The 72089-nt window shown below is 43.4% G+C and overlaps 3 protein-coding genes across 3 annotated transcripts in view; all 3 read right to left on the reverse strand.

The window, feature by feature from the left end:
• Positions 1-7664: 7664 nt before the first annotated feature.
• Positions 7665-20450, reverse strand: LOC141110009 (uncharacterized). The gene is made up of 5 exons (XM_073601258.1): positions 20292-20450; positions 15211-15330; positions 12286-12438; positions 11650-11802; positions 7665-7960 (listed from the first exon to the last, which is right to left on the reverse strand). The coding sequence occupies exons 1-5, from the start codon at positions 20338-20340 to the stop codon at positions 7824-7826; spliced, it is 612 nt and encodes a 203-aa protein (XP_073457359.1). The 5' UTR covers positions 20341-20450; the 3' UTR covers positions 7665-7823.
• Positions 20451-27509: 7059 nt separating this feature from the next.
• On the reverse strand, positions 27510-46074 carry LOC141110010 (uncharacterized). Its single transcript, XM_073601259.1, has 5 exons — positions 45912-46074; positions 43238-43357; positions 40331-40483; positions 34967-35119; positions 27510-27809 (listed from the first exon to the last, which is right to left on the reverse strand). Exons 1-5 carry the CDS (start codon positions 45958-45960, stop codon positions 27664-27666), a joined length of 621 nt encoding a protein of 206 aa, XP_073457360.1. The 5' UTR covers positions 45961-46074; the 3' UTR covers positions 27510-27663.
• Positions 46075-69455: 23381 nt separating this feature from the next.
• Positions 69456-72089, reverse strand: part of LOC141110549 (protein RoBo-1-like) — a 16645-nt gene continuing 14011 nt past the window's right edge. Inside the window, exon 5 of the mRNA XM_073601947.1 lies at positions 69456-71074. Coding sequence (XP_073458048.1) covers positions 70935-71074 — 140 coding nt within the window. The 3' untranslated portion in view covers positions 69456-70934. The remainder of the gene's footprint in view (positions 71075-72089) is intronic.

The following is a 72089-nucleotide window of genomic DNA, read 5'->3' on the forward strand; positions in this document are numbered from 1 at the left end:
CTCTAACTATTCATTCCCTCTCTCTGATCACCACCTTATTAGTTTCACTCTCTCCCTCTCCTTCACTTCCTCTTGCTCCAACCTCCTTAAAGTTACCCGCAGAAACCTACGTCATCTCAACCCTTCTCTTCTCTACTCTGCTATCAACAACCTCTATGACAAAATCTCACCCCTATCCTGCACCAACCTAGCCACTTCTGTCTACAACGCTTCACTTCTAGCCTCACTGGACTCACTGGCCCCCCCTCACTACACACAGAATCAAGGCCCGACCCCTTCAACCTTGGCAAACAGATGACACTAGAAGTCTGAAAAAACGTAGTCGTGCTCTTGAGCGCCTGTGGCGTAAGACCAAGTCTCAGAGAGATTTCAACCAATATAAATCTGCCCTCCAAAAATACAATTCCAGCCTCCTCTCTGCCAAGCAGACCTATTTTACTACTCTCATTAGCAACTTATCATCCCGTCCCCATCAACTCTTCTCCACCTTCAATTCTCTACTTCGTCCTCCACTGCCTCCACCCGCCAACTCACTCACTACCCAGGAGATCGCCAATCACTTCAAACAGAAGATTGATACAATTCACGCGGAGATCTCTATTGTTCCAATACCCTCCATGCTTTACACCTCATGCCCACAGGCACAATCATTACTTCCCTCTTTCAACCCCACCACTACAGACAAAGTTGCTAAACTACCTGCTAATGTCCACCTTACCATCTGCCCTCTGGATCCTGTTCCCTCACAAATGCTACATTCACCCTCTGGCCCTATGCTACACTCTCTAACCCACATCTTCAATCTCTCCCTCTCTTCTGGCATCTTCCCCAACTCTCTAAAACATGCACTTGTCAGACCCATACTTAAAAAGCCCTCACTGGACCCATCCAATCGTAACAAACTACGTCCCATCTCTTTGCTCCCCTTCTTATCCAAACTCCTCGAACGTCTGGTCTACAAACAACTGAGCATCCACCTCGTTGATAATAACCTTCTTGATCCCCTTCAGTCTGGATTTCGTCCTCAACACTCCACGGAAACTGCTCTCCTAAAACTAACAAACGATCTACTAACGGCCAAAACCAATCGACACTATTCTGTACTCCTACTCCTGGACCCCTCTACTGCCTTTGATATGGTTGACCACCCCCTCCTTCTCAAAAAACTCCACGCCTTTGGTCTCCATGACTGTACTCTTGCTGGTTCTCTTCCTACTTATCCAACCGCACCTAGCGTTTCTTACAACTCTACTTCCTCCTCTCCTCTTCCTTTCTCTGTTGGGGTCCCCCAGGGTTCTGTTCTCCTATTTTCAATCTACACCGCATCCCTGGGTCAAGTGATAGCCCCCCATGGCTTCCAATACCACCTCTATGCTGACGACACCCAAATCTATTTCTCTACCCCTCAGCTCATGCCCTCTGTCTCCTCACGTATCACTAATTTACTATCAGATATATCAGTCTGGATGTCACACCACTTCCTCAAACTCAATCTATCCAAAACTGAACTTATAATTTGTTCTCCCCTGTATGCCCCTTCCCCTGATCTCTCTGTCAAAATCGATGGCACAACTATAAGCCCATCCCCACATGCCAAGGTTCTAGGTCTAGTCCTGGACTCTGAACTCTCCTTCAAGCAACAAATCCAATCACTGTCCAAATCCTGCCGCCTCAACCTCCGCAAAACGGCCCTTTCTAACCAATAACACAACAAAGCTCCTAATTCACTCGCTGGTCATCTCTTGCCTCGACTACTGCAACTCCCTTCTCATTGGCTTACCTCTACATAGTCTATCACCTCTTCAATCCATCATGAATGCTGCTGCCAGACTCATCCACCTTACCAATCGCTCTGTGTCTGCCACTCCTCTCTGTCAATCCCTCCACTGGCTTCCGCTCGGCCAAAGAATTAAATTCAAAATTCTAACAACTATGTACACAGCCATCCACATTTTCGCCCCCAGCTACATCAATAGCTTAGTCTCTAAATACCAACCTACTCGTTCTCTTCGTTCCTCTCAAGACCTCCTGCTCTCTAGCTCCCTCGTCACCTCCTCCCATACTCGCCTCCGGGACTTTTCCAAAGCCTCTCCAATCCTATGGAATGCCCTACCCCAATCTGTCCGCTTATCTCCTACTTTATTAGCTTTTAGACAATCCCTGAAAACACCTAACAACTGTATTTTCATTTTTTCCATCAGCTCATCCCCCACAGTTATTACCTTTTTGTTTCCACTTGACCCTCCCTTCTAGATTGTAAGCTCTAATGAGCAGGGCCCTCTGATCCCTCCTGTATTGATTTGTATTGTAAGTGTACTGTCTGTCCTCATGTTGTAAAGCGATGCGCAAACTATTGGTGCTATATAAATCCTGTATAATAAATAATAATATTATAATAAATATCCAAAGCAACCCAGTTAAAATAAACTTCATCAGCCCTACATCAGGGATCACTCAGTCCAAGGGGTGCTCCCGTGACCTGGAAAATCTCCTTCACTTTAATGTTATGGCCATGACCCCTGTAAAATGTGCTCTGTTTGGGGTGTATGGCTTTCAATAAAGGATTACTAATTCTTAATATAAGAGTTGGATTTTCTTACAATAGGAATACAAATACATTACAGTTATAAATAAGGAGAGGGGAAAAGGGGATGAGGTAATAGGGGAAGGGGATCTCCACTAACACACGCATACACGCATTCATACCCTCCAGTTTGGAGGTTGGTGCTTGCTGTTAGTGAAGATGGTAAACCAAGCAAAACTGCACTTGTGTGCAATTCAAAGCTGTGAACACAAAAGTGAGATAATATTTCACCCAACATTATAATCGATACAACGTGTCGCCCAGCATCACAGATAGGTGTATATAGGTCAGCACAGATAGGGTATACTGCCCAACATCACAGGTAGGGTATATAGGTCAGCACAGATAGGATATACAGCCCAGCATCACAGATAAGTGTATAAAGAGCACCACCCGGCGCAGGGCTTGCGGCACTGACAGCACCCCCCCACCCCCAGTGCTGGCATCGTGGCACTTATACCCCCCACCCCTGGCATGGGGATCGCGGCACTTATCCCCCCCACCCCCGGCGCAGGGATTGCGGCACTTACCCCACCCCCCTCCCGCAGGAGGTCCGGCACTTAGTGGCAGTGGCGGTGTGCTCTCCTCTACTCCTCCCTGGTTCTGTGTGGACTGCTGTGGTGTGGTGTCAGCAGTGGCTCTGGCTCCAGCGTGTCTCCTCTTCCAGAGCGCTAGGCATCCAATAGAATCACCTGACGCTTTGGCTAATCGGAAATAGGGCTCACTAACCGGCCTCCTGTTTGGCGGGGAGGCATTGTGGTGTGAAAATAGCGAAAATTAATTTGCTATGGTCACACAATTGGGTTATCTCCACGCCCGAGATTTATCTACAGATGGGCTCCAACTCTCATAGAGGTTCTAGCTCCAAGTGTTGTAGACCCCCCCCCCGTGACCAAGTATAATAGATTATTCTCTTTTTTGTCTGGCTTTTACGCTTGTGGAAAATGTCCTGCATGCAGGCAATGTAAGCATAATTTGCAAAGACGTAAGGATTTTGTTTCCTTTGCTTCCAACAGAACATACCCTATAAAAAACCTTATTATATGTAACACAATGGGGGTTGTGTACATGCTGGAGTGCGATTGTGGACTCCAGTATGTGGGAAGGACTTCTAGACCCCTGGGTGCTCGCATTGCTGAACATGTTAAAAACATCAAAAAAGGCTTAAGAACACATAATGTTTCTAAACATTTTAGAAATTTTCACAATAGGGATCCCAAATGTCTTAGATTTTGGGGATTGGAGAGGGTAAATAAACACTGGCGGGAAGGAAATTTAATACGCCAATTAAGTCAACAGGAATCCTGCTGACTTAAGATCATCTTGTGGATGATCTTAATAAAAGAACTTTACAGAGAGCACTTAGAATGTATTTATTTTATCCGCATACTCTTCCTTGATGATCTGGTTCCACTGCTGTGCCGGCGAATCATCTCTATCCCACTGTGGATACAAGCGTGTTTGACTTTCTGTTAGCTCGGGGTCCACCATATCTTGTAAGAGTATTGACTTGCTGGTGGAACTCAGAACATTCCGTGGATTGGAATTTTTCTTCACACAAGGTGTCTTCATCTTCCACTCTGGGACTTGTAGTTCCTTTATATTTGTTCATGGACTTACCTTGTTTTATTGCGCTGCACTAATTTTATTCTTTATAGTACACAATTAACAATCAAATAAACAAAAAAGCAAGAAATATAAAGATATACAGTACATGGAACCTGGACCGTTGCTCATAATTGCTGCAGAACATCTTCCTTTGCTGCTGTTGTATTATCCTTCTGCAGTGTGGACAGGGTTAAACTGAATATTCAGTAATAAAGAAATTACAGCAGTCATCTTTAAGGAGAACACCCATATTTAGGTTGTGTAAAATGGTCAAGCAGTCCTCTCCCTGCACCTGTTGTCATTTTGAAAAATGGCGTGTCATTCATTCACAGCAATTTATGAATGAGAAAACTACAAGTCACATCTTCCACTGCAGCAGGCAGCTTGTAGCTCTCAATTAACTGTGAGGGCACTGAGGAGTGTGCTGATAGTTTATTCAAAAGCCCTGCAGTTTTCAAACTGACAGCCTGTACAGAGGTACGGGATAAAACCTGTAGGACAGGGATGTCCAACCTGCAGTCCAACACAAAATCATAAACTGGTTAAAAAATGTTGATTTGTTGAGGGGGGGGGGTTGTAAAAAATAATTTACACTTAGGAAACACATGCTGCCAAAGAAATATTTTGCAGTGTCTCTTTATTGGACATTTGTAAGTTTTTTCTTTCCAAAGATATATATTGCGCTCTTCACAATCATGCCTTATTCATATCGTTAGTGTTCAGCAGCACCTATATTTGTATACTATTTTAAAGGATAAAGAATATGAAGGGCAACATTAGAACCACCAACATTGGACTGAACTTTCTCTACAGCGTTTTGGACTGTGCTCAAAACCAAAGAACAGGCAAATTTTGCTAAATACTTTTCACTTTCAATTATATATATATATATATATATATATATATATATATATATATATATATATATATATATATATATATATATATATAATTCCACAAAGGTGAGTACAACCCTCACATTTTTGTAAATATTTTATTCTATCTTTTCATGTGACAACACTGAAGAAATGACACTTTGCTACAATGTAAAGTAGTGAGCGTACAGCTTGCATAACAGTGTAAATTTTCTGTCCCCTCAAAATAACTCAACACACAGCCATTAATGTCTAAACCGCTGGCAACAAAAGTGAGTACACCCCTAAGTGAAAATGTCCAAATTGGGCCCAATTAGCCATTTTCCTGCCCCAGTGTCATGTGACTCGTTAGTGTTACAAGGTCTCAGGTGTGAATATGGAGCAGGTGTGTTAAATTTGGTGTTATCGCTCTCACTCTATCATACTGGTCACTGGATGTTCAACATGGCACCTCATGGCAAAGAACTCTCTGAGATATAGAGAATATTGCAAAAAAATTGTCTTTTTTTTCCCAATCCTAAGACAATTAAACACAATAAAACTAAACAAAAGGCACTTTTTCTTTTTTTGAGCAGTGTTAGTTTAAAAATAAATAATGTTACTGCTCATAAAAAGTAAGCAAGTAATTTGTCCTGTTTAAAACAACATTAAAATTATGATTTTGTTACAAAGCATTGCAAAGTTATTTACAAATGAAGTAAAGTAGATTTTTTTTACAAGTATTGTGTAAAAAAAGGTATACCTACATATATATACAAAAATATTTAACCATTATACTGAGGATATAATTTAATGTACATTAAATTATATCCTCAGTATAGTGATTAAATATTTTTGTATAATTGTACAAATTGTATATGAAAAAAAAACAAAAAAACAAAAAAACACGTAAAGCTTTACATATATCTGCACATATATTTTTGTAAGGAAAAAACTTTTCAAATAAAAAATTAAAACTGGATTAAAATGTATTTAAAATAAAAAACATCATATATATGAGATAGGAATTGGAATAAAATAAAACTGAAAAAGTGCATGCTGCAATATCGCTATAAGATTGATATAGATACTTTTAGATGCATGATATATATTTGTGTTGGTTATAACATTCTTTGCAAGCAGATCTCAGCACTAACCTGCTAGCAAAAATACTTGTGGGATGATCCTGCTGGAGGGTACCTTTGGCACATGGATCATATCATGCATCTAAAAGTTTTTTAAATACATTTTAAACCTTTTTTAATTTTTAATTTGAAGAGTTTTTTCCTAACAAAAATATATGTGCAGATATATGTAAAGCTTTACGTGTTTTTTTTTTTTCACATACAATTATGACAGTACAATTGACAACTACTTCTATAATGTACATGAAATTATATCCTCAGTATAATGGTTAAATATTTTTGTATGTATATGTAGGTATAGCTTTTTTACACAATACTTGTGCATAGCACTCAGTAAGCAATTGTTTCTGATTGTAACCCTTTAATTTCAAGTATTTATATATATATATATATATATATATATATATATATATATATTTGCTTTTATCCTTGTTTTTTATTGCACTTTTCCAAACAGCCCTGATGAAGGGGGAGCCTTTAGTCCCCCGAAACACGTTGGCCTCTTTTTATTGCTGAAACTTTTGTTTTCTCATTTTGTTTTCTCATTTTGTTCTCTCGTTTTTTCAACCAGACTAACTATGTAACTATGCTAATAGCTCCCACTGCTACCAATCTGCCCAGTTAGGAGGGTGACAACAGAGAGAACTGCTCCCATGCACACCACGATCATGATTGAGCTTAGGTAAGTATAGGGGGATCCTGCAGCACAGAAGGTTTTTTTAACTTAATGCATAGGTTGGAAAAAAAAACAGGCATTCAGTAAGGAGGCAACAGTGGCCTTCCAGACACCTGCAAAAACAATCCACCATAGATTGTTTTTTGGAGAAACATCAGGGACCCCCCCTCATATGACAGAGGTCTAGAGTTATTTTTGACTCCTTTATGGTGTTCCTTCTGTTAAGTTATGCTTTGGGTAATTAAAACCTCACAGGAGTTCTAATTATTCTCCACTCAATCCAAAGCTAAAACAACATGTTTTGGCTTTATAAAAATTGAAAAACGTGCACTCCCAACCCAACTGGATTATTAATATGGATGCTAGATGGCCTCAGCCAGAGCTGCTCCACAAACGACACCCATTGATGCATTTCTTCCCACCCACTGGGGCTTAGTGATAGAAGAATCTATCACTAAGCCCCAGCGGGTGGCACAAAATGTGTCAGGGGTCGTGGTTTGCACGGTTGCTGGTTGAGGCCGTCTAGCATCCACATTTACACTTCGGTCGGGTTGGGAGTATAGTGTTCTCCATGTTTATAGATTCTATTACCGCTGGATCAGTGAGCCTGCACCCCTATTCCTGAGGACCAGAGGGATTGAAATCTTCCTCTTGCTTATCATTTCAAGTTTCATTTCAGGTCACATGTTTTGGCTTTACATACTTTTTAATCTCCAAGGTTTGAGTTTTTTTACCTTCACTGAGGTGCACCATGTGCAATATTGAGCATAAACGTGAAAAATGAAGTAACACTTAAAAAGAGTTCAAGATTTTATTAAGATTTATTAAGCACATTGACCTTTTACTTTTTAGTGATGGCTAGATTTATTGACAAATATTTTATGGAAAAGCTTTTTTTTAATGATTTAATGATGCAGGTTCTAATGTGCATTTCTTGTATAGCGATATACCACATTCTAGTCTTTTTTTATTGCAGGTGTACAACTCATATGATCTCTCTGCAGTTCCTTGCTTCCAGGTACACCTGCATATCCAATGTCACAACCACCGGTGGTCAAGCATCCTTTAATTGACATATTGATTGGTTTTCCATCTGCAAATCAAATTTCAAATATTGAAATAAAGTTTTATTTTCCATAATATCTAAAGTATGTATAAACTTGAGTAGTAATACTACTCAGATGGCAACCTTTATAATTTACAAAAAAATGATTACTATAATGTTTATCATTTATAATTTGTAATAACACATTTCCTATTTTCTTCGCCTCTTTTGTCTGTCTTTGGAAATTTGCAACTAAATTCAGAAGGAAAACTAGAAAAAGGTGCAGAAGATCTTAAAGCGGAGCTCCACCCAAAAGGGGAAGCTCCGCTCATCTGCCTCCTACCCCCTCCGGTGCCATATTTGGCACCTTTTGGGGAGGGAACGTATACCTGGGTTTGATGCAGCAAGATCTACCGTAAGTTCGGCACCCCTCCTCCTTCCCCCGCCGCCGGGCCAATTACAAAGCGCAGAGTTCTTCCTGCATGCGCAGTAGGGAACCGGCTGTGAAGCCAAAAAGGCTTCACTGCCTGTTTCCCTTACAGGCAATGGAGGCGGCAGCACCCAAGAGCCTATGGAAACATCGGCTGGGGTGCCGACATTGCTAGATTCCAGGACAGGTAAGTGTCCTCAAGAACCACAACAGACACCATGCCCCCAACATGAGGTACCCCCCTGGCAATGTACCTTGTCTCCATGTTCATTTATGTTCATGAGGACAAGGGACTCTTTCCTACTACACTGGAATCTGGAACACCTTTAACAGTCAGGGAGCACCCAGATACTGCATCCCCGTGTGAATGAGTACAAGGTACATATTACCCCTAATCATTCACAAAAAAGTGAACAATAAATAGGAACACAGAGTTTTTGACAAGATTTTGTATTTCCCATCACTTTCTGTTTCGAGGACAGTGGTCGTCAAGAAGAATAGATAGGATGCATACCCCAATGGACATAGAGAGCAATGACAGTTCAATGCTGCTGGCTACTGTTCTCTCGGTGCTACTGTTATCTCAGTGCTGCTGGCTACTGTTCTCTCAGGTTCTTCTGGCTGCTGTTCTCTCAGTGATACTGACTACTGTTCTTTCTGTGCTTCTGGCTGCTGTTCTCTCTGTACTGCTGGTTACTATTTTCTCTGTGCTGCTGGCTGCGGTTCTCTCAGTGCTGCTGGCTATTGTTCTCTAGGTGCTGCTAGCTACTATTCTCTCGGTGCTGCTGGCTACTGTTCTCTCGGTGCTGCTGGCTACTGTTCTCTCAGTGATACTGGCTACTGTTCTCTCTGTGCTTCCGGCTGCTGTTCTCTCTGTACAGCTGGTTACTATTCTCTCTGTGCTGCTGGCTGTGGTTCTCTCGGTGCTGCTGGCTACTGTTATCTCAGTGCTGCTGGCTACTGTTCTCTCAGGTGCTTCTGGCTGCTGTTCTCTCAGTGATACTGACTACTGTTCTTTCTGTGCTTCTGGCTGCTGTTATCTCTGTACTGCTGGTTACTATTTTCTCTGTGCTGCTGGCTGCGGTTCTCTCAGTGCTGCTGGCTATTGTTCTCTCTGTGCTGCTGGCTACTATTCTCTCAGTGCTGCTGGCTACTGTTCTCTCGGTGCTGCTGGCTTCTGTTCTCTCTGTGCTGCTGGCTACTGTTCTCTCTGTGCTGCTGGCTACTGTTCCCTCAGTGCTACTGGCTATTGTTCTCTCAGTGATACTGGCTACTGTTCTCTCTGTGCTTCTGGCTGCTGTTTTTTCTGTGCTGCTGGTTACTGTTCTCTCGGTGCTGCTGGCTACTGTTCTCTCTGTGCTGCTGGCTACTGTTCTCTCTGTGATGCTGGCTACTGTTCTCTCTGTGCTGCTGGCTACTGTTCTCTCAGTGCTCCTGGCTACTGTTCTCTCAGTGCTACTGGCTATTGTTCTCTCAGTGATACTGGTTACTGCTCTCCCGGTGCTGCTGGCTACTGTTCTCTCTGTGCTGCTGGCTACTGTTCTCTCTGTGCTGCTGGCTACTGTTCTCTCAGTGATACTGGCTACTGTTCTCTTTGTGCTTCTGGCTGCTGTTCTCTCTGTACAGCTTGTTACTATTCTCTCTGTGCTGCTGGCTGTGGTTCTCTCTGTGCTGCTGGCTCCTGTTCAATCAGTGCTGCTGGCTACTGTTTTCTCAGTGCTACTGGCTACTGTTCTCTCGGTGCTGCTGGCTACTGTTCTCTCGGTGCTGCTGGCTACTGTTCTCTCAGGTGCTGCTGGCTACTGTTCTCTCAGTGATATTTCCTACTGTTCTCTCTGTGCTTCTGGCTGCTGTTCTCTCTGTACAGCTGGTTACTATTCTCTCTGTGCTTCTGGCTGCGGTTCTCTCAGTGCTGCTGGCTACTGTTCTCTCAGTGCTGCTGGCTACTGTTCTCTCAGTGATACTGACTACTGTTCTTTCTGTGCTGCTTGCTGCTGTTCTCTCTGTACTGCTGGTTACTATTTTCTTTGTGCTGCTGGCTGCGGTTCTCTCAGTGCTGCTGGCTATTGTTCTCTCAGTGCTGCTAGCTACTATTCTCTCAGTGCTGCTGACTACTGTTCTCTTGGTGCTGCTGGCTGCTGTTCTCTCTGTGCTGCTGGCTACTGTTCTCTCAGTGATACTGACTACTGTTCTTTCTGTGCTGCTAGCTACTATTCTCTCAGTGCTACTGGCTGCTGTTCTCTCGGTGCTGCTGGCTACTGTTCTCTCAGTGATACTAGCTACTGTTCTCTCAGTGATACTGGATACTGTTCTCTCTGTGCTTCTGGCTGCTGTTCTCTCAGTACAGCTGGTTACTATTCTCTCTGTGCTGCTGGCTGTGGTTCTCTCAGTGATACTGGATACTGTTCTCTCAGTGATACTGGCTACTGTTCTCTCTGTGCTGCTGGCTACTGTTCTCTTTGTGCTGCTGGCTACTGTTCTCTCAGTGATACTGACTACTGTTCTCTCTGTGCAGCTGGTTACTGTCCCCTCAATGCTGCTGGCTACTGTTCTCTCAGTGATACTGGCTACTGTTCTCTCTGTGCTGCTGGCTACTGTTCTCTCTGTGCTGCTGGCTACTGTTCTCTCAGTGATACTGACTACTGTTCTTGCTGGCTGCTGTTCTCTCTGTACTGCTGGTTATTATTTTCTCTATGCTGCTGGCTGTGGTTCTCTCAGTGCTGCTGGCTATTGTTCTCTCTGTGCTGCTAGCTACTATTCTCTCAGTGCTGCTGGCTACTGTTCTCTCAGTGCTGCTGGCTGCTGTTCTCTCTGTGCTGCTGGCTACTGTTCTCTCTGTGCTGCTGGCTACTGTTCTCTCTGTGCTGCTGGCTACTGTTCTCTCAGTGCTGCTGTTCTCTCTGTGCTGCTGGCTACTGTTTTCTAAGTGCTGCTTCCTTTAAATTTCAGTCTTGACTGGCAAGAATTAACTATGGACAGTGCAGTCTAGAACCAATCTTTTTGTGTGGAGAAGGGAGGGGAAAGGAGGAGGGAGTGCCTTGCCATCTTAGGCTATATAGCTGTGTGTTTCTATTGATGCACACAGTATAGGGAGACACAACTCTAGTTCCTACAAGTTAAATGAGTCAATCCCAAATAGGAAACCTGGGGGAGTGTTCATGGCACCAACTTAGACTGCGACATAGGCAAGGATTAAAAGATAAAGAAGCTGCACATTCAGTAAATGATTATATCAGCTCCTGAAAGTGCATAAAAACTGAGGATTTAATATGAATTTAAGTAAACATCAATAGGAATAGATACTTACCAGACAGCCTAAGAAATGCACCATAATCAAAACATTCCTTTTCTGATCCAAGGCAGTCCACATATCCTGTGCTTTCGCAACCTGAGGGGGAACCAGTGCTGAAGCAGCTTGGACACTGATAGTTGTTTGGCTGTAACTGAGTGTCACAAATGTCTAGAGGGAAAAAAATTGAAAATAATCAATAAACTATTCATAATAAAGGGTCTGAAACATTCATTCAAGCGGAACAAAATATCATCACATGGTAATTCTTGCATCGTCAGCGCCATCTAGTGGACAGAATGTGCTGTAAGTTCATATTGCGTCATTTCAGAAAGCTACCTATATACTTCATATTGGCCACTAGATGGAGCTGATGGTACAGGAATTTATCTATTACAAACTGTGATGAAATTTTGTTTAGCTTGTATGAATGTTTCTGGAGGAGTGTTTTATAAATAGACCACAAAGTGATTGTAAAGGTTAATTGGCTGGCTTTGCTTGACAGCACTGGGAGCCAATTTTCCATTTAGAAATTTTGACTATCCCTCTGACTTTATCTGCATATTTGGTTTGGGCAATTATGCCACAAAGTAACTATTATATTATAACATTTTTTAATTTTTTTTTTCCACAGATATGGATGCAGAAACTGACCCTTATAGTTTAGGTTTTCATTGCTGCCATCTCCTTCCTCACATTGACCGCTCACTCGGACAAGGAAGTTATCTTTGGTTGTTACAGAAAAGCATTTACCGCATAATAGTGGCACGGAACAGCCTTTCTGTATTGTAGGATATTCCTCAGTACCTGATGGAAGAAAAAAAAAAAAAAAAAGAAAATAACCATTATAGTGTATTTAAATCCCAAAACAAATGTGTGTGTATATATGTGTGTGTAATATATATATATAGTGACAGCAGGCAGGTAAAATCGCCTGGTTGCATCCAGGATGGCAAATATGTGTGTCCCAGATTTAGGTTCTATTCCGCATTGTACCACTAGGGGGAAGTGCTGAGAGTCCTGCATGGGTAGAGGTAATGAGCCCAGCTGAATTAACCCTTTCATGACTAAGCCTATTTTTGAAATTTGGTGTTTACAAGTTAAAATCCGTATTTTTTGCTAGAAAATGACTTAGAACCCCCAAACATTATATATATTTTTTAGCAGAGAATCTAGAGAATAAAATGGCGATTGTTGCAATATTTTTTATCACACGGTATTTGTGCAGCGGTGTTTTAAACGCAAATTTTTGGAAAAGTGACACTTTCATGAATTTTAAAAAATCCAAACAGTAAAGTTACCCCAATTTTTTTGTATAATGTGAAAGATGATGTTACGCCGAGTAAGTAGATACCAAACATGTCACCCTTTATAATTGCACGCACTCGTGGAATGGCGACGAACTACGGTACCTTTGAATTTCCATAGGCGACGATTTAAAAAATGTTTACGGTTACCAGGTTTGAGCTACAGAGGAGGTCTAGGGCTAGAATTATTGCTCTCGCTCTGACGATCGCGGCGATACCTCACATGTGTGGTTTGAACACCGTTTACATATGTGGGCGCGACTTCCGTATGCGTTTTCTTCGCTGCGCGAGCTCGTGGGGACAGGGGCACTTTAAAAAATTTTTTTTTTTTTTTTACTTAATTTATTTATTTTTGTACTTTATAAATTGTGTTTAAAATTTTTTTTTTTTTTTTTTTACTTTTATTGCTGTCACAAGCAATGTAAACATCCCTTGTGACAGTAATATGTGGTGACAGGTACTCTTTATGGAGGGATGGGGGGTCTAAAAGACCCCCCATCCCTCCTTTACACTTCAAAGTATTCAGATCGCCGAAAACAGCGATTCTGAATACTGTGTACTTTTTTAAATTCGGCGCCATTGGCAGCCGAGTAAACGGGAAGTGACGTCATGTCGTCGCTTCCGCATTTACAACAAGAAGGCTGGAACGAAGCCACTCGCAGCTTCGTTCCAGCCCGCCCCCCAGCCGCCGAAGGCAGCCGAACGGACACCGGGCCTCCCGATCGCACGGGAGGCCCGGTAAAAGCGGCGGGAGGCGGCGGGAGGGGGGGATGTCCCCTCCCGCTCCTCCGGTATAACAGCCGAGCGGCTTTTAGCCGCATCGGTTGTTATACTCGGGTAGCCAATCGCCCGCTGGAAACAACGGTACCGGGATGATGCCTGCAGCTGCGGGCATCATCCCGGTATAACCCCGGAAAGCCGAGTACGCATATGTGCGTTCGGTCGGCGAGAAGGGGTTTAAAGGGGTTGTAAACACTTGTGTTTTTTCACCTTAATTCATCCTGTGCATTAAGGTGAAAAAAAACCTTGCAGCCACCAGCCCCCCCCGTTTTACTTACCTGAGCCCTGAATTTCCGTGGGCACGTCCCCGCCTTCCCTCTCTCTCCACGGGTTCCCGGCTCTTGATTGGATAGATTGATAGCAGCGCAGCCATTGGCTCCCGATCCTGTCAATCAAATCCAATGACGCAGGCGCCAGGGGCGGAGCCAAGTCCTACATTCGGCCTCTATTGACACCTAATGCTGGACTTGGGAGTGCGCCCGCAAGGTAACCCCCCCGGGGAGAGCACCTCTCCTTATCTAATGTGGGGAGGAGCCGCAAGAGCCGCTGAGGGACCCCAGAAATTAATGTGCAAAACGAGCTGCACAGTGGAGGTAAGTATTATATATTTGTTATAAAAAAAAAACAAAAAACGATTGTTTAGTATCACTTTAAGTTGGCTCATTAAGGCCTCTACAAATACTCCCAGCATGCAAAGGGAGTTGCTCGATCCTGGAACCAGTTTTGTGCCTGTTTAGACTGGGGAGCGTGAAATCTGTCTGTGCGGTGAGACAACGCCTGTGTGGCAAGCCTCTGTAACAGGGAGATAGGTGCTGGGGACAGCACAAGGCTGCACCTAGCTGATAGCCAGGGAAACCTGTGTGTAGTAAGTGGCCAAGTTGGCAAGGATTTATTTTCATGTTTCTTTTTGTTTTGCTGTTTTTGGACCATTGTAAATAAACCGCACCTTTGTTTTTTTCACCTTCACTGTTTGCTGTGCCTAATATTTGTGTAGTTAACCCATCCAGGGGGTCACACACACCCGCTGCCGAGCTAACCCCCTCACAATATATACATACACTATATTACCAAAAGTATTGGGACACCTGCCTTTTACATGCACATGACCTTTAACCACTTCAATACCGGGCCCCCCCCACTCTTCCTGCCCAGGCCAGCTTTCAGCGCTGTCACACTTTGAATGACAATTGCACGGCCATGCTATACTATACGCAAGCTAAGTTTTTATAATTTTCTTCCCACAAATAGAGCTTTCTTTTGGTGGTATTTGATCACCTCTGCGGTTTTAATTTTTTTGCTAAACAATAAAAAGACCGAATTTGAAATACAATGGGCATTTTATAGACTTGAAAAAATTCTAGAAAGTCTAATTAAATTGACCAGATACCCTCATATTTTTCCCTTTAAATACATCTTACCCCCCCCCCCCCACACACACACACACACACACACACACACACAAGTCATGGTTGAAAAACACAATCCCACTTACCGGTAAGGCTGTACTCCGACACCGTCATACAACCTGATCCATCACATTGAAGCTCTCTTTCATCACAGCATTCAGTTGAGCCAATATTCCAGCACCAATTGCATGTGGTGGTCAGCTGGCCTGAAATAGGAAAAGGTAAGACACAGGGATTAATAATCTAGCTGGCAAAGTACAAAATGTAATCATATGAAATCATTTGCGGCACAGAAATGTCATTACGGATATCTATAACAAATGGTCAGTGTGGTGCTTCCAATTTTTTTGATGTTCATTTAAGTCCCCCCAGTTACATTGGTGGTCAATGAAGTGTCCCTGTAATATTATTGATCAGTGCAGTGCTTCACTTACATTAATGGTCAGTTTATTGCCCCCAATTATATTGATGGTTGGCATAATCCCCCCCGGTACATTGGTGGTCAGTTTAGTACCACTAGTTTATGCTGGTGGTCAATTTAGTATCACAAGTTACATTGGTCCAGTGAAGTGTCTGTAGTTACAGTCAATGCAGTTCCCCTATTACACTGGGGGTCCGTGAAGTGCACCCAGTTACATTGGTGGTCAATGCAGTGTCCCTGTAATATTGTTCTTCAGTGTAGTGGAACAATTATATTTGTAGTCGGTTTAGTACACACAATTGCATTGAAGAGCAGTGTAGTGCCCCCAGTAATGTCCTGTACACACGATCGCACATTCCGACAACAAAATCCATGTTTTTTTTCCAAAGGATGTTGGCTCAAACTTGTCTTGCGTACACACGGTCACACAAACGTTGTCAGAAATTCCGAACGTCAAGAACGCTGTGACGTACAACACGTACGACGAGCCGAGAAAAAGGAAGTTCAGTAGCCGGTGGGTCTCTTCTGTTTGATTCCGAGCATGCGTTCGGGGACCTGGGTCCTGCCCCAGGGGACATGGATCAATGCAAATAAAAGTTTTAAAAACCGCTGTTTTTTCGGGAGCAGTGATTCTAATAATGCTTAAAGTGAAACAATAAAAGTGTAATATTCCTTTAAATTTCGTACCTGGGGGGTGTCTATAGTATGCCTGTAAATGCATGTTTCCTGTGTTTAGAACAGTCTGACAGCAAAATGACATTTCAAAGGAAAAAAAGTCATTCAAAAGTACTCACAGCTATATGAATTGTCGGTCCGACAATACACATAAAAGTTCTTTGATAAAAACGGCATGGGATTTCCCCACAGGGGACCCCCGAACCAAAATAAAAAAAAAAAAAATTTAAATAAAGGAATTGTCAAAAACTGTCTCTTGTCATTTTGAACATTTTTGACACTTTTTTGTGAAATGGTAGGGGTACTTTTGTACCCCCTTACCATTTCACACAGGGGGGGGCGTGATCTGGTGGGTCCCCTTGTTAAACGGGGCTTCCAGATTCTGATAAGCCCCCCGTCCGCAGATCCCCACAACCACCGGGCAAGGGTTGTGGGGATGAGGCCCTTGTCCTCATCAACATGGGGACAAGGTGCTTTGGGGGGGACCCCAAAGCACCCTCCCAATGTTGAGGGCATGTGGCCTGGTACGGTTCAGGAGGGGGGGGCGCTCTCTTGTCCGCCTATCTTTTCCTGCGGCCTGCCAGGTTGCGTGCTCGGATAAGGTCCTGGTATGGATTTTTGGGGGGACACCCACGCCTTTTTTTTTTCTAAATTTTGGCGCAGGGTTCCCCTTAAAATCCATACCAGACCTGAAGGGTCTGGTATGGATTTTGAGGGGGACCCCCACGCCTTTTTTTTTTTTTTTTGGCGCGGGGTTCCCCTAATATGCATACCAGACCTGAAGGGCCTGGTATGGAACTTAGGGGGACCCCCACGCCATTTTTAAAAAAAATTTTGGTTCGGGGTTCCCCTGTGGGGAAATCCCATGCCTTTTTATCAATGAACTTTTATGTGTATTGTCGGACCGACAATTCATATAGCCGCGAGTACTTTTAAATGACTTTTTTCCTTTGAAATGTCATTTTGCTGTCAGACTGTTCTAAACACGGGAAACATGTGCCCCTTTGCAGGCATACTATAGACACCCCCCAGGTACGAAATTTAAAGGAATATTACACTTTTATTGTTTCACTTTAAGCATTATTAAAATCACTGCTCCCGAAAAAACTGCATTTTTTAAAACTTTTTTTGCATTGATTCATGTCCCCTGGGGCAGGACCCAGGTCCCCAAACACTTTTTATGACAATACCATGCATATAAGCCTTTAAAATTAGCACTGATTTCTCCCATAGACTTTTAAAGGGTGTTCCGCGGCTTTCGAATTTGCCGCGAACACCCCAAATTGTTCGCTGTTTGGCGAACTTGCGAACAGCCGATGTTCGAGTCGAACATGAGCTCATCCCTACTCCACAATATAGGGGCAACGTTTTCTGTAGTTCCCAGAGAACTGGGCAGGATTGGTAACACTGCTTGGAATTTCCATGCAGCACTTATAGAACAGATTTACTGAATGGTATTTTTAAAGCAGAGCTCACCCTTCTATCCATGTCTTCATGTTTTATTTTGTTGAGAGATCACTTTGAAAACCTCCCGTCCCCTGGCATTTCTAGCCACAGCCATCTTGAGCAAGGGCAAATAAATTAGGTAGCATTTACTTCCTGGAGACCATCTGAATTGAGTTCAGGCATGCAGACAAGAGATTGTGTTTAGCTTAGCTACTCCCCTCCTCAGATGAAAAAAAGATGCCCTCCAATACTCCTGGGATGTATAACATCATGTTGGCCAAGGCCACAAGTTAAAACAAGTAATTATAATATACCTTCCTATCTGTTTACTAATGCTTGCTTGCTCGACTTTAACTGGTTCCCACCTGGCCTATGTGGGAATGACGGCCGGGCGGACCTCTTGTCTATCCAGGTAGACATCATATGGCATCCTCCAGGATCACACCTCCAGCACGACCGTGGGGCCATGCAGTGGCAAGATCTGTCACCAGATTCATCCAACAGACACAGCCGATAACTGATCACTGTACCGGTCCGCTGCCAGTACCATGTGACTGTTGTAACCAATCACAGCAGGTCATATGACAGTTGTAAACAATGGAAGGCTTCCTTTCAAGCCATCCATTGTGTACAATTGCATACCTCCCAACTGTCCCTGATTTCGAGGGACTGTCCCTGATTTGGAACAAAGTCCCCATGTTCCTCATTTCTCCTCATTTGTCCTTCATTTTGGTCTGATCTATATAATTGTATATAAAATGCATTATTTAACTTTCAAAAAGTGTTTCCCAGTGATAAACCTTTCCAATTACTACATTGCTGTATTTGTAAACTTCAAAAGCCAGTATAAAGGAATAGTAGTGGTATAAATAAAGCACTGATGGGTTTAACTAATATTTTTTTTGTATAATTCTCCTTTAAGGGGGCTTGACGGGAGGCGTGTCCAATGCCTACATACATTTGCTAATAGGTGTCCCTCGTTCCCAGCTCAAAAAGTTGGGAGGTATGCAATTGTGTTGCTAGCTGTGATTGGTCACAGTCATCACATGGTACAGGCTGGGCCAATCATGGTCCATCTGTGCCATGCAATCAGTTCTGGCCAATCACAGCTAATCACAACAAAAGAAACTGAATGAATCAATTTCATTCAGTAAATTGCTTGCATATGGCAATGAAATTAAAAAAAAAGTACTGATCACTTCCCCAGTGTAGTACAATGTTACTATGGTAACATTATATTGCTATGGTCAAAGTGTGTAAAAAAAATCGTAAGGAAAAAGAAGAAGACTATAATAAAAAAATAAATAAGAAAACAATTGAAAAAAATTTTTTTTTTTTTTTTCTGTACTGTCACCAGTCAGTGTCTCTGATCAACGCCACACCAGTTGTATGATGATGCTGTACTGCACTGGTGATAGTATGTAAAAAAAAATTATGACAAATTACAACTTCAATAAACTCGCCATGCCTCCTACTAAATACCTTGGACTGTCTGCTTTCCCAAAAGGGGTCATTTTGGTGATATTTGTACTGTCCTGACATTTTTGGGCCTCAAGAAATTAGATTGGCTGTCAGTACATCAGGACTGATCAATTTTCAGATATATTCCATAGTTTGTGGACGCTATAAGTTTCCTACAGACTAAATAATATACACTGATCAGGGTTATTTCACTAAAGAAATGTAGCAGAATACATTTTGGCATAAATTCATGAAGAAAGATCATTTATTTGCAAAATTTTATAACAGAAACAAAGAAAACATTTTTTTTCCAAAATTTTTGGTCTTATTTAATTTATATAGCAAAAATTATAAAAACTTAGTTTGGGTACAGTGTTACATGACCGTCAAAATGTGACAGCGCTGAAAGCTGAAAATTGGCCTGGGCAGGAAGGGGATAAAAGTGCCCAGCATTGAAGTAGTTGACAGGCAACATGGCAAATAAATGAGGTTTGTTGTTAGGGTCTATATGTACTATAACTGGCTGCCTTTAAGGAGCATATGAGTAAGTGGAAGACTTAAACTTAAAGGGGTCGTAAAGGTTCTTGTTTTTTCACCTTAATGCATCCTATGCATTAAGGTGAAAAAACACCTGGCAGTGACCAGCCACCAGCCCCCCCATTTTTTTTTCCTGAACCCTCAAACTTGTCCCACGGGGACGCACCATCTCTCACCTAGGGGGTTCTCGGCTGTTGATTGGATAGATTGATAGCAGCGCAGCCATTGGCTCCCGCTGCTGTCAATCAAATCCAATGACGCAGCCGCTAGGGAGGGGGCGGGTCCGAGTCCTGCATTCGGCATATATAGACGCCGAATGCTGGACTCGGGAGCGCGCCCGCAAGGTAACCCCCCAAGAGAGCGCTTCTCCCAGGGGCTTATCTGTGGGGAGGAGCCGAGAGAGCTTCTGGGGGACCCCAGAAGAGCAGGTTTGGGGCCACTCTGTGCAAAACGAGCTGCACAGCGGAAGTAAGTATGACATATTTGTTATTTGAAAGAAAAAAAAAAAGGAACCTTTAGTATCACTTGAATGCTTCATATAAAGCGCAAGCACTAATGTGAAAGGATATGTTGCTTAGTATATTGGCGCAAAATAAATAATAGAATACAATTTTAAGTATTTCTTACCTGTAATTACCAAACAGCTCAAGATCAAAAAGACGAAGATTTTATTCATGGTTATGGAAGCCCCGTTCAGGTTTGAAGGCTGATAGTTGAGTTGCTAGTCCTGTCTTGTAGTCACTTGTCTGAATCTGGCTTTGAGTGATGCGTTATGGCGACAGGATTGATATTTATACTTTATTAAGTGTCATGTTGTGCCAAGGTGCAAACAGTTCCTCTTCCGTTCAGAAGGAGCATTGCTAGGTCTACAAAAGATCTGGGGCTAGAAAAAAAAAAAAAAGTAACTGCAAGAGTAGCTGCTGTACCCAATGTGGCATCTGATATTATAAGCCTGACCAGTGCTGTTTGTCTTTGGTAAACTTGGCCCTAGCCTTGCTCATTAAAATTGTTGCACTGTGTTTTTTATGGTTTCTTAATTCTTGTAGTAAAATATCTGCCTGTACACCCAAAACATCAGGTTTTTAAAAATCAGCTTTTTATATACTGACCCCTAGCATGGGCAAAAGTTTGGGTTTTATAGCATGGGCTAGGGGTCAGTATATAATAACCTAACTGGGAGATTCTTCCATCTATGCTATAAAACAAGGATGGAGGAATCTGATTTTTCATCCGTGTATCCAGCTCATGGACGCATTTAACTAAATATATCTAAAACCCAAACTTTTTAAAAATTTGCATAGAGTAGGTAATGTGTGTCCCATTTGAGAGTGTCCCCTTCATTTCCTGTCCCATTGACACAACAGAAAATCTGAAGGGTCTCCGAAGTGAGCTGAATCTACTCTAAGACAGTTATCACTGCAGCAAGTGTCCACATTAGAAGATTTGTTCTCTCTTTCTGTTCTAGTGGCAAATAAATATTTTGTTTTTTGCTTGACTTTTGGTGCCTGTGTCAATGGCCACCGGGACAAGTAGAAAGTGTGACTCTCCTTAACATTGACACAGGCAGTAATTAAAAATTCAAAACTATGAAGGTTCCACTGGGATACAACCAGAAGGTGCTGGGACGGTAATGCTTATTCACGCACAGTGGTTAAGGTAAAAACAATCATTTGGAGATATCACTGACTCTGATAAGATAGCTCTCCTGCAAACAAGTCTACCCTCCAATGGTTACCCAGTAACGTCACTAGTAGCATAAACCAACAGAAGGAGGACCCGACCAAATTCATAAAGCAGTCAAAAACAGCTTTAATATTTCAGATCTAAAAATTGCTGCAACAAACCAGCTGGGAGCATAGTTTGTAAACCTTTGACTGATGGTTTGGTTTCATTAAAGCCTCTTGTAGCACCTTCCTAGATGGGTGCTAGGATTAGGTAAATTTAGTTCTGGCTCACTATACCCAATGAAGCTGCAGTTTGTTGTATTTAGTTTTGTCTCCCTGTAATCAGCGTTTGCTTTGTTTGATTGTTCTGGCCTGTTCTGTGTTTCAGTGGCTGCTGCTGGATTGACTGCTTCCCCCTGGTTGGTCCAGAAATGTTCTGGAAGTTAGTAGACAGAAAGAGTCTAATCAGCAGATGACAATTTATACAGCTCTGGCCAATCCCTGGACTCCCATAGAGAGAGGTGCCCAGATGGTGACTGGGAGTCTGTACAAATACCAAGAGTAGGCTGGTCTTTTTCCCTGATGAGGTGATCACAGCCTAGGGGAGCTGTTAGACCCCTAGGCCATTCTGTCATGTGCCTGCAGGTTTATGAGGCCTCGGTGTGGCTAGCTGGAGGCCTGCTTTGCTGAGAATTGCTGAAGATAACCAGGGGGCTGCTATCTGAGGAACTACTCTGGTACTGCAAGCTAAGAGTGTCTGGAGGATATTGGAAGGAGGCAACTAATTTTCCAAGGACATTAGTGAGTACAGACTGGTGTGAGAGATCCTAGAGATTGTGTGCTCTTGCCATCCCTCTTGTGCTAGAGTCAGCGTGTTTAAATTCTTAAGACCCGCACTATGGGCGAAAGACGGCTACAGCATGTTCTTTTTTGTTCTGTGAGGACATCCATGGACGTCCTCCCAAAACCATGCCCCCACACTCACCCTAGGGCGCACATATGGCACGCACTGTTACCACAGTAAAGGGTAAATCAGGGTGGCTCTTTACCATGTGATCAACTGTGTCCAATCACAGTTAATTATATATAAACAAACTTGCCGGTTATCAGTATTCCTTTGCTCACAGTACGAGAGAAGAGCCCTGATTATCAGTACAACCCCATCGGTGCCAATCCGTGACCACAAGGGCCTATCCGTGTCGCCTATCAGTGCCCACCAGTGTCACCTATCAGTGCCCATCAGTGCCTCCTATCAGTGCCCATCAGTGCCACATATCAGTGCAGCCTCATCAGTACCCATCAGTGCAGCTTCATTCGGTGCACATCAGTGAAGGAGAAAAATTAATTATTTTCTACATTTTATAACAGAAACTAAGAAAAACTTTTTTTTTTCAAAATGTTCTGACTTCTTTTGTTTGTTTAGCAAAAAATAAAAAACTCAGTGATGATTAAATACTACCAAAAGAAAGTTCTATTTGCCTCAAAAAATGATAAAAATTTCATATGGGTACAGTGTAGCATGACCGCACAGTGTTGCCTGACCATACAATTGTCATTCAAAGTGCGATAGCACCTAAAAGCTGGAAATTGGCCTGGGCAGGAAGGGGGTGAAAGTATTGGTTAAAGGGGACATTGTGTCCGGTGTCCTGAAGAGCTCAGTCAATTTAGTTCTTAGTGAAAGAACTTTGCTTGGACTGTCCAGAGAAGCAGATCCAGATACTGTACATCTCCTCAAGTTGCTACTACAAAGCTCAATCCATCCTTTACTTGTGTAAGGACTTGGCTCACAGTTCTACAAGAGAAAGTTAAGTGTCCTCAAATCATTGTTAAAGGTTACTGGAGTATCCTACCATTGCCCAACACCTATCCAAGTTCTCATTAAGGCATCATAAAAATATCCCTAGACTGGTTAATGAGCCTGAAGAGTCTTTGGAACTGTGTGCATGGCTGCAAGGAAACTATTGGGAAAAGGACCATGGGCACCTATGTAGCAGCTCCTAAGGTGGTAACGCTACATTCTTTCACACAGGCAGAAATAGGTCAGTAAAAACAGGTGGTTGATCTGTATTTTTACCGACCACCCATCTTAAACCTAACATGGCAACTGGAGATGTTCGTACACATGCCGTGACTGTGTTGTTCTGTATTGTGGGCTATGGCAAATTAAACTTGGCATGTCAAGTTTGACAGGTGCCACCAGCTGTCAAATTTGCCCACTGAAGTCAATTAAACCATGCCACTACCACGAGCCAAACCCTTGACGCATAGTTACGGTGTGGTATTTTAAGGCAAAACCCCTCTTTGGCTCAAAAAAAACCACAGGCATTCAGAAGGCAACAGTATGGCCTCCTAGACACCTACAAAAATGATTCAATTCAGATTGTTTTTGGAGAGGCATCAGGGACTTCCGCTCATGTGAAATAGGCCTATCACAAGGAACAGATACACTGTGATTGTCCCTTTCTGTACCATGTGATCACTATGACCAATCACATAGAAAATTTACAAAATACACAATGAATGCCTATAAATGAAAGTATAACTGACATGTGATCGCTGTAACCAATCACATAGATAATCACAAAAGTACACAATGAATGGCTATGGATTTAAGTATAATGGACATGTGATCGCTATGACTGGTCAACCAGGTACAATGATCTGTCATCTGCTGTGTCCGGTGGACACAACAGGTGACAGATCGAGCCGCACAGGCTAGAGTGCACAGGAGGCCTGTTACCTCGGAGGACATCTTAGGAAACCCATCCAGGATGGAAAATCTCCCACACCGAAAAAAAAGCTCTTAAGAAAAAAAAGAAATGCACAAGATTCATATGGGCACAGAGTGGTATGAGACATTTTCAAACTAATCACATCACTGAAAACTGAAACATGGCCTGGTAATGAAGGGATAATACAGGCTGGTAATGGGCAATCATTATGCAGGACCTTCCTTTATGACCAGTAGGTTTTCAGAGAGGAGGGAGAGGTCTGCTTACCGGAAATCAACTCTAAAGTAGTCTCAACAACTACAGTACATACAGTAAGCATTTTGAAGTAATTTTTTTTTTTAAACAAGCTTTATGTTACTGAACTGATAGTGAGTTGAATATGCAAGTATGCCTTAAATTTAGTTGAGTTAACAAGAACAAGAAACATTCTAAAAATAACAGAAAAACGTACAACTGTGCTCTTTCCGTTGGTTTATACTTTGAGCAATTAAAACCTTGCAGGGGTTCTGATCCTTCTGAACTCCATCCAAAACTAATGTAGCACCCTGTAGTTTAGGCAGGGAGCTCCTCACAAATTTACATGCCAGGAGTAGTTATCCTGGTTGAATAAAAGATAAAATTAGTGCAGCGCAATAAAACACAGTAAGTCCATAAACAAATATTAAGGGACCAATGGATTCCCAATAGTAGAAGACGAACACACCTTGTGGGAAGAAAGATTCCAATCCACTGAATGTTCTCAGTGACAGACCCTCCACCAGCAAGTCAATATTCTTACCAGATATGGTGGACCTCTGAACTAACAGAAGGTCAAATAGACTTGTATCCACAATGGGAGCCAGATCATCCAGGGCGAGTATATAGATAAAATAAACACGATCTAAGTGCTCTCTGTCAAGTTCATTTATTTGAGTAATCCACAGTATAAAAACTCTTGTAACAGTAACCTAAAATGACGCTACGTGTAGCGATCCAGGGCGAGTATATAGATTAAAAAAACATGATCTAAGTGCTCTCCGTCAAGTTCATTTATTTGAGTAATCCAAAGTTTAACAACTCTTGTAACAGTAACATAAAAAGACGCTACACGTAGCATCATTTTATGTTACTGTTACAAGAGTTTTTATACTGTGGATTACTTGAATAAATGATCTTGACGCAGAGCATTTAGATTGTGTTTATTTTATCTATATACTCGCCTTGGACGATCTGGTGCCATTGCTGCACTGGCCAACCGTTTCCATCACATTGTGGATACAAGCGTATCTGACCTTCTGCTAGTTCAGAGGTCCATCATATCTGGTAAGAGTATTGGCTTGCTGGTGGAGGGTCTGTCACTCAGAACATTCAGTGGATTGGAATCTTTCTTCCAACGAGGTGTCTTCGTCTTCTACTATTGGGAATCCATTGGTCTCTTTATATTTGTTTATGGACTTACCTTGTTTTATTGCGCTGCACTAATTTTATCTTTTAATATACATTGGAGGTGTTGTGATCAGCCTATAGTGTACAGCTTGCATTTTTCTCATACCCAATAATTGTTTGTGCTGATTGTTTGTTTATTTCATCCTCTTTGATTGATGGAGATCTATTGATTTCTCCCTCAGTTTGGTCTTGTTGCCCTTTTCTCTTATGCCACTAGGTGGCTGGGTACTTGGTGGTACTAGATATGGGAAGGACAACCCAAGGTCAGGTTATGGGTATATGGGGTATCAGCCAATGGGCAGAGGTTTTCTTGTATCCCTTGGCCTGCTGGGAGAGCCTATATATTCGGGTGAGGTCAGGTAATAAGTTCTACCTGGATGGATGTCTTGGTGGACGTTTGTTGTATTGCCCGGGCTGCTAGGCCAGAGATTGGACCTATCTCGGGCACATCTGGCTGCTAGGCTGTCTGAGGGCCTGTCCAGAAGCAAGAGAACATGGCAGGGTTGGGACTGCGGCTTGCAGTCCAACCAGAAGTGACAGTTCTGCCGGCCGGAGAACCTGTCGTGGTCGGAGGTAGAGGGGAAGCTGCCGCCCGTAAGGGACTATCCACCTTATTACCAGGACCACAGTGAGTAACTGAAGCAAGTACCAGAACAGCATTCTTACCAACCGGGGACAGTGAAGAATCGGGAAACTTCAGTGGGAATCAAGCCAGGGACCCAACCAATGGAGGTGACGCTTGCAGTGCAGCCTTGTGTGTCAAGCTAGAGACAGAGCGGGCCAGCATGGGTGAAGATTGAGAGGTATTTAGAGTGCCAAGCTAGGGACCCAGCAGAGAAGCAGGGATGACGCTTGAGGAAGATACCACTGTGAAGATTGAAGAAGCTCAAGGGATTCAGTGACAGTGAATCAGTGGGTCTAGTGAAAGACCGGGAGCTCAATGTATAGAAGAACTACAAGGAGAAGTTGTAGTGAAGCTGAAAGAACTGTTATGCTAGGAACTGTTAAAGACTGTTTCCATAGGAGACAGCATTCCTGTACGTGCAGATGTGGCTTCTTGCCTGGAGGCCTTTCCCTGCACGGCTGTCTTCTTATTGAAGTCTCGGAGTCTGCTAATTGAATTTGCAACTACCCAAGGGTGTCCTGACCCTAACCCTCTCTCTCCCCCAAAAATACAAAAAGGACTGTTAAGAGAAATAAAATCTCTTTTACATCCAAGAAGTGTCTGGCGCCCAATGACTTTCACCATCACAAACCACGCCCACTGATTAATTTCGCTCTATGACTAAGCCCCAGTGGGCAGCAGAAAATGCATCAGTGGGCATGGTTTGTGGAGCAACACTGGCCGAGGCCATCTAGCATCCACACTTATGCCCCGTACACACGGTCGGATTTTCCGATGGAAAATGTCCGATCAGAGCGTGTTGTCGGAAATTCCGACCGTGTGTGGGCTCCATCGGACATTTTCCATCGGTTTTTCCGACACACAAAGTTGGAGAGCAGGAGATAAAATTTTCTGACAACAAAATCCGTTGTCGGAAATTCCGATCGTGTGTACACAAATCCGACGGACAAAGTGCCACGCATGCTCAGAATAAATAAAGAGATGAAAGCTATTGGCCACTGCCCCGTTTATAGTCCCGACGTACATGTTTTACGTCACCGCGTTTAAAACAATCGGATTTTCCGACAACTTTGTGTGACCGTGTGTATGGAAGACAAGTTTGAGCCAACATCCGTCGGAAAAATCCTAGGATTTTGTTGTCGGAATGTCCGAACAAAGTCCGACCGTGTGTACGCCCTATAACACTCTGGTTGGGTTGAGAGTACTGCATTCTCCATGTTTATAGATTCGATCTCCGCTGGAACAGTGAGCCTGTAGGCTAAGGTTTGAGTTTTTATGCCTTCACTGAGGCGCACTTACTGTACAATAAGTCATCTTACAGTAAGTATGTACTCCATATGCAATATTGAGCATAAACGAGAAAAAAAAAGTGACACTTTCAGGAGTCCAAGATTTTATTAGGCATTATTAAGCACATTGATTACTTTTTAACGATGGCCAGATTTAATTGACAGAGATTTTATGGCAAAGCTTATTTTTTATACATCTCTTATACAAGTTTCCTTGCATTAACAATGATGCAGGGTCTGATGTGCATTTCTTGCATAGTGATGTTATACATTCTGTTCTTTATTTATTGCAGGTGTACAAATCATATGATCTCTCTGCAGTTCCTTGTTTCCAGGTACACCTGCATATCCAATGTCACAACCACCGGTGGTCATGCATCCTTTAAGTGACACATTCATTGTTTTTCCATCTGCAAATCAAATCTCAAATATTAAAATAACACAAAAAAAACAAAAAAACGTAATACCTAAAGTAATAATAATATTATTTGCCTACGCATAATGCTACTCAAATAGCAATCTTTTTTATAACATACATTAAAAAAAATGCTTACTATATTTTTTATCATTTATAATTTGTTATAACTTGTAACCCTGTTTTCTTTGCCTCTTTTGTCAATCTTTGGACATATGTCATTAAATTCAGAAAGAAAACTAGTAAAAAGTGCAGAGGATGTAAAGAGTCAGAAGGCTCTCTACAGTTCAGAAATCAGCAAGCAACTTGCTGTGGGGGCACCCGAGCAGGCTCACTCCTGAGCCGCTGCTCTGTGTGTCCATTCACACAAACCTGCTGCTTAGCCCCACCTCCACTCTCTCCTCATTGGCTCACTGGCTGTGATTGACAGTAGCGGAAGCCAATGGCTCCCACTACTGTCTCAGCCAATGAGGAGGGTAAGAGCCGGTATAAGTGAGGCTCTCGTGCAAAATTGCTGGATCGAGATGGGGCTCAGGTAGGCATTGAGGGGCTGAGGGGGGCTGCTGCACGCAGAAGGATATTTTACCTTCATGTATAGAATGAATGAAAGTAAAAAACCTTGAGCCTTTACAACCACTTTACCTTACAGTCTTGACTGGCTAGAATTAAAAATGGACAGTGCAGTCTAGAACCACTCTTTTTGTATAGAGAAGGGAGGGGAGAGGGGGAGGGAGGAGTAGGGGAGTGCCTTGCCATCCTAGTGTGTTTCTATTGATGTACATATTGTAGGGAGACACAACTCTAGTCCCTACATCACGGGACACAAAGCAGCCATATACATTACTACCTGGGTTATGCGCCACCTATAGGTGAATGGACACTGGTAGAATAACCAAAAACAGGAAGTGATCCTCTATATAACCCCTCACATACAGGAAGTACTTCAGTTTTGTAACAAGCAATTAACTCCCAAAAAAAGAGGGGAGGGGCCTCTGTGTCCCGTGATGTACTCAAAGAAATGGATTTTACAGGTAAGTATGAAGAAAGTCCCCTTAAATGTGGATGATAAGAAAAAAAGAGTAAACAGAAAGTAGTCTCCTCTACAGTAGTGAGGGTGCTCTCAAATATTCATAAGGTGCAACGCAGATCCGTGATTCCACCACCAGTAAGCCAAACCGCTCACCTCAAACAATGGACCCCTGAACTAACAGATGGGTCAGACAAGGCTTTCACCACTCACAGTGTTCATGGATGGAGGCTTGAGTAGGTAGATCGATAAGGTAAGTTGTCACATCACTTTGAAGAACTGTACTCTGTTGAATGAAAGCAGCCCCGAATTGGCGGCCCTTTCCTGTAAGGAGCTGTATTCGATTTTGCACCATGATAGAGTGGTGCTACGTCCTGTTCCGTCCATTTTGCCTAAGGTAGTTTCTGAATTTAATTTAAATCAGGTCATTGTTCTACATTCTTTTTTCTCACAGCCTGGCTCGCCAGAAGAGAAGCAATTGCACCTTTTGATGGGACTTGTAGTTTTGCAACAGCTGACTCCTGCACTCAGGGCTGCTTTCATTCCAGAAGATCTGTGAAAGTGTACTTTAGGTTATTCTTTCCTGTAACCTGGTCCCAAATATTCAGCATCAGCAATGCTTCGCTCCTACATTTCTGAGCAACAGAGTACGGTTCTTCAAAGTGATGTGACAACTTACCTTATTGATCAACCTACTCAAGCCTCCATCCATGACCGCTGTGAGTGGTGAAAGCCTTGTCTGACCCATCTGTTAGTTCAGGGGTCCATTGATTAAGGTGGCTTACTGGTGGTGGAATCATGGATCTGCGGATCCTTATGAATATTTGAGAGCACCCTCACTACCGTAGAGGAGACTACTTTCTGTTTACTCTTTTTTTCTTATCATCTACATTTAAGGGGACTTTAATTATTTATGCCATGAGCAATGTGTTAGTCTGCTGATTTTATCCATAGCGCTGCACTGTTATTTGTATAGTACTTTTAAAGATTTTATATGTTTACCTTTAGTGTTCAGCTGCTTGTATTTCTAGTTAGGGTATTGCATTTGCGCTGACTGAATTTCCATTTTATAAGTATGAAGACACTATGGCCAAAAGTCAAGTCCTCTGCTGCCTTAACATCCACCTGATAAAATCTTTTGAATGTATGTACCGAAGACCAAGTAGCGGCCTTGCAAATCTGTGCCACTGACGCCTGATGGCGAAAAGCCCAGGAAGTTCCAACACCCCTGGTAGAATGAGCTCTAACCCCAAAGGGAGGAGTTTTACCTTTCAGGCCATAGGCCAGAGTGATAAACTGGTGAATCCAAAGTGAAATGGACATCTTAGACCCTTCTTGGGGCCTTCCGCCAAAACAAAAATCGCATCAGAACTTCTGGTGCTTGCAGACCTTTCCAGGTAGACACTGAGCGCCCGCTGTGAACCAGCTGTGAGAAAAAAGAAGGTAGAACAATGACCTGATTTAAATTAAATTCAGAAACTACCTTAGGCAAAAAGGATGGAACAGGACGTAGCACCACTCTATCATGGTGCAAAATCGAATACAGCTCCTTACAGGAAAGGGCCGCCAATTCATGGCCGAAGTAATTGCAAAAAGAAAAGCCAACTTCTGTGTCAAAGAACTAACGGAACTTTGTTGATTGGTTGGTGAAAGGCTGCTCCTGTAGCACCAACAAAAGCAAATTCAAATCCCAAGGGCAAAGAGGTGATTTAACAGGAGGCAATAAGTGAATCACTCCCTGAAGAAAAGTCCGGACCAGGGAATGTGAAGCCAAAGGCTTCTGGAAGTATACCGATAAGGCTGAGATCTGCCCTTTAATTGTTGTCAAGGCTTATCTTTTATCTAAGCTTGACTTAAGAAAAGAGAGAATTCTCTCTACCAAATATCTGTGAGGATGCCAATTTCTGGCCATACACCACTCAAGTAAGCCTTCCAAACCCTGTGATAAACCTTCCTGGTGACCGCCTTTCTGGCATTCAGCAACGTAGTTACTATTAGTCCTGAGATACCAAGATCTCCTAGCAACCTGGCTTCAATAGCCAAATTGAGCGAGCGTAAATTCGGGTGGAATATAGGCCCCTGTGACAGTAGATCAAGGCGAAGCGTCCAAGGCTTGCCTACTGCTAATCTCACTACCTCTAAATACCAGGCCCTCCTGGTCCAAGCCGGAGCTACCAGAATGACTGATGTCATGTCCTCTCGGATCCTGCGCAAGAGTTATGGCAGAAGAGGAAAGCGGGGGGAATGCATAAATCAAAGAGAATTGAGTCCAGGGAATTACCAGAGCATCTATCCAGATTGCAAGTTGATCTCTTGCTCTGGATACAAACTGCTGAATCTTGCAGTTGAACATGGATGCCAGCAGGTCTACATCCGGTGTACCCCACCGCTGGCAAATCTGCATAAACACCTGTGGGTGCAGGGACCGTTCTCCTGGATGTATCTGTTGGCAGCTGAGATAGTCCTCCTTCCAGTTATCTACCTCTGGAATGTGGACGGCAGACAGCAATGGCACATGCCTTTCTGCCCAGGATAACACATGAACTCCATGTGGGCCACCCTGATGGTTGAAATAGGCCACAGCCATGGCATTGTCAGTTTGCACCCTTACCGGGTGACCCTGTAAATTTGATGTCCAATAATTCAGTGCGAGGCGTATTGCCTGCAGCTCTAGCACATTGATGGGCAATACCTGTTCCTTCAGAGTCCATTTCCCCTGGACTGTGGAACTTTCCATTACTGTGCCCCAGCCTGGGACTGGGGCGCAGTCTGTAGTCACTACCTTCCACGACAGTGGAAGAAAAGACCTTCACTGTACCAGATTCTGGTCTACTAACCACCAGGTGAGACTTCTTCGAGGCTTGGGGGTTATGATCACGCAGGAATCCAAAGCCTGCATCTTCCTGCTCCATGCAGACAGAATGTTCTGCTGTAATGCCCTGGAATGGAACTGGGCATACAAAATTGCCTCAAATGAGGAAACCATCCTTCCCAGAAGATTCATACAGGGTCAGCCAGACGGGCGTCTCTTTCAGCTTACCTGCCGAACCTGATCCTTTAGGGCATCGACCCTTTTTGGAGGCAAGAACACTCTTGCCTGGACTGTGTCCATGATAAGGCCTAAGTATTCCAGACTTTGAACCGGTTTTAGGGCTGATTTCTCTGAATTTATGATCCATCCGAGATGTTCCAGGAATTGGACCGTAAAGGTCACGTTCCTTATCAAAACATGCAGTGATTGATCCTTGAGTAGGAGATCATCTAAGTAGTCTGAAATCAAGATCCCTCAAGATCTTAGAAGACACAGTACGGGTGCTAGGATCTTTGTGAAGACCCGGGGTGCGGTTGTGAGCACCCCGGGTCTTCACAGGGCAGAGTCACAAGCTGAAAATGTTGTTTCTCTATCTATGACAAAGCGCAAAAGCCTTTGATGAGGTTGAAAAATTGGCACGTGCAAGTATGCATCCCTGATATTTATGGATGCCAGAAAATTTCCTTCTTGGAGAGAGGTCACGACAGTGCGGATTGATTCCATCCGAAAGGGCCGCACTGAGAGATAACGGTTCAATGCTCTTAGATCCAGAATTGGTCTTATGTCGCCATTTGGCTTTGGAACAGTGTACAGATTTGAATAAAACCCTGTTCCCCTTTCGGGAACTGGGACCTCCATGATCACCCCCTGCCGCCTTAAATTGTCCAGTGCTTGGAGTAATAGGCCCTTTCTTCAAAGGTCCATGGGAACGCTGGACCTCACAAATCTTTGAGGAGGGGAAAGAGCATAATTCCAGCTAGTACCTTTGAGACACTGTGGAGATGACCCACCTGTCCTGAATTAGCCTTCCCCACAATCCCGAAAACTGCAGCAACCTTCCCCCCACCCGTAGGAGTGGGGGCGTCCCTTCACAAAGAAGGTTTGGTGCCAGTATTAGCGGTCTTTTGGACCCACAGCCTCTTTTGGCCCATGCCCTGCTGTTTAACTTTTTTCCCGTCGGAACTGCCTAGGGCCTGAAAAACCTGAGGAATTAGCGCGTGGTACCTTAACAAAATGGGCCATGTAGCTATCTTTTTCACAGGAAGAAGGGAACTCTTTCCTCCGGATATCTTTTGGATGTATTTATCAAGATCATCCCCAAACGTACGTTCTCCATGAAAAGGAAAACCAGCTCCTCTTACAAGGGAGCTCTGCTGACCAGCTTTTTAGCCATAGAATTCTGTGCATGTGCACACACAAAAGAGCCATGCGGGAGATCTGCTGCATGGAGTATTTAAGGGCATCTATAGCAAAGCAAAGAGCCTGAGGCAGATCTTCTCTATCCTGAACAGAATCCTTCAGTCTATTGGGCAGTCTAGCCTGATCCTTTAAGGCTTGACAGACCCCAATTTCTGCTACTGTGGGCTTAACAGTGGAACCTGCCAGGGCAAAGGATGCCTTTAACAAGGCTTTCAGGTTCTTATCTGCAGGATCCTTAAAGACCTGTGTATTATCCACTGGACAAGTTAAGGTCTTGTGAAGGGAGGAAACCTGCTGCATCCACAACCAGTATGCTCTACTTCTTACTAAAGCTTTCCTCCATAGGATATAACAGAGAAAACCTCCTCGGAGGCACAAATATCCTGCCTGGGTTCTCCCAGTCGGAATATATTACCTGCTTCAAGAGTGGGTGAAAGGGAAATACCTGTGTACCCTGCTGTGGTTCCAAGGAACCCAGGGAGGAACAAGGTGTTTCAGGGACCTCTACTGGAGGTAACTTAAAAGCTGTATGGACCATCTGTGCAGAGAATGGATAGGAAGCTTTTGTGATTGAGAGGCTGATATAATCTGAGCCTATTCAGGCTCTGAATCGCTTGAGGGAGATTCTTCTACTTGGATATCAATTGCCTGACTGGCCATTATCTCTTCTACATCATCAACCCAGTCGTGCTCCAATATAGGAGGAATAGGGGAAGGGGACCTGTCATGCTTCCTGCCACTTTGTGTGACAGAAGCGATCATTCCAGCAATTTTGCCCTCTAAACCAGCCAAAGCTAATGCCAGGTCCTCTTTAGCAATAAACTCTGAGGTAGTAGTACTGGTAGTAGCCACAATGCCGGATAAACACAGCGGCTCAGATTGCCTGGTGACATCCGGTCTTTCAGGAGAGGTTATTGCAGCAGAGTTCCATTTAGCCTCTACAGGGGCCACTGATGGAACACATGTGCCCTTTTGCTGCAGCGCTCCCCCCAGAACGCTTCTTTGGAAGACATAGCTTGTTGAAGTAGTGGTAACTGGCTTTGTGACACAATACACAAGTTCCTCAGTACCATAATTCCCCCTTGGAAGAATCTTACACAATGAACTGTTCTTCCAGCTACTGCAACATAATTAGGTTGTATCTGTCGTCACCCATAAGACTCACATGTCACCCAGAACAGACGGCTCTGTGTCCCCTCCGCCAGCCAGCAACATTGTTGCAGGGGAAAATAGATAATAATTGGACCCTGGTTTTTCACAGGGCCACTTACCACTCCCACTGCAGGAAAATAGCCTAAGCCACAGGTCCAGCCTTCACCCATCGCGGTGGGTTCTGTCACCACAGACCTTCAAGGACTGGGTACCCTGTTAGAATGAGGGTTGACTCCCTTGGACCTATACAGCACCCAGCAGGAATGCCTTAGTGCTGGGGTGTCCAGGATTCCCCTATGCAGGGTCCAGCACCCGAATGGTTGCATTACAGGCAAAACCTTGTTGTTGATCCTTACTCTTCTTTACAAGGCTCAGTACCATTTATCTTAGCATAGTAGCTTTTTTGAAATGGATCCGATCTAGAAATGCTGTCCTATGATTCTTAAGAACCTGTGTGGGATTACAGCATGGAAGCTCACAGAGAGCTCAAAAGTGACCATCCACCATTTTAGACACGGGCGAAAAAACTAGAGTACTTTCTGTATGTGAGGGGTTATATAGGGGATCGCTTCCTGTTTTTGGTTATTCTACCAGTGTCCATTCACCTTTAGGTGGCGCATAACCCAGGTAGTAATGTATATGGCTGCTTTGTGTCCCGTGATGTACGAGAAAGAAAAAGGCATTTACTCAGTAAATGATCAAATCAACTTCTAAAAGTGCATTGATAGGAATAGATACTTACCAGACAGCATAACAAATGCACCATAATTAAAACATTCCTTTTCCAGTCCAAGGCAGTCCACATATCCTGTGCTCTCGCAACCTGTAGGGGAACCAATGCTGAAACAGCTTGGACACTGATAGTTGTTTGGTTGCAACTGAGCTGTACAAATGTCTAGAGGGAAAAAATGGAAGAATAATAAATACGCTATTCATAAAAAAGGGCCTATTTATAAAACATTTGTTGCACGGAGGTCAGAAATATTCATGCAAGCGGAACGATATACACTATATTACCAAAAGTATTGGGACACCTCCCTTTACACGCACATAAACTTTAATGGCATTCTAGTCTTAGTCCGTAGGGCTCAATATTGAGTTGGCCCACCCTTTGCAGCTATAACAGCTTCAACTCTTCTGGGAAGGCCGTCCACAAGGTTTAGGAGTGTGTCTATGGGAATGTTTGACCGTTCTTCCAGAAACGCATTTGGGAGGTCAGGCACTGATGTTGGACAAGAAGACCTGGTTCGCAGTTTCCACTCTAATTAATCCTAAACGTGGTCTATCAGGTGGCAGTCAGGACTCTGTGCAAGCCAGTCAAGTTCCTCCACCCCAAACTCGCTCATCCATGTCTTTATGGACCTTGCTTCGTGCACTGGTCCAAATCATTTGGTGGAGGGGGGATTATGGTGTGGGGTTGTTTTTTCAGGGGTTGGGCTTGGTCCCTTAGTTCCAGTGAAGGGAACTCTTAAGGCGTCAGCATACCAAGACATTTTGGACAATTTCATGCTCCCAACTTTGTGGGAACAGTTTGGGGATGGTCCCTTCCTGTTCCAACATGACTGCGCACCAGTGCACAAAGCAAGGTCCATAAAGACATAGATGAGCGAGTTTGGTGTGGAGGAACTTGACTGGACTGCACAGAGTCCTGACCTCAACCTGATAGAACACCTTTAGGATAAATTAGAGCGGAGACTGCGAAGCAGGCCTTCTCGTCCAACATCAACAACATTGTATAAAATTGTGTTGCTAGCTGTAATTGGTCACAGTGATCACATGATACAGACGGGGCCAATCACAGCCCATTTGTACCATGTGATTAGCTCTGGCTAATCACAGCTAATCACAACAATAGACAGTATCTAAACACTCTCATTCAGTAAAAGGACTTGCTTATAGCAGCGAAATTCACTGCTATAAGCAAATATAGCATGTAATGCCGCGTACACACGGTCGGACTTTTCGACCGGACTGGTCCGACAGACTTTCGACGGACTTTTGACGGACTTCCGACAGACTTTCTAACAAACGGACTTGCCTACACACGATCACACCAAAGTCTGACGGATTCGTACGTGATGACGTACACCGGACTAAAATAAGGAAGTTGATAGCCAGTAGCCAATAGCTGCTCTAGCGTCGGTTTTTGTCCGTCGGACTAGCATACGACATAAAGATTTGAAGCATGTTCCAAATCTAAAGTCCGTCCGGTGAAGCCCACACACTATCGGATTGTTCGCCGGATTTGGTCCGTTGGCGTCCGTCAGATCAGTCCGGTTGAAAAGTCCGACCGTGTGTACGCGGCAAAAGAAAAAAAAATCTTGAACAACTCCCCAGAGTGGTACAGTGTTACTATGGTAAAAAAAAAAAAAAAAATGAGAAAGAATAAAAGAAAAAAAAATTTAAAAAATTTAAAAAATATTATTTATTTTCTTTTTTTTTTACATACTGTCACCAGTCAGGGTCCCTGATCATCACCACACCAGTTATATGGTGACACTGCACTGCACTCATGACAATATGTAGAAAAAATAAACGTGAAAGAAAATTTTTTCTTCTTCATTTTCCAAAAAATTACAATTTAAAAAAACGCTTCATGACTCTTACTAAATACCTCAGACTGTCTACTTTCCAAAAAGGTAATTTGAGGGAAATTAGATCGTCACCGTCAGTAAATCAGGATTGATCAATTTTCAGATACATACCATAGTTTGTGGACTCTATAACTTTCCTACAGACTAAATAATATACACTGATCTGGGTAATTTTCACCAATGAAATGAAGCAGAATACAATTTGGCCTAAATGTATAAAGAGAGGTTATTTATTTGCAAAATGTTATAACAGAAACAAAGAAAAACACTTTTTTTTTTTTTTTTTCAAATTCTTTGGCTTTTTTTTGTTTATTTAAAAAAAAAAAAAACAGCGGTGAGTAAATACCACCAAAAGAAAGCTCTATTTGTGCGAAAAAAAAATTGTAGAAATGTCATATTGATACAGTTCTACCCCTCCATTTGTGCGGTGGGCCGTGAGTTCTTGCCACTTCGCCTGGCTCTTTGAGTAATCTCTAAGCACAGTATTTTGGAGGCTACCTTTACAGCCATTAGTGGTAAATATGATTGTAGAATTGTAATTTATGTGTCAATATTAACATATATTGTTGTTTAAATGTATGTATTTTCACAATATATTTTTTTTCTGTAGAGTTCTTGTACTTCTTTCCCCCAGAAGAAGACCTCTACTGTCAATAGTCGAAACGCGTCTGGGTTTTTCAGTATGATTATATATACCTATATCATGCTATGTTTTTCATGTATACTCATGGCTGTATTATCATGATGTATGTGCAATGGCCTCATTCGCAGAGCTCATGATTTAAAATAATTTATACTATTGTATGTTAACGATTTTTCTCAATAAAAAACATTTTTTTTTCTACTTAATTTTGAATTTTTGGCTGCAAAACAAAACCCCACGGGGAAACTTTTCCAATTTGTTTAATGGTCACCAGAATAAATGTTGAAATTAATAAAAGTTAAATGGTAAAAAGTTTAACTAAAGTTTAATCTAAAAATGGCTTTAAATACATTCTTAGGGGTCTATTTATAAAAATTTCAATTGTGGCAGCATTCAACACCCAACACAAATAATCCCTGTAATGTCTCATAAAGCTTTTTTTTTTCTATGATCATTGGCTCCATCTAGTGGCCATAATGCAGTCTTTTCCCGAAATACCACAATCTGGAAATTATTGCAGTTTTGTCAATAGATGGAGCTGGTGATCATTGGAAATACAGATATTAGACACATTATAAGGCTTATTCACAACAGCTGTGCAAATGTACACAGTGAAACTTTTATAAATAGATTCCCTAAGTGTTTAACAATTCCTTTTAGGGGTTAAATACTAGAGCTGTGCTAGGGGTGAAATGAGGAAAGGGGGGGGGAGTTATGGTTTGCTTCATGATTTAGGCCAGAGGTATGGTCTGTTTGACCTTTTTAAAAATCTTTAGGGCCACCACAAACCTTGCTTTGCAGGTTACTGTGCTGGAAACACCCTAAGCAAAAAACAAACAAAGAAATACCTAATCTTAATTCAATATTATCTGAAATAAAAATGTATTTGTGTCATGTTTGTATTTGCATCCGTTAACTAATTTTAGGCAGATTTGGACCATTGTGTCATCAAATGAATTGTATACTTGTTAGAGACATACCTTGACCAATACTGGTAGAGTAAACCTATAGGAGGTAAATAGAGTACAATTCCTACTTGGCACATGATATTAAATATTAGAGATAGATATAATTTAATTTTTGGTTTTGCACCAGGCCTCATTGTTTTTATCTATCTATCTAAACGATCATGTGCTTTTTTCAGCAATTACAGAAGGACAGATCTGTTCAGCCTCCCAGCTCCCATCCTGCTGCTTCATCTACGCTATATGTGTAAGGCAAGGGTGGGCTCTAATGGTGAGCCTGATGTAAGAGAGGACTTAGATGGGGAGCCTGATCTACATAGGGCTCTGATAGGGACCCTGATGTAAAGGGAGACTCTGATGGGGAACCCTGGTGTAAGGAGAAGACTCCAAAGGAGAGCCTGATGTAAGGAAGGATTCGGATGGGGAGCCTGATGTAAGGAAGGATTCGGATGGGGAGCCTGATGTAAGGAAGGATTCGGATGGGGAGCCTGATGTAAGGGAGGATTCGGATGGGGAGCCTGATGTAAGGGAGGATTCGGATGGGGAGCCTGATGTAAGGGAGGATTCGGATGGGGAGCCTGATGTAAGGGAGGATTCGGATGGGGAGCCTGATGTCAGTAGAGCTTTTTATGCGGACCGTGATGTAAAGGGAGATTCTGATGGGGACCCTGGTGTAAGGAGAAGACTCCAATGGGGAGCCTGATGTAAGGGAGGATTCAGAAAGGGAGCCTGATGTGAGGGAGGATTTGGATGGGGAGCCTGATGTGAGGGAGGATTCGGATGGGGAGCCTGATGTGAGGGAGGATTCGGGTGGGGAGCCTGATTTCAGTAGAGCTTTTCATGGAGACCCTGATGTAAAGGGAGACTCTCATGGGGAACCCTGGTGTAAGGAGAAGACTCCAATGGGGAGCCTGATGTAAGGGAGGATTCGTAAAAAGGGAGCCTGATGTAAGGGAGGATTCGGATGGGGAGCCTGATGTAAGGGAGGATTCGGATGGGGAGCCTGATGTAAGGGAGGATTCGGATGGGGAGCCTGATGTCAGTAGAGCTTTTCATGGGGACTCTGATGTAAAGGAGAACTCTGATGGGGAACCTGGTGTAAGGGAAGACTCAGATGGGGAGCCTGATGTAAGGGAGCAGTTAGGGTCAGTGGTACACCTTCAATGTGGGCCCACTGTGCTCTTACATGGGTCTCACTTCAGGTCAAGTTCACTCAAGGTTCTCTCTACTGTACTGTCATTTTCCCCGTTGTTGGTTGCTAAGACTTCCGGCATCCTAACAACTGATCACATGCTTGCCCCAGCAATCACACAAGGACAGATCAGCTCTGCCTCCCAGCTCCCACCCTGCTACTCCAGCTACACTGTAAATGTAAGGTAACGGCAGACTCTAAGGGGGGCCCTGATGCAAGGAGGGACTCTGATAGGGGACCTGATCTACGGGAGGAATCAGATGGTAAAACGAATGAAATTGAGGCTCTGATGGATAGCCTGATGTAAGGGAGAACTCAGATGGGGTGCTTGATTAAAGGGAGGACACAGATGGGAAGCCTGATATAAGGGGAACTCTGGTTTAAATCATTTGTAAAAAAAAAAAGTCATAAAAACACCCAAAACATTTCGGGGCAACAAATCCTCTTCATCAGGGCTCAGCACAGGATAAAACTTGAATGGACTTCACAGATCAATATTGGGGCCAGTACTGAACTGTGCTCATGAAGTGACAACTCGACAGCAGTTTTTAGGTCTGGCACTCATTTCAATAAAAAAGAAAAATTTCCATTCAGGAATTTTGACTATCCCTCTGACTTTATCTGCATATTTGGTTTGGGCAAGTATGTTACAAAGTAACTATTATATTATAACATTTTATTTATTTTAAAATATTTGGATGAATAAACTCACCTTCATAGTTTAGATTTTCATTGCTGCCATCTCCTTCCCCACATTTACTGCCCACTCGGACAAGGAAGTTATCTTTGGTTGTTACAGAAAAACATTTACCACATAATAGCGGCACAGAACAGCCTTTCTGTATTGTACGATACTTCTCACCACCTGATGGAGGAAAAAATAGGAAAATATACATTCAAATGTATTTAAACCCAAAAACAAATATATAAATATATATAGATAGATATCTCTCTCTAGATAGATAGATAGATAGATAGATATCTCTCTCTAGATAGATAGATAGATAGATAGATATCTCTCTCTAGATAGATAGATAGATAGATAGATATCTCTCTCTAGATAGATAGATAGATAGATAGATATCTCTCTCTAGATAGATAGATAGATAGATAGATATCTCTCTCTAGATAGATAGATAGATAGATAGATAGATAGATAGATAGATAGATAGATAGATAGATAGATAGATAGATAGATAGATAGATAGATAGATAGAATCCAATGGTTGCCACTGCACACAAGTCAGAGATAAAAAATGGGCCGGATGCGCAGCAAAGACTGTAATACATATGATTCAAAAGAGAGAGCGGCACTCACGGTTCTTGAAAGGTGAACGCACAAGGTGAAGATTTTATCAGTCCTGAGGAAGACGAGCTTGTGCCTTGTTGAAACGTGGATATAAAACCTTCTCTGTGCGTTCACCTTTCAAGACCCGTAAGTCACAAAGATGTTCTATTTGGTTGAGGACAGTCAAGTTCCTCCATCCCAAACTCACTCATCCATGTCTTTATGGGCCTTGCTTTGTGCACTGGTTCGCAGTCATGTTGGAACAGGAAGGGGCCATCCCCAAACTGTTCCCACAAAGTTGGGAGCATGAAAATGGCCAAAATATCTTGGTATGCTGACGCCTTAAGATTTCTGTTCACTGCAACTAAGGGTCCAAGCCCAACCCCTGAAAAATAACCCCACACCATAATCCTCCCTCCACCACATGATTTGGAGGGGTGACCCAATACGTTTGGCAATATAGTGTGGATTAGCGAGTTTTGGGGTGGACTAACATGACTTGCCTGCACAGAGTCCCAATCTCAACTTAATAGAACACCTTTGGGATCAATTAGAGCGAAGACTGTGAGCCAGGTCTTTTCGTTCACATCAGTGCCTGACCTCACAAATGAGCTTCTGGAAGAATAGTCAAACATTCCCATAGACACACTCCTAAACCTTGTGGACAGCCTTCCCAGAAGAGTTTAAGCTGTCATAGCGTTGTAGCACTGCCCCCATAGGGGTTGCCGAGTATAGTCTTCCCTGGGCCTCCCTGCAGCCAGACACTGGGGGTTTTTCACATTACACCCGCACACTCTTCTGCTCATTATCCAAAAATCAGTCTAGGGTAGTTGGTTATTTTTGTATTTATTGGTAGAATTTGGATAGGAGCAGGGATTAGTGGGATACTCCAACTTGAACTATGCACAGATGAGGACAACTCACACTTGACGCCAATAAATTGATCTGAATAGCAGATTCGCTGCTATACCACACTATGGACGTATGGGAAGATAAGTCCTTTGTTTGCTCTGGCAGCAGACTTAATGTACCACTTTTCTTCAGGACACTTACTAGTATCCCCTTTAGCTGACACCCGTCCATTGACTTCTCTAGCCTGAAGGGATGGCCCTCACAGAACAGGCCCCTACCCATTGTAGCCAGAAACAGATCCTTCCAGATGCATCTCCTTCCTAGTCAGCTCTGCAGTTTATCTGGGTTGCAGCTTCCTCAATTCTGGCCCTCAGGTCAACCACCTGAGGCCGCATGGCTGCCTGTACAGAGGAGGGGCAGCAGCCCCCTCCCTCTGGGACCCCGCTTTCAAGCTGAAGACCCCGAGCACATGTGCCCTAGACATATACAGTCACCCACCATGCCCTGAGGCACCTGCTTCTGCCAATGGCCAGGTCTATAACTATGCCTATGCTCCCATTTGTCCTCCCACTATCCAATATGCCTCATCCTATTGGACCAGTGCAAAACAGGCAGACAACATGAGCAGCACCTGAGCACAAAGAGCAGACCCTATCAATGGATCACTGCTCCCTGGTAGACAGAGAGCACCTACATTTACCTAATAGCCTCCCTGGTAGGCAGGGAGATCCAAAACTATACTCTCTCTCTAGTACCTACCTAAGAGGGTGCTACAACTGCAAAGAGTGGGCCAACTCAATATTGAACCCTATGGACTAAGACTGGGATGCCATTAAAGTTTATGTGCGTGTAAAGGCAGGCGTCCCAATACTTTTAGTAATATAGTGCATGTATATACATATATACCCACAAGCAGCTCCTAATGGGTGGCAACAAAACGTTGGTGAACACAGTGTCATTGGCAACACCTGGCAATACTTTTTTTTTTTCTAAAATTAAGATGTTATGAAATTAATTAAAAGCTGCTTTCACACCTGAGCGTATCATCTTCAGGCGTTTTTTAGGGCATTTTTTCAGGCGTTTTTTACAGCGTTTTTAGGTCCAGAGGTCACCAAATGTAAAAAGCAATAAAACGCCTGTAATCTGCCTAAAAAGAAGCTCATGTACTTTTTTGAGCTTCAGGCATTTTGCTTCAGGCGACAGAACGTTCAGATGTGAACAGGGGCTATTTAAATGAATGGGATTTTGCTTGTTGGGCGTTTTGGAACTTTTTAAATGAGCATTTTTACAAGCGTTTTACGAGCTGAAAACACTCAGATGTGAATGCAGCCTAAATACAATGTGCATTTATACATTTATAGACTTGAAAATAATCTCTAGAAATTTGAATTAAATTGACCAAATTTCCCTTTAAATACATCTTACCTCCTAAACAAGGGAAGAGGAGTCCATGGCATGGAAAAACACAATCTCACTTACCGACAACGGTGTACTCTGACATGGTCATATAACCTGATCCATCACATTGAAGCTCTCTTTCATTACAGCATTTGGTTGAGTCAATAGTCCAGCACCAATTGCATGTGGTGGTCAGCTGGCCTGAAATAAGAAATGATAAGACACAGGGATTAATAACCTAGATGGCAAAGTACAAAATGTAATTATATGAAATTATTTGCAGGAAAAGAGATGTCATTATGTATATCTGTAACAAATGGTCAGTGTGGTGCTTCCAATTTACTGATGTTTAGTCAAGTTTCCCCAGCCGCATTGGTGGTTAATGTAGTGTCCCTGTAATATCATTGTTCAGTGTAGTGCCACAGTTACAATGGTGGTCAGTTTAGTACCCCCAGTCAGTGTAATGCCCCCAGTTACAGTTAGTGTAGTGCCACTATTACATTGGGCGTAACTGTAATCCCCCAGTTACATTGGTGGACGGTTTAGTACCGCTAGTTATGCTGATGGTCAGTTTAGTACCACCAGTTACATTGGTCCAGTGAAGTGTCCCTATTACACTGGGGGTCCGTGAAGTACACCCAGTTACATTGGTGGTCAATGCAGTGTCCCTGTAATATTGTTCTTCCGTGTAGTGGAACAATTATGTTGGTAGTCGGTTTAGTATGCACAATTACATTGAAGAGCAGTGTAGTGACCCCAGTTACAGTTAGTGTATTGCCACTAAAAAACTGAGGGTCAGTGTGGTCCCCCCCAGGTACATTCACATTGGTGGTCTGTTACATTGATCCAGTGAAGCATACCCTGTCACAGTCAGTGAAGCTCCCCCATTACACCGGGAATCAGTGTAGTGCCCCTAGTTCTATAAGTGGTCAATGGAGTGTTCCTGTAATATTGGTGGTCATTGTAGTGCTCCAGTTACATTGATGGTCAGTTTAGTACCACTGACGGTCAGGGTACTGCCCCCAATAATAGTTAGTGTATTGCCTCTATTACATTGGGGGTCAGTGTAGTCCCCCCAGTAATATTAATGGTAAGTTAAGTACAACCAATTGCACTGGTCCAGTGAAGTGTCCCCAGTTACAGTCAGTGAAGTTCCCTTGGAGTCTGTGTAGTGCATCCAACTACTTTGATGGTCAGTGCAGAACACTTAGGATAGCGCACTCATTTACATTGATAGTAAATGTGTTGCCTCCCCTTTATAATGGTAGCCAGATAGGTGGCAACCCTATGTGGCACTGCCAAACCACCCCTGTCTCTTGGTAACTGCAAAACTCAGTGATGTGACTCAATGTGACTGGCAGGGAAGGGGTTAACACTAGGTGGTGCTGTAGGGGTTAAGTGTGTCCTAGGGAGTGATTCTAACTGTAGGGGGGATGGGCTACGTGTGACATGACACTGATCACCGCTCCCGATTACAGGGATCTGTGATCAGTGTCCTGTCACTAGGCAGAACGGGGAAATGCTTGTTTACATCAGCATTTCCCTGTTCTTCCTCTCCGTGAGACGATCCCGCGTCACACTCACGGAGCTCGCAGCAGGCATGAGCTCCGTGCCATTGTGTCGACGTATATCTACATGCGGCGGTCGGCAATCGGTTAATAGGAAGTTCCTATCTATTTACTAATGCTAGCAGCAATTTAGACATGTGCACACTGAAATATTTCATTTCAGAATTTCGTTTTCGTACGAAAAATAAATTTATTTAGTTACTCCTGAAATTCGTTTTTTTTTATTTTGTTTCGTTAAAAAAGGCATCCGTACGAAAATGCGAAATAATTAAGGTCGAATCTGTCATTGAAGGCTTATGGTGTCTGTCGAATGTTCTAAGAAGATTCGACGGAGCAGCTAAACTGTACAACGCCGCGATCGTACATTTCCGGACGAATGTTCCGCCGACAAGCTATAGTAGAATTCTAATGTTGTATGACACTAGTAATAATTATATTTATTAATTATTATTACTAGTCAACCAACATTAGAATACTTCTACAGCCTATGGGCGGAGCATTTGACCATAAACGTCCGCTCGCGGCGACTGCTTCGTCGAATCTTCATGTCGAATCTTTTCTCTCTATATCGAATAATCTTGGACTAATAGAGTTAGGTTAGGCACATTCGACCTTTTTTGCTATTGTCTCTATAATGTTGAATCTTTTCTCTCTATGTCAAATCTTTTCTCTCTATGTCGAATAATCTTGGACTCATAGAGCTAAGGTTAGGCACATTCGACCACAGGTTCGATGGACACAGATCACTATTGTCAGCGTCACGTCGAATCTCCTATCTATATTGAACTGTTGTCGCAACGAAAACGAAAAAAAAAATCATTTGTTCGGATCTTTAGGTCTTCGGATTCTGCACGTTCGTTATCGTTTGTTAAAACGATAACGAAAATACCCGAAATTCAGACGAAAATGCATTTGGACGAAAATGAATGCACATGTCTAAGCAGCATAAGGATTAAAAATAGTTCATGTAGATATAGGGAGTTTATTTCTGCTTTAACAGGCAATGTAGGAGCAAATAAGAGAAGCTCATTGTTGGGGTCAACATGTACTATATATGGCTGCCTTTAGAGAGCATATGAGTAAGTGGAGGACTTAATGCTTCATGTAAAGCACTAAATTAAAAGGATACTGTGCTTAGTATGTTGGTGCAAAATAAACAACAACATTCAATTTCAAGTATTTCTTACCTGTAATTACCAAACCGCTCAAGATCAAAAAGACGAAGATTTTATTCATGGTTAAGCCCCAGTTCAGGTTTGAAGGCTGATAGTTGAGTATGCTAGTCAGGTCTTGTAGTCACCTATCTGAGACTAGCGTTGAGTTTTGGTGACAGGATAGATATTTATATTTGATTATGTCTCAGGTTGTGCCAAGGTGCAAACAGTTCCTCTTCCTTTTGGTATTGTTGAAATGACAGTTTATGGAATGTTTACTCAACCAATGATCTAAATCATAGACACCTGTGCAAAATCCGGAGAAATGATTTGTAAATAGATTCCAATAAAAAGGGATCATGGCAGCCAAAAATATAGACAAGGCATGGAAAAACCCCACATTCTGCCTCAATGTAATGAAAAAAAAGATCACCCAAGCAAGGATTCACAAAAGGATAGCAGCCATATTTGCAGACAGGAACACTTAATACACTAGAACAGTAATGGAGAACCTATGGCACGCGTGCCACAGCTGGCACTCCGAGCCCTCTCTGTGGCCACGCAGCACGCCGCCAGGATAAGGGGGGAATCCCCCAGCCAGGCAGTCAATTGTGTGACATTTAAGGGGGGTGTAAAGTTATTCCTCCGCCGTCCCGAGGGTCTGTGCTGCAGCTTATCGTCTCCCCCAGACCCCTACACCTCCGGTGAGGTGTTCGGGCATTCCTCTCTGCGGCACCCTATTCCAGCTCCCCCCGGCCCCAGGAATACTTTGGTACAGCCCGTCCCTCTGGTAAAAGCACTGCGACTTGTGAAACATCGGAGGGGGAGGGGCAATGCTCGGAGCAGATCATGGCCATGGGAGAGGTGCAGTGGATACTAGCTGACCTCCCGGAGGCTGAGACACCAAGGAGCGGCTGCATGGTGGGGACTCCTGCAATACTGCCTATCTGGTGCTGAGGAGAGCCCTGATGTGATGGACGATGAGGACATGGAGAGGTAAGGAGGAGGATGGATCCAAATGACTAATCATTTGGCGTATGCCTTACTGAGTCCATATGTTCCGGTAAACCTCAGTTTTATCGGTGGTGGTTTTTCTCATTATCTTCACGCACCATTGCGTTTATATTAGGAGGTTGATATCTATTCACCGGGATCAACTGTCACAAACTTTTTTTTTTTTCACTTATTGTTTTTGACTATTTTTTAACTTAACTCTTTACAGTGAGGACTCTCAATGTCAATAATTTTGCACTTTAAATTTTTGTGTATATTTAACCACTTGCCGACCGCCGCACGCCGATGTACGTCTAAAGTTTGGCGGCGGATATCGTTGTTATGGCAGCAACTAGCTGCCATAACCCCGGTATCCCTGTTTTCGTGTGGCGGTCGGCTTTCAGATAAAAGTGGTCTCTGCGGTGGATTCGCCGCGATCCGGTGCCCTCCGCCGCTTACCGGAGCCGTCTGCAGCGGCGGAGGCGATCGCGTCTGTCTCCCTCCTGTGCCTGGAGACGAGTGAGGCTAAGATGGCGCCCACTCGTCTTCATGACACTGCTGGGCGGAAGCGACGTCAAAATGTCACTTCCGCACATACGTCTTAAAGGCACATTTTTTTCAATGTCATTTTTTTAAATGATTTTTTTTTTTTTTTAATTGCATTTTAGTGTAAATATGAGATCTGAGGTCTTTTTGACCCCAGATCTCATATTTAAGAGGTCCTGTCATGCTTTTTTCTAAGTAATTTTCTAGCAAAAAAACCTGTTTTAAACATGTAAACACTTAAAATCCAAAACAAGGCTGGTCCTTAAGTGGTTAAGTATATTTTGCACATATTTGGAAAGTTCAAATATTAGTAATTTATATGTGGTTTAACACCATTCCTATTTAGCGCTGCACTTTTTTATTTATTTTCTGTTAATTTACAATTGTCATTTGTTGTGCTGGCGGCTGCCGTTTATTTTACTGACAGTGCGTATTCACCCAAAATTTTTACACATATTTTAAAATGGATCCAGACATTGCCTTAGCTGACTGTTCTTTTGCCTTCTTCATTTTTCGTTGCTGAAACCCACTAGGTTGATTTTGCTTCATATTGAAGTTTTCTGAAAAATATACTTCGATCGTAACCACAAATACATGCCTTAAAAAAGTCCAGTGCTTCTTCATCCAAATCTCAATATGTGCACCAGCAAACTGTGTGTGGTGGACTACAAAACAACTACTTCTCAGAATACAAAACCCATGCTCTTTTGGTGCGCACACTCAGATTGTGCACTCACCAGACCTCCATAACCCTTTTAACTTAACCACTTAAGCCCCGGACCATTTTGCTGGCCAAAAACGAGAGCACTTTTTGCGATTTGGCACTGCGTCGCTTTAACTGACAATTGCGCGGTCGTGTGACGTGGCTCCCAAACTAAATTGACGTCCTTTTTTTTCCCACAAATAGAGCTTTCTTTTGGTCGTATTTGATCACCGCTGTGGTTTTTATTTTTGCGCTATAAACAAAAAAGAGCGACAATTTTGAAAAAAAACGCATTATTTTTTACATTTTGCTATAATAAATATCCCCCAAAAATATATAAAAAACCTTTTTTTTTCCTCAGTTTAGGCCGATACGTATTCTTCTACATATTTTTGGTAAAAAAAAAATAGCAATAAGTGTTTATTGATTGGTTTGCACAAAATTAATAGCGTTTACAAAATAGGGGATAGTTTTATGGCATTTTTATTAATAATTTTTTTTTTTACTAGTAATGGCGGCGATCAGCGTTTTTTATTGTGACTGCGACATTATGGCGGACACATCGGATGCTTTTGACACATTTTTGGGACCAATGTCATTTATACAGCAATCAGTGCTATACAAATGCACTGATTACTGTGTAAATGACACTGGCACTGAAGGGGTTAACCACTAGGGGGCAGTGTAGGGGTTAAGTGTGTCCTAGGGAGTGACTCTAACTGTGGGGGGTGTGGCTACATGTGACACGTCAATGCATTCCTATGGGCAAATGACCATCCGTTACCATCCGTTAACCTCCGCTTCCGATCTTGTCCGTTTTTTTGAACGTACAAGGCTACGTTGAGATCCGTGAAAATGGATATTAACTGATGTTAACGGACAACATCGAATCAGTTAAGATCCGTTTTGAAGAAAGAATATTTTTTTTGTTTATATGTTTTATACTCAACCTATGACCCAGGCAGTAGTTGGACAATAGGAAGTACATCCCAAAGGAGAAACATGGCCAGAGATGCAGCATGGGAGGTGCATAAAGCTGGTGTATGAAAGGACAGGCTTGTGGGACTCAACATGTCGGGACCACAGTGACAAAGTGGCAAAATTGTTAGAATCCATCGCACTAAACAGACAGCACACACAAGGACAAGGACATAGCAAGGACAAGTCACTCACTGAAAACTGCAATGCAGCATGGGAGGTGCAATGCTTTCTGGCTATTGTTATCAATGCCACAGAACCTGCTGTAAATGGATCAAAACAGATGCAAAAACAGATTTAAAGGGGTAAATTAACAGATGTAAATGGATGTTAATGGAATGGAATGTGAATGAGGCCTTACAGAGGAGGTCTAGGGCTAGAATTATTGCTCTCACTCTACCGATCGCGGCGATACCTCACATGTGTGGTCTAAACACCGTTTTCATATGCGGGCGCTACTCACATATGCGTTCGCTTCTGCATGTGAGCTCGGCGGGACGAGGCGCATTTACATTTTTTTTATTCTTATTTATTTTACCTTTTATTTTTTATTTTTACACTGTTCTTTAAAAAAAAATGTGTCACTTTTATTCCTATTACAAGGAATGTAAACATCCATTGTATTAGAAAAGAAGCATGACAGGACCTCTTAAATATGAGATCTGGGGTCAAAAAGACCTCAGATCTCATATTTACACTAAAATGTAATAAAAAAAAAATGTAATGTAATTAAAAAAAAAAAATACATTGCCAAGCAACCCCTATGGTTTAAAGAGGAGTTCCGCCCCCACACGAAAAAAATAAATAAAAATCAGCAATTACACATACTGTAGCTGCTGACTTTTAATAATAGGACACTTACCTGTTCTGGAATCCAGCGATTTCGGCACCTCAGCCAATGTTTCCATTGGCTCTCGGGTGGTACCTCCGCCATTCGTAGTAAGGGAACCCAGCAGTGAAGCCTTTTTTAGGTTCCCTACTGGCTCAGCAGCAGGGGAAGAAGGAGGGAGGAGGAGGGGGACGGGGGCTGAACTTCTGACGTACCTCGACGTGGCAAGGTACAACGAAAGGGGGGACAGGGTACCTGTCAAAAACATGTGCCCGCACCCCCCCCCCTCGAAAGGCAGTGGCGCGGGCTTTTTTGGCTGTACGGTGGGGTTGTGTGGTGGGGGGTAAGCTCACTTGCTGGTTGCTGTCTGGCTTACTGGTGCCCATCAAAACTCACCTGTCTGACATACACTGACCTACCTACCTGACACGCACTGACCTACCTGACACACATACACTGACCTACATGGCATACACTGACCTACCTGACATAACTGACATACATGCACTGACCTACCTGACACACACTGACTTACATGACATACACTGTCCTACCTGACATACCTGACATACATACACTGACCTACATGACACGCACTGACCTGCCTGACATGCTCTGACCTACATGACACACACTGACCTACATAAAACACACTGACCTACATGACACGCACTGACCTACCTGACATACATACACTGACCTACCTGACACGCACTGACCTACCTGACATACATACACTGACCTACCTGACACGCACTGACCTACCTGACATACATACACTGACCTACCTGACATACATACACTGACCTACATGACACACACTGACCTACATGACACACTGACCTACCTGACACGCACTGACCTACCTGACACACACTGACTTACATGACATACACTGTCCTACCTGACATACCTGAAATACATACACTGACCTACATGACACGCACTGACCTGCCTGACATGCTCTGACCTACATGACACACACTGACCTACATAAAACACACTGACCTACATGACACGCACTGACCTACCTGACATACATACACTGACCTACCTGACACGCACTGACCTACCTGACATACATACACTGACCTACCTGACACGCACTGACCTACCTGACATACATACACTGACCTACCTGACACGCACTGACCTACCTGACATACATACATACACTGACCTACCTGACATACATACACTGACCTACATGACACACACTGACCTACATGACACACTGACCTACCTGACACGCACTGACCTACCTGACACGCACTGACCTACCTGACATACATACACTGACCTACCTGACATACATACACTGGCCTACATGACACACACTGACCTACATGACACACTGACCTACCTGACACGCACTGACCTACCTGACATACATACACTGACCTACCTGACATACATACACTGACCTACCTGACATACATACACTGACATACATACACTGACCTACATACACTGACGGTAGTGACACACACTGACCTACCTGACCAGGAGACTTCATCTGTCCTGCACCAGCAGCTCAGCCGTGGTGTGTGGTGTGCACCCATCATCACAGCAGAGAGGAGCAAGGAGAGCGGAACGCCGAGCGGAGATCTCACAGTGGACCGGCGGCCGCATTGTAATTCCCACCTTTTGGAGCCTACAGCGCCTATGATGGACGTCACACGTCCCACGGTCACACCATTGGACCCGTAGAACGTCTATCATAGACGCTGCAGGCTCCAGAAGGCCGGACCTGCTATGTGACTCGGCCACACTCGGCGGCGCTCGGCATCAGATCGGTCCCCGCTCTGCGGCGCTCGGGGCTTTTTGGGGACCCACTCGAGGCTTCAGCCATGGTCAGCCCCCCCTGCCAACGCCACTGTTCACACCAATGCATTGCGTTGGTGTGCACCGACAAAAAAAATAGCATAGATATTTTTGCACCGTGCGATCTGACATGCTGAATGCATCACAATGTGCTGCAGCACTAAGTAATAACAATAGAAGTAAAAAGAAGAAAAACATTGCAATGTGTGTTAAAACTGCGTGTCAGCACAAGGTAGAACTCCCACAATCACATGTTTATAATGTGCACACTAGTAGGTGTACTGCGGTGTGAATGAACCCTTGCAGAGAAGAATCGTTTTTTAAGTGAATTTATTCCTAAAAAATGACTTGGAACCCCCAAACATTATATATATTTTTTAGGAAATGGCAGTCATTGCAATATTTTATGTCACACGGTAGTTGCGCAGTGGTCTCTCAAATGCAAATTTTGTGTAAAAAAAAAAATACACTTCAAGGAATTCAAAAAAATAAACAGTAAAATTATTCATTTTTTTTTAATAATGTGAAAGATGATGTTACGCCGAGTAAACAGATACCTAATATGTCATGCTTTAAAATTGCGCACACTCATGGAATGGCGACAAACTACGGAACTTAAAAATCTCCATTGGTTACCTGTTTAGAGTTACAGAGAAGGTCCAGTGCTAGAATTATTGCTCTCACTCCAATGATCGTGGTGATACCTCACATGTGTGGTTTGAACACTGTTCACATTTGCGGGCGCGACTTACGTATGTGTTTTCTTTAGCGCAAGAACACAGAGGGATAGGGTGCATTAAACATTTTTTTTTTTTATTTAATTAAATTTTTGTTTTTTACACTGTCCCTTTAAAAAAAAAAATGTATGATCACTTTTATTGTTGTCACAGGGAATGTACACATCCCTTGTGACAGTAATCGGCAGTGACAGGTACTCTTAATGGAGGGATCAGGGGTCTAAAAGACCCCAAACCCCTCCTCTGCCAAGATCAGTGTTTTTAAGTTCTTAATTCTTTTTAAAAGAAAAGCCGTTGGCTGGCGAGTAAACCGGAAGTGACGCTGTGATGTCGCTTCCAGGTTTCTACATCGGAGACCCGATCAAATGAAAATTCAGCTTTGTTCGGGTCTCCGGCCAGCCGGCGGAGACACAGGTCTCCTGGTGGGATGGGAGAACTGGCCGGAGCGGTGGGGGGATGGGGACGTCCCCTCCCGCTCCTTGTAATAACAGCCGATGCTGTTTATTCATGGCAGCCAGTGACAATAGATGGGACAGGCAAGAGGTGTCAGTCACCCAGGTGTGAGCATCTCCCACATTTTCGGACAGATCGCGCCGCGGTCAGGGAAGTGGAGAGCTGGACCGGAGCTGATATGAGGGAGACATCAGAGTGAGATGGGGAGACAGCTGACAATACAAAGTATGACCCATACTTTGCATTATCTGCTGTCCTCAGGGACAGATCTGATCCAGAGATCCCACTGTATGGCGATCTCTAGATTGGATCTGTCCCTGGGGACAGCAGACAATGGCCTCATTGGCATTGATGATTTGAGTCGGATTTTGGAACTGACATGCTGACAAGGCATGTTGCTTGCTGGACCATGGACGGGATCTGATGGCCGCAGGAAAGATGGCAAGATACTGCTGTGACCTGCTGCCTGCTGGACGGATCTGATGGCTACAAGATGTGAGTGTAGGTCAATGTCTGTCTACACCTGAGCTGTAGACTCCCCCCCCCCCCCCCTTTATCAGACCAGCTCATCTACTATACCTGGGTGGTGAATACAGCAACACCATCCCCCCCCCCCCCCCAGGGTAAGCTCACAGCTCAGCTACTATAGGTGGGTGTCAGGTTACCTTTCCAAGGCTGAGATGCTGAGAGCGGCTCCCCTTGTGGCTGAGCGCAGTATACCCCTGAAGTTGGCACAGAGGGTATAATGCTCAAAGAAGCATGAGTTGCCAGCAGGATGTGCAGGACTTGAGCAGATGACCACTTGCAGGCAACTTGAGGAGGTGCTGGAAGCAGTTCTTAAGGAGTGTGGACAGGATAGAGGGCATAGGGTATCTAGGGAAGTCAGCAAAGACCTGGCCGAGGATCCAACACCGGTGATCATACACAGGTAGGAAGACTGGTGTAGGAAATAGCAAAATCTCTAAGGAAGGCCAGGGTCACATACAAGTACGAGAGGTATTCAGATAGAAACAAGTCCTTTGAACAGGCCATGGTCATACGCAGGCAAGCAGGCAGGTTAGGCAGAAGAGTAGTCCTTAGGATAAGTCGGGGTCACACACAGGCAAGCAGGCTGATTAGGCAGAAGAGTAGTCCTTAGGGTAAGCTGGGTCAGAGCCAGGAAAAGATCAGGGTAAGCCAAGGAACAATCCGGGTCACAGCGAGAGAACAGGAAACAGGTGCAGGTTCAAGAACTCAGGAAGAGCTGACGACAATCCAGCAACTTGGGTCAGACAGAGGCAGCAGGGGGAACCATCTGTCACATGATGCGCCTTTGGTGCCCATTTCTTCTACTGGCAAGATTGCCAGTACTTTCATGGCCTATTCCCTGACAGTGCACCCCCCCCCCCAAGGGGCAGCCTCTGGATGGCAGGGGGTGGTTTTGAAGCACCTGATTAGAGCCATAGGCTCTAATAGGCGTAAAAAAAGGTGACCTGCGAGCGCCATGCTGGACGTTTGCAGGTCACTTAGCTGTTCGCTTTCCTAACACTAAACCACCTCTCTGCCAATCAGGTGCTCGAATCTGTTACCCGTCACCTGATTGGCTGAAATGACAGGTGCTGTGATTGGACACCAGGCGTTCTGGTACCACCACCACCACCACCAAAGGCCCAATTTTTCTGCCCCTGTTTAACAGGCTGCACTCCAAGATCCATCAAAATTCTTATTTAATAGACTGTAATGGGTAATGAATAAGCGCACCTGTTAGTGTGTGAAACACGTCTACCATTTGAACTGTTTGTAACACTTGGGATGTTCTATTAAATAAGAATTTTGATGGATCTTGGAGTGCAGCCATTTCTTCAGTGTTGATCGTATGCGGAGGCGAGCCGAGGCGGGCACCCGTGATATCATTAAGCTTCCTGTCTCACCTGGAGCAGCGAGTTCTTTTGTTTGGATACCCTGTTTAACAGGGGCATGTAGTTCCAAATCTTGATATAATATTTCACAGCAGGGCTCATTCCTGCGCCGAACAAGATTAACTGTGGGGGCTTACAGTGTTCTGGTACCACCACCACCAAAGGCCCAATTTTTCTGCCCCTGTTTAACAGGGGCATGTAATTACAATTCTTGATATGATATTTCACAGCAGGGCCTGTTCCTGCACTCACCAAGTGTAACTGTGAGAGCTTACACTGTTATGGTACCACCAACACGTAAGGCCCAATTTTCTGCAGAGTATATAGGGCAGCCTGTATAGTATATATAGTGCTGTTCAGAGTATATAATGCCTGGGGGACCCCCATGGCATTTAAAAAAAAAAATTGGGTGTGAAGTTCCCCTTAATATCTATACCAGACCTAAAGGGCCTGGTAATGGACTGGGGGGTGGAACGCACGCCGTTTTTTTCAATGATTTTCATCTATATTACCGGGACCCGACAGTACATTACAGCCGCGAGCAATTTTAAATGACTTTTTTTCCCTTTAGAAATGTCATTTTGCTGTGGTATTGTTCTAAACACAGGAAAACTGCACCACTTTACAGGCATACTATAGACACCCCCAGGTACGATATTTAAAGGAATATTTCACTTTTATTGTTTCACTTTAAGCATTATTAAAATCACTGCTATCTAAAAAAGGCCGTTTTTAAAACTTTTTTTTGCATTGATACATGTCCCCTGGGGCAGGACTTGGGTCCCCAAACATTTTTTATGGCAATAACTTGCATATAAGCCTTTAAAATTTGCACTTTTGATTTTCACATTCGTGTCCCATAGACTTTAACAATGTTCACGTATTCAAACAAATTTTTTTGTCTGTTCGCATGTCCTGCTGCGAACCGAACTGGGGTCTCCCTCACCTCTCTGCCAGGTGTAATACCTGCTTAATGAAGCCCTACTGGAAAACTGGGTATGTTGTAGCAATATATTAGCCACTATTTTAGCAATCCCAAATAATTGTGTAATTTTTGGGTGTGGTAATGAGGTTCATGTCCTAGAATGGTAACATTATAACTAATAAGATTGCAGCACAGGCCAAGAACACATAAAAGACTTTCAATGGTATATTTTACAAACTACAAGGAACCAAATAAGAGAAGTTCGTTGTTAAGGTTTACATACCTTTTAACCCAGAAAATGAAGAAGATGCTGAATAAAAGATGGTGGCTGGGTTGAAGGTACAGGGAAAGACAAAGATGAAGTTATGTGGGAGAAGAAGGGGCCACAGAGAAGATAGTAGAAGTTAGCCACATTCAACTGGACTTGTTTAGCAATGAAGACTCTTCACAATTTATCCAAATAGGTTCCTCATCTTTAATGACTGTCAGGATTCAGGAACATACCATGGCATGTATAGCCAGTCACATAAATTAAATCACCCTGGAAGTGTCTAGACAGATGCTAATTACCTGAAAACATGGTTTATGCATGTCTGTGTGCTGCTATTGGCAGCCCTGCTGCCCCCATGCCATGGCAAGCCCCAGTCATTGCACAATGTTTTTATGATAGTGGTTCATTAATATTTAAAGGACATGGTTACACTAGTAGCTCACCTTGAAGGAGGATCCCCTCAATGGCCCAACATGTGTACCACTGGTCTGTTGTATATGTAGTACCACCAATACCCAAGCAGGCCCCCTAAAATAAACTTATCAGCCCTGCATCACCCAGTCAAAGGGGCGTTCCCTTTATTTTAATAACACTTTTTTAAGCAGTGGTATTTCCACGGTGAGACTATACCACTCCTTTTTAAATTGAGACCTTAGTGTTTGTTTCTCCACTTATTTCGCCCTGTTGTCTGAACTGTGACAAGAACAGTTTCTATAACTTGCACGCAACTTTACTGGTAAGTAATGAAGCCTGTTGAATAGGCCTCCCAGAAACTTGAACCACGACTGATGTTTAAAGTTACAAAGTTCTTTGGATATTAACACGTGCCCACAATGTGCCAAGCTGCAAACAAATATCTCATTATATTTCCTGCAGAATCTCTCCTCCTTGAAGTTAGTTCCTGACCATTGTTTACATAGGTAAACAAAGACTTGCCAGGCTTCACCATCTGTGCAGAAGCTTCCAGAGATGTGGAAACAGTATCGCGCTAAAATTCACTTTACTGTATAATGCTTCTGGTATTTTCTTCCTGGATTATAAACTGTGCTCAGATTGTGTCCAGGGCTCTTATATTGTGTACCTATTCTTTAGATTATCTGCCAAAGAACGTCACTCTTTGTTAACCTGTCATAGGATCTTTGGATCCTTAGATGACTAAGCCAATTTTTCTTTTAATTACATGTGCTAATAAACTGCTCATTACAAATTTGATATTGCCTAAAGCTGAACCTGTCCTTTGCCCAATTTAACTGTATCAGGGCTAAGTAAGATTGAGGCCGGGTTAACACATATATGTGAATTGGATGTGGCTTTCCTCGCATACAATTCGTATGACAGACATGTGTGACCGGCTCTCAATGGAGCCAGTTCACATAGGTCCGGGGCAGCCACAAGCCAGATTACAGAAGGGTCCTGTGCGTCTTTGGGTCTGGTTCAGGTGGGAATTCAGGCAAAAATTCCAACCTGAATCGCACCTGAACCGGTGTACATAAACGCACCGGACCCCATGCTGTGAACCGCGGCCCGCACATATGCGAACCAGGCCCGAGAGGTTTTAATTTCTCCTAACTGAGTGATTGGGGGAGAAGGGCCTTAGTCAGGGAGGTAACCAAGAACCTAATGGTCTCTCTGACAGAGCTCCAGCGTTTCTCTGTGGAGAGAGGAGAACCTTCCAGAAAAACAACCATCTCTGCAGCACTCCACCAACTAGGCCTGTATGGTAGAGCGGCCAGACGGAAGCCACTCCTCAGTAAAAGGCACATGACAGTTTACCAAAAAGGCATCTGAAGGACTCTCAGACCATGAGAAACAAAATTCTCTGGTCTGATGAAACAAACTCTTTGGCCTGAATGGCAAGCGTCATGTCTGGAGGAAACCAAGCACCACTCATTACCTGACCAATACCATCCGTACAGCGAAGCATGGTGGTGGCAGCATCATGCTGTTGGGATGTTTTTCAGCGGCAGGAACTTGGAGACTAGTCAGGATCCTCATGTGAACCTACTGTGGGTCAGCTCAGCCCTCTGACTCTCTCAGGTAAACTCGCCAACCAGCCCTTATTGCTTACTGACCACTGTAGACATACATTTGTGCTCATAAGTTTACATATCCTGGCAGGATTTATGATTTCTTGGCCATTTTTCAGAGAATATGAATGATAACACAAAAACATTTCTTTCACTCATGGTTAGTGTTTGGCTGAAGCTATTTATTATTAATCAACTGTGTTTACTCTTTTTAATCCATAATTACAACAGAAAATACCCAAATTACCCTGATCAAAAGTTTACATACCCTGGTGATTTTGGCCTGATAACATGCACACAAGTTGACACAATGGGGTTTGAATGGCTATTAAAGGTAACCATCCTCACCTGTGATCTGTTTGCTTGTAATTAGTGTGTGTGTATAAAAGGTCAATGAGTTTCGGACTCCTGACAGACTCTTGCATCTTTCATCCAGTGCTGCACTGATGTTTCTGGATTCTGAGTCATGGGGAAAGCAAAAGAATTGTCAAAGGATCTGTGGGAAAAGGTAGTTGAACTGTATAAAACAGGAAAGGGATATAAAAAAATATCCAAGGAATTGAGAATGCGAATGAGCAGTGTTCAAATTCTAATCAACAAGTGGAAAATGAGGGATTCTGTTGAAACCAAACCATGGTCAGGTAGATCAACTAAAATTTCAGCCACAACTGCCAGGAAAATTGTTTGGGATGCAAAGAAAAACCCACAAATAACTTCAGGTGATATACAGGACTCTCTGAAAACTTGTGGTGTGGCTGTTTCAAGATGCACAATAAGGATGCACTTGAAGAAAGATGGGCTGCATGGTCGAGTCGCCAGAAGAAAGCCATTACTATGCAAATGCCACAAAGTATACCGCTTACAATACACCAAACAGCACAGAGACAAACCTCAAACCTTCTGGCACAAAGTCATTTGGAGTAATGAGACCAAAATTGAGCTTCTTGGCCACAACCATAAACACTTCATTTTGCAGAGGAGTCAATCAGGCCTATGATGAAAGGTACACCATTCCTACTGTGAAACACGGAGGTGGATCGCTGATGTTTTGGGGATGTGTGAGCTACAAAGGCACAGGAAATTTGGTCAAAATTGATGCCAAGATGAATGCAGTATGTTATCAAAAAAATACTGGAGGAACATTTGCATTCATCAGCCAGGAAGCTGCTCATGGGACGTACTTGGACATTCCAACATGAAAATGATCCAAAACACAAGGCCAGGTTGACCTGTCATTGGCTACAGCAGAATAAAGTGAAGGTTCTAGAGTGGCCATCTCAGTCTCCTGGTCTCAATATCATTGAGCCACTCTAGGGGGAATCTCAAACGTGCAGTTCATGCAAGACAGCCCAAGAATTTACAGGAACTGGAGGCTTTTTGCCAAGAGGAATGGGGAGCTTGACCATCTGAGAAGATAAAGAGCCTCATCCACAAATACCACAAAAGACTTCAAGCTGTCATTGATGTTAAAGGGGGCGAAACACGGTATTAAGAACTGGGGTATGTAAACTTTTGATCAGGGTAACTTGGGTAGTTTCTGTTGTGATTATGATTTAAAAAGAGTAAACACAGTTGATTTATAATAAATGGCTTCAGCCAAACACTAACCATGAGTGAAAGAAAAGTTTTTGTGTTATCATTCATATTCTCTGAAAAATGGCCAAGAAATCATAAATCCTGCCAGGATATGTAAACTTATGAGCACAACTATATGCTATAGATAGACTTATGACGGCCAAGGGTGGGAATGCCAGGCTGATATGAGGATGCAGGCTATAAAAAATGCCAACCAACTTAGACATTTAGCTTGAAAATCACCCTGAGGCATTTTTGCTACATCTTACCCTGAAATCCAAACGCTACTACAAAAAAATCACTTCTAGTCCATCTAATAATTGCGGCCAGGGTCTGTATAACCCAGAGATGGAAGTCTACAGAGCCCCCCTAGATGGGACATTGGCTCTCTGTGATCAAGGATGATTCAGAGGATGGAGGTACTCACTGCTGGCTTTAAGCGGAAAGAGGAATAGCAGCGGAAAACATTGTTTTATTGGAATGTCTTCTAATTCAGGTCTGCCACACTTATCTCCCCCAATAACTTCTGGGCCAGCTGAAGTTTTGAGGGCTCAGGATTTTTCCACTTTTACTGAAATCTATTGAAATTTTGGAAATAGAAAAAGAGAATAGAAACAGTACACAATTGAGGTAGAAACATAAGGTATCAATACATAGTGTACAGATATTTCTCGCTAAATGTAGGGCATGAAAGGCAATAGCCTTATACCGCGTAAACACGGTCGGACATTCCGACAACAAAACCGTGGATTTTTTTCCGACGGATGTTGGCTCAAACTTGTCTTGCATACACACGGTCACACAAATGTTGTTGGAAATTCCCAACGTCAAGAGCGTGGTGACGTACAAGACGTACGACGAGCCGAGAAAAAGCTCTTCTGCTTGATTCTGAGCATGTGTGGAATTTTGTGCGTCCGAATTGTGTACACACGCTCGGAATTTCCAACAACAAGTTTTGTTGTCGGAAAATTTGAGAACCAGCTCTCAAACATTTGTTGTCAGGAATTCCAACAGCAAATGTCCGATGGAGCATACACCGGTCTGATTTTCCGACAACAAGCTCACATCGAACATTTGTTGTCGGAAATTCCGACCATGTGTACGCAGTATTAAAGTATAGTGTAACATAAATAAAGCAGAACTTGCAGAGTACCCAGCTATAAGAGCAAATTAGATGTCTGTAACATAGGCGTGTGCGCAGCCTATTGCATTAGGGTGTGCACCCAAAGCTCAAACACACATACTATATACTGTATATATACTGTATAGGGCTGTAGGGCAATGGGCAGTGTTGGTAGAGCAATGGATGATGTCAGTAGAGCAGAGATTGGTGTCAGCAGCTTATTTTTTATATATATATTTTTTATTAATACTTTTTTACAATTTTATTATTTTTTACAATCTTTTTTTTTACAGTATTTTTTATTGTTTTTTACAATTTAGGAGCCCCATTGGGGGGGCTTTGGTTAAATAATAGGGGTCTAAAGAGACCCCTAATGTCTCACTTGGGAGACAGAGCAGGGGAAGGGGATTGGAATAGGACTAACCGGCCACAGCCTACGTTGCCCGTCCAGACCATACAAAAGCCCAGCAAAGAAAACAGAAATATACAAGTAGAGAAAAGAGGAAGAGGGGAAAAAGAAAGAAGGAGGAGGAGTAGAGAGGGGGGAATCGGGGCCAAGGAGTCTTACTGGAGATAATGCACAGGATGACCCCCCCACCCCTTATCCCTTCTAATGCCGCGTACACACGACTGTTTCTTCCGTCAGAATAAACTCTGACGGTTTTTCCGAAGGAGTTCCGACAGAGTTCCGCTGAAACGGACTTGCCTACACACGATCTCATCAAAGTCTGATCGTTTAGAACGCGATCACGTACGACGGGACTAGAAAAAGGAAGTTCAATAGCCAGTAGCCAATAGCTGCCCTTGCGTCGTTTTTGGTCCGTCAGAATAGCATACAGATGAACGGTTTTCCCAATAGGAATTGATCCGTTGAAAAGATTTAAAACATGTTCTATTTCTAGGTCCATCAGAATTTTTGAAAGAAAGAGTCCGATGAAACCCACACTCGATCCGAATATCCGATGGAATGATTCCGTAGGACCTTTTCTGACGGAAAGTCCGGTCGTGTGTACGAGGCATTACTTTAGTAGTGTAGGTCTTCCCCTTGTTTTGTAGTTTTTTCCTTAGTGTGGGTGACCAGCCTTATCACCTACACATTCTCCCTATCCTGAAAAATAAAAGTTCTGGCTCTTTCATGGTGGGTGACTTGTAGAGGGCTCCTGTGTATACCCACTGCATTCTATGATTTTCACTATGGTCTGGCTGATATGTTCAATGAAACTTTGTTGTCTCTGTATCTACTTAATGTGGTATTAAAGGTTCAGCTTTTTTTTACTAACAAACATGTTATACTTACCTGTTCTGTGTAGTGGTTTTGCACAAAGTAGCCCTGAGCTTCCTCTTCTCGAGTCTCCTGCTGGAGCTCCTGGCTCCTCCTCCTTGACCAGTGCCCCCAATAGTAAGCCACTTGCTATGGGAGCATTGGCGACTCTAGGAACAATAACTTAGGGGGGCACATAAGATACCACAGTCAAAACTGGGGGGGGGGGACTAATCATTTTTACCTCTAAACCATGCCATCCAAATCATCCTCCTCACATCATAGTCCTCAGTGTTCCCCCATAGTGCTCATTTACACCAGTCCCCCATATTGAGTCGCTGTCTGTTGTGTACACATCGACCTTGGAGCTACATGCAGGCATTATATAGAAATGGATGCAGGCACAGTGGCTGCAAGGACAAAACTGTATATCAAAATTTGACTTGGCAGGAGCAGATGCATGTATCTAAAGCAGCTGCTGCATCTGCATCCACTTTTAAGGGTTGCCTGCATGCAGCTCCAAAATGGATGGACACACAGTAGACAGCAGCTGTGTGGAGGATGGGACTCGGCACCTGTCTGAATGAGCCCCTTCACCAGAATAAGTGACGTTCCCCTTTAACCTGTAAGGGGGAACTCTGATGAAGGGGGACCCTGGGCACTCAGATTTAAGGGGGAATGCTGGCAATTTTGATGCAAGAAGGTGACAGAGCCCCCCTACATCAGAGTTCTGCTTTACACCGGAGATTGCAGAGTTCCCCCTTATATCAGTATCTCCCCCGCCCCTTTACCTTAGGCTCCCTAGTCACACTTCCCTCTTAAATCATTGTTCATTCCATGCATGCAGCCTGTAGGTCACTGTTGGCAGGCTGAAGGGCAATGTAGGGTACTGCAAGCTTGCTCGGGGTCAGGCAGGCCATTTGTCCGTCCTCTCTCTCCTGCCCATCTTCTTCAAACTAGTGGAAACAAGCGCCAAGCCAATTGACGTCTAGCACATCCTCCTGTACCTGCCCCACTGCCCGAGTCAGGCATAGAATGCATGAAGTTAAAAAAACCTTCAGCCTTTACAACCACTTTAAGTAACTTATATCATAGATTCCATGCTTGCTTTATATGTTTGGATTTGGGATATTGTTGCCTTTACTTTCTTATGTGAGAGTAACTCTGTACTGTTTGGCTCTATGATCGGATTCAATAAAAGCTTACATTAAAAAAAAAATTGCAACTACCCCAATTTTATAAATAGCTTTTGAGGTAAGGTGTACATGGAAGGGCTTTTCACAGCGCACTTACCAGCTAGCCTGCAAATAAATACCTCACTATTGGTGAACGTCTTTGAAGCATGGCGATCATTTAGTACATAAACCCAATTACAGCTCTTTGGGAGTGATCTTTGGGACATCATTTTATATCTCAGGCATCTATTAAAAATATTCTCTGTCTCCATATACAGTGTATATGAGTGGCCCTTGCTGTTGGGCTTCCTGCTATCCACTCACCTCTTCTCTAACTTTTGGGCTACAGCCTTGGAGGGGGCTTCTTAAGTTTTAGGTTAATAAGCAGCATCATATACTATGCTACAGGTGATATCATCCTGAAGAAGAGACTTATTGTGAAATGCATTGGGACCCTTTGGACATTTGTGTACACTCTAAAGATGCAGTACTCCTTACTATTGAAGATTGTTATACTACCCTCTTGTTAATGAGGTGCTAGAGTGAGGTTTTTCTCTGGCAGTGTAGGTAAATTTAGGCAGGCCTAGTTGGCCATTCTGGGCTGGGAGTGGCTCAGGGCAGAAGCTGATGACTCACAGGCAGCATCACTGAGACCTCCCTCTTCCTTCTGGCATTTTCTAGGAGAGCAGGGGAAGAGAGGTGGAGATGCCTGTGGTATCTTAAGGAGCCCTGACCAATCCCCAACTTGGAGTGGCAGGGGGAAGGACTCCTTAAATACCTGGGGTCAGCCCAGCTGCGGAGGGGTTATTGGGTGGAAGAGACGGAGTGAGAGAGGTGTGGAGGCTGTCGGGGCCCACGGGGAGCTCCCCAGTCGGGGGGGGGGGTGACCCTGGGCTGGAGGTAGGAGGAGTGTTGAGATCCTGGAAGAAGAGGAACATGAGAGAGCAAGTAGAGGAAAGCGGGAGAGAAAACTTCTAAGAGTCTCCATGGAGGACTACTGGTTGCAGCTGGGAGGGCTGGTGAGTGAGCACAGTGAGTAGGACTGTGGAGGCACGCCTGAGAGAACTGGGAGATTGCAGTCTGATTCAATAGCTGCAGAGGAGTGTCGGGAGAGTGGAACCGAGCGAGCAAAGGGGCTCGTTACATTGGTTGGCAGCCATGAGATTTGCCTTCCAGTTACTGGGACACTCCAAACCAGCCTGCAGGAGAGCCACGCTGAAAGACTTACTTGAGTGCCGTGGAGGGAATGGTGGGATTTTTTTCCCAAAAAAGTGCGCTCTTAAGACCGCTGCGCAAATACGGTGTGACAGAAAGTATTGCAACGACCACCATTTTATTCTCTAGGGTGTTAGAAAAAAAAAATGTATAATATTTGGGGGTTCAAAGTGATTTTCTAGCAAAAAAAAACAGTTTTTAACTTGTTAACAACAAATCTCAAAAAGAGGCTCGGTCGTAGTTAAAGTCTATTGGTTGACAGTGCCATTTTGTTTTATTTGCAAGCTACTCTGGATGGTTCAAATTTTAGCCAGTTCAGCAGGGATCGGACGAGATTCAAACCATTTATGGGCAGACTGATTTTTACATGCAAATATTGCCAGTGGCTATAGCCACTAGCAATAATCACTGTGTTCTCCCGGCAGGGTTGGCTCCCCGTGCCCAACCTCCCGCAGGGAGAATTCAATAGCTCCATGGGAGGGAATCCCCCATCAACACTGTGATGGGAGAATCAAGCAATTTTCTTTCCTACAACCACGGGTTATCTATGGCCTGCCTTAGTTTTTATTTTTCCATTTTTGCATTTTTCAGTCAGTTGCCTGAACCACGACAAAGACAGTTTCTGTGACCCGAACTGGTAAGTACTGAAGTCCGGAAAATGTTACCCACACAGATCTCACAATGTTCTTTTGTAAATTTACACTTGCACCTAATGCCCTGCAAGCAACTCATGATTGTGTTCTGGCAGAAACCCTCATCCGTGGAGCAAGTTCCTGTCAATTGTTTACAGAGGTAAACAGCGACCTGCCAAGCTTCACCATCTGTCCAAAATCTTCCAGAGATGCAGGAAACTTTGCATCATACCAAGATACATTTTCTTACATATGGCTTCTATAATTTTTCTTCTAGATTATAACATGTGCTCAGATTTTGCCCAGGGTTCTTAAAGAAGTACTCCGGTTCCAAATACCATGAAAAAATTAATAGCCCATTAAAAGATTAAATAAGAAAACCAGCTTATGCTGCAACATTTACGGTCATTTCAGAGATCCCCCCCGCAGTACATTTTTCTGCCACTAGATATCATTAGTCTGATGGCCAACGTTCAACCCACTTCCTCTGAGACCAAATCATCCTAGACCTGCCACCAGCCTGGATCTGGATCCAGTAAACAATAAAAGGAGAAGCAGCACAGTAATGGGATCATCTTTCTGTCACTCTGCTTTCTCCCCTATCAGCATGTTTCTCATCAACACATGAACTGATTGTCACCTTTTATGGCTTCTTTCACTCACACTCCAGTTCTGTTGTATAGGGACTGCAAGAGGCTGATACCAGGCCAAATTCTGGTACTTACATTTAAAAAATATATTTAGAGCTTGTTTACACATGTATCTACAGGTGCATCTCATAAAAATTTAGAATATCATCAAAAAGTTAATTTATTTCAGTCATTTAATTCAAAAAGTGAAACTCATATATTATATACAGTAGATTCATTACATACAGAGTGATATATTTCAAGAATTTCTTTCTTTTTCATTTTGATGATTATGGCTTACATCTAGTGAAAACCCAAAATTCAGTATCTCAGAAAATTTGAATATTACATAAGACCAATAAAAAAAAAGGATTTTTAATACAGAAATGTTGGCTTAGTGAAAAGTATGTCCATATACAGTATAGTATGCACTCAACACTTGGTTGGGGCTCCTTTTGCATGAAATACTACATCAATGCGGCGTGGCATGGAGGCGATCAGCCTGTGGCACTGCTGAGGTGTTATGGAAGCCCAGGTTGCTTTGATATCGGCCTTCAGCTCGCCTGCATTGTTGGGTCTTCTGTATCTCATTTTCCTCTAGACAATACCCCACAGATTCTCTATGGGGTTTAGGTCAGGCAAGCAAGTTTGCTGGCCAATCAAGCACAGTGATACCATGATCATTAAACCAGGTATTGGTACTTTTGGCAGTGTGGGCAGGTGTCAAGTCCTCTTTATCCCAGAAGAGGACAAAGCAGCAGTGTGACAGACCTAGCCGGGAAAGAGACTTTTGGAGGGGACTGTATGCTAGCCTCTTGCCGATCGATCGGGGGCCCTTGCATTTGGGGGAACTGTGCTCTTTGTGAGCTGTATGTCTGGGGACCCTGGATTTGCCATATTGGAATAGTGGCTGATTCATAATGCTGGGACGGATACTGTTAGGAGATGCTGATGTAAATTCCAACACCTGTCTGTCTATTGTCTGCTAAAATGTGTATTGTAAATAAGTCTACTATGGGATCTAAGAGTCATTAGATCCCCATTGTTATTTGTGTTAATTAACTCTGCTATTGTGTGAAGAAGAGTCTATGTTGATTGTGATAATGTTGATTGGATTTTCTGAACTACAAGACGGCCAGTCTGGCCTAACGGTCATGTCTGAGTCATCTAGGCTGTCTAAAGGGATTAGTTAATTAGCTCATGTTAATTAGGTTAATCAGGTTACAGCTGTATTGTTAGAGTAATATGAACAGGAGGTCTGCACCTCCACTTTGAGTGTATAAAAGCCTGTATTTTGCAATAAAGGATAGTCCTGTTTGAACTTACATACAGCCTGCCTGGTGTTTGTTCTGAGCTATCACAATTGGACAGAGCTGTAGTTCTAATCCCGGAGCATTGGATGACCGAGCAATCAGATGTTGCGATCTTCAGTCTGATTCAATAGCTGCAGAGGAGTGTCGGGAGAGTGGAACCGAGCGAGCAAAGAGGCTCGTTACATTGGTTGGCAGCCATGGGATTTGCTCTTCAGTTACTGGGACACTCCAAACCAGCCTGCAGGAGAGCCACGCTGAAAGACTTACTTGAGAGCCGTGGAGGGAATGGTGGGATCATGCTTCCTTGCCGTGAACACATCCAAACCATCACCTGGATCCAAGGTAGCAGGATAGCAGGAGAGGAGAAATACCAGCCACCATGGATGAGGAATTCAGAAGTTGGTTGCGAGAGGAGATACAGCACAGAGGACCAGTATCACAGCATGTCCTGCTAGGATGGTTTGATTCTATCCGCTGTGAACTCTGGAAGGAAGCGCTAGCCCGTGAGCAGCGACACCAGGGAAAAGTTCTCCCCTCCATCCATGTGAGGTACTGGTCGCAGTATGAAGTGCGAATGCTGTTTTTGGGGGAACAGCCAAACCAGGAGTGGACAGCCGAGTTAAGCATGCTGATCCGGGCAGAAATGCGGTTGGACGAGAGCTACAGAGCCCTCCAGTGGACCCTGACTTTGGAAGTGATCGGGCGTGGCGTTTGGAGGAAATAATGGAGCACAGAGAGCGGAGACTGAATGTCTCGGAAGTGCACTGGGCACTGGAAGATTTGGAGTTTCTGGCCGTTCAGGAATGGGAGTTGGAGATCGCCTACAAACAGCTGTTAGACTCTGCTCAGCAGCAGGGTGGTGCTCCCTTTGCCTGGGACTATCATGAAATACCAGTTGACAACTCTGAAATCTGGCTGAAGAGTTGACAATGTGGCAGAGTAACGGTGTGCTTTGCCAACCTGCACCCGCAGCTATGGAGGGGGAGGTCTTATGGCGGATGCAGCAAGTGCTGACTGACCTTGATGAACCTGTTTCTGCATTGGATGATCTTGGATGGAGGAATGTGCCTGTCCAGCAGAATGCCAGAGAATCGGCAGTGGAAAATCTGAAGATTGCCATCCCCAAACCTGAAGTGCTGACAACAGGGCAGAGCTCTGCTAACCTCTGCCCAGCACTGATAGCATCTTCTGGGTTCCACGGAGAGGAGATGGTGAACCTTTATCCCCAGACACCAGTTGCAGAGACAGGGGATTTGATAGACTTTTCTGCTGAGGAAGAACAACCTGGTGAGCCTCCAGCAGAAGAAGAGCTGTAATTAGGGCCAAACTTTACTGTGCTTTGCCCAGCACTGATAGCATCTTCTGGGTTCCACGGAGAGGAGATGGTGAACCTTTATCCCCAGACACCAGTTGCAGAGACATGGGATTTGATAGACTTTTCTGCTGAGGAAGAACAACCTAGTGAGCCTCCAGCAGAAGAGGAGCTGTTATTAGGGCCAAACTTCACTATGCTCTGCCCAGCACCAACAGAAGTATCTGTGAAGTCACAAGGAACTTCCCCAGCTGAAGCGCTGGCAACCGGACAGAGGGTCCAAGATCTCTGCCCTACACCTGCGGCGGTTCCGGAGGCTCAGGGTGAGAAGGAGGTGGTCACTTCCCAGCAGCAGATCAGGATACAGGGGGAGAAGGGAGAGGAGGTGTTCGTCGTCCCTCCCCAACAGTTAGCCGGAGCAGATGGTGTGGGGTTTCCAGCAGAAGGGCTGGCAACAGGGCCGAGTACTGCTGGACTCTGCCCTCAACTAACAGAGGATGGATGTCCTGTGAAGGTAGATGGGACTTCAGTCTCCACCTGTATACCCCACGGATTTTCCGACGGGAATTGTGTGATGACAGGCTGTTGGCAGAAAATCCGACCGTGTGTACGCTCCATCGGACAATTGTTGTCAGATTTTCCGCGGACAAATGTTGGATAGCAGGCTTTAAGATTTTCCGTGGACAAATGTCTGTTGTCGGATTTTCCGAGCGTGTGTATACAAGTCCGTCAGACAAAAGTCCAAAGTACAAACACGAATGCTCGGAAGCAAGGACGAGCCAGAAGCGGTCGGTCTTGTAAATTAGCGTTTGTAATGGATAATTAACATCCGTGACGTGGCAAATTATGAAATCTCAAAATGCAACGCCCATTCTCTTCTTCTTAAATGGGATAATAATGAAGCTGCTTTGCTGGGGATACTAATGGAGTTATTGCAAACAAATTTTAAAAGGCTTTTTTTTCCAGTAATATCAAGAATAATATTATTATGCTTGTTTTTTTTTTTTTGGGCAAGTTACCACAACACCATTATCTCGTGGTTTTTAAGATCAAAGATACAACTATGTTGGTGTCCCTTGTTCATTTTATATTGTATTTTTTAAAATATAATTGCCTACTCCCAAACTGTCATTGGAAAGCAAAACACATAGCCAAGTATTATTCTACACAATTTTTTTATTGTGCATTAAAAAAAGAAAACAAATAAAATTAGACATGCTATCTGCCATTATAACTTAACCAAAAAGTGCATTCTATGCATCCAAAAATTTACCAAATCAAATCATTATTATTCAACCAAAAAATAAAATAAAAGCCTCATGCATATGTCCTGCTTCTTAATATAGGGGGTCAACAATGCCAAGAGTTGGTGAAAGCAGGGGTCCGTCATCCAGAGATAATTCCAAAAATCATCCGGATTATTCTCCTGGAGCTCCCGCAGCAAAAGCATATGACATAATTGGTCACGATTAATAAAGCAACCAATTTTTGGTCCAAGAAATCCTCCTGCTCCTGTTCCTGGACTTGGGTCAAAGCAATAACTCCAAGGCCAATAATAAATAACACGTTATCTCTGATTCTGTAACATGGCTGTTTGACAAACGGCCGTTCAGAGACAAACTGAAGCGCAAACTGAAAAGCGCGAACTGAAAAGCACGAACTGAAAAGCGTGAAATGAAAAGTGCAAATCAACACTCACCAAACTCCTACTAGCACGAAATTAGAAGAAGGAGCCCAAAGGGTGTCGCTAAAGAGCTGAAAAACCATGTAGTACGTCACTACATTCGTGTTTGTTGGCTAACAATTCCTTGCCGTTTGTATGCAAGACACGTTCCTGGCCATCGCCCTTCGGACAAAAGTCCGAAGTTTTGTCTGCGGAAAATCCGATCATGTGTATGAGGCTTAAGAGTCAAGAAAAATAAGGTGGGTAGCAATGGAGCCCACAAAAAGGAACCATCAAGTTCTAAGAAAGAAGTATCTAAATGGTAGTAGTTAATGAGAGGGCACCCCAAATAGTTTCTTGGCTTCTTCAACCAATATACTATGATATATATATATATATATATAATATGAGCTTTATGTAACATTTCTGAAGATGCAAATTGTGGGATTTATAATAATCCAATAGATGCTCCCCCAGCCCCCTCCCAGTCCTGCATCGATCTACCACTGTGGCTGTAACAGCGCTAGTTCTCTCTCTCCCTTCTCAGAGACTTAGAGACAACAGTGGGCGCCATTGGCTCTTGCTGCTAACAAAAAAATGTTGTAAGGAGGGAGTGGGGGTGGGGCCAAGCCACACTGTGTGTGTCAATAGCAGCACACAGCCCATCTTGGGGGGGAGCCTGCAGGTGCATCACCATAGGAAGCTGCTTCCTGTGGGGGTGCACCTGAGGGCTCAATCCCAAGCCGTTCAGACCAAGAAGAGGAGATGCTAAGAGAGCCGGTGGGGGACACCAGAAAAGGAGGTTCAGGGCCAATGGTATTGCACAGAGCAGATAAGTATAATGTGTTGTTATTTTAAAAATGCCTTTACAATCACCATAGCTAGAGGTAACAATTTAACAATTCTTGCGGCTACAATAAGAATTACTCCGTGTACTATTTGTAATATGAATAGGATGTCAGATACTGGAGATTTCAGTGGGTGATTGGAACTCCTGCTTTGCAATATACGTGGTGTATATCAGTTAATGAGATCCCTGGGATAATTTTGTGTCCCAATGAACAGCCACGTGAAGTGGTGCATCCCATCTTGGCATATTTCATCGAAGAATGACCTGTAGTTAAAAAAAGTAACATTAGAACCAGGCAATTATTTTTCACCATTATTTTACAATGTCAAAATTATTTTAAAGTAGAACTCTAGCTTCTTTGTACCTCCTCTTCCTGGTCCTCTTTGCCAAGACTACCACCATCTAATAAACACCCTATGCATTCCTTTCCTCCCACAGTCACCAGGCTGATCCAGTGATGTCAAAGGTTCTTTAATCTATCTTCTGGGTGATATTAGGCAGTCCTTCCTCTTGGACTGAGCAGCACTTGTATAATGACGTGTGAGTGGCTCTCGGTAAATGGTCCTCCTCACCTGGTCTAAATCTTTAAAAACACTCTATGCATACTTTCTTTCTTACATGATTAACTTCAACTCTTAGGCCGTAGATTTCAAGGTTGAGTTGGCCCACCCTTTGCAGCTATAACAGCTTCGACTCTTCTGGGAAGTCTGTCCACAAGGTTTAGGAGTGTGTCTATGGGAATGTTTGACCATTCTTCCAGAAGCGCATTCGTGAGGTCAGCCACTGATGTTGAAGAGAAGACCTGGCTTGCAGTCTCCGCTCTAATTCATCCCAAAGGTGTTCTATCGGGTTGAGGTCAGGACTCTGTGTAGGCCAGATAAGTTCCTCCACACCAAATTCACTCATCCATGTCTTTATGGACCTTGCTTTGTGCATTAGTACACAAAGCAAATTTGTGGGCTTCCTCTATGTGAATACCATACAGTGTGCAAAGAGGGAAGGAGGAGTGAGGCTTTCCTTAAAGTGGTGGTAAACCTTTACATATACTAAGTGAAGTGATTGGCCTCAAGTGATACACAGACATAAAACCAATCCTCCTATATAAGCTGCACCTGTTTATCTGCAGTCTTCTCTTCTCTACATCCGTTCAAAGTGCAGAAATTATAAAACTTGTCTGTGCAATTAGAAAAAAGGGGGTGGAGGGCTAAAATAACACCTTGCAAAGCTCAGTGAAGAGAATTCTGAGAGCTGATAGAAGGGAAGGAACACCCCCAGCCCC

The sequence above is a fragment of the Aquarana catesbeiana genome, linkage group LG10 (assembly GCF_042186555.1).
Source record: "Aquarana catesbeiana isolate 2022-GZ linkage group LG10, ASM4218655v1, whole genome shotgun sequence".
Lineage (NCBI taxonomy): Eukaryota > Metazoa > Chordata > Amphibia > Anura > Ranidae > Aquarana > Aquarana catesbeiana.

Excerpts from the sequence above, each read along its gene's own strand:
- LOC141110010 (XM_073601259.1), bottom strand. The coding sequence starts at position 45,960 with ATGAATAAAATCTTCGTCTTTTTGATCTTGAGCGGTTTGGTAATTACA. Across the intron at positions 40,484-43,237 it reads GTCAGAGTACACCGTTGTCG|GTGGTGAGAAGTATCGTACA; the intron begins GTAAGTGAGATT and ends TTCCTCCATCAG. Across the intron at positions 27,810-34,966 it reads TGCATTTGTTATGCTGTCTG|ATGGAAAAACAATGAATGTG; the intron begins GTAAGTATCTAT and ends TTTGATTTGCAG.
- LOC141110009 (XM_073601258.1), bottom strand. The coding sequence starts at position 20,340 with ATGAATAAAATCTTCGTCTTTTTGATCTTGAGCTGTTTGGTAATTACA. Across the intron at positions 15,331-20,291 it reads GAGCTGTTTGGTAATTACAG|GCCAGCTGACCACCACATGC; the intron begins GTAAGAAATACT and ends TTCCTATTTCAG. Across the intron at positions 12,439-15,210 it reads GTCGGAGTACAGCCTTACCG|GTACTGAGGAATATCCTACA; the intron begins GTAAGTGGGATT and ends TTCTTCCATCAG.